Here is a 72,089-nt window from a genome sequence, read left to right on the forward strand (position 1 = left end):
AAGAAAATTTAGAATAAGCCTTAACTTGCTTCTTAGTAAAATAATCTTTTAAAAACAAGCTATAAAAACTAAAAGTCTAACAAAAAGCATGGAAAAAACTTGACAATGTACAAATTAAGTATTTTAAGAAAATAACTACGTAGATAGATTGGAAAAAATAACGAAATAATATTACATGCTCATTTGCATTTGAAGATGATTGTTAACAGGTTTTCATTACTTAACAGTTAATCCTAGTATTTACATCTCTCTGAATTTATGTGCATTTCATTATTAAGATTTCAGAGGCAGACCCCTGAGAGATTCCATTCCTGAATTTGAATGTGAATTTGTAAATCCATTGTACTGAATTTGCTTAGATTAAAAATTCCGGGAAAGCACAGGGTGTTTCAAGCTTGCTGGTTTCTGGCACATAATAGGTGTCAATAAATATCTAAAATAATGAATGAGTTTATCTAGGTGTAGAAAGTGCTTTCTCTCTAGGTAAACATTTGTCACTTCATTCTTTTCATAATAATAAATATTCTGTTAAATGCTCCTAATTTATTTTCTGCTGAAAAATTCTTTTGAATCTTCAATATGCAAATGAAAATGTGTGTAAATTTTGATTGAATGAATCCCACAAGAACATACCTTATGTATTTGAAAGAGGGTTAAGGAAAATAAAAATCATCAATAGGCCTGGTATCTTTTACTAGTTGTTTTTTGTTAACAATTCAAGAAGAAAAGATCTGAAACTGACAGGCAGCCATATGCTCATCTTTGTTGAAAGTAGACAACATTTTTTTTTTTGCTAGTCATGCATGAGAAGAAAAACAAAACTGATACTTCAAATACAATATTCTCAATATTTAGCCATGGAAAGGACTATCAGTTAGTAGAATAATTTTTCATTGTGAAAAGTGGATCATAAAATAACAAGATTCTCTGTTTCTCTCAACATCCCAATAAAAATTGCATTTTCATGCATTATTTTCTACTAGGCTAGCTGGAAACTGTATTTTTAAAGGATTCTATGAGACTATTCTCTATGCTAATTTCTACCACAGTTAACCTGAGGTTACATGTTACTTTACTATGAAAATTGTTTGAATGAAAATGTCCAGCATAATGGAACTGACAAAAATCAAACCCCTGGAAATTATCTTGTATAAAACTACCACAAAATCCATTCAGAAGAGTCACTGTACATCAACTGTGTAATAAACCTACAAATGAAGGAATCTCATAGTGTGTGTGTGAGTGGTTGTGTTTTCCTTTCTCTTGCAATTTCTCTCTTCATTTTAAGCCCATTTCATTTATTCTATTCCTAGACCAGAGTGGAAATATGATACCATGTGAAGAAAAAGTGCTTTCATGAAATATATTCTTACAACTTAAGTGTTAAAGAATGCCAGTTTTGTTTCAAAATGTTGTGGAGAAAATAAGAGGAGAAATATGATTGGAGACATAGATACGGTGTCTAAGGAGACATAGATCAGTTTCACTTTTTGTCTTCATAGGTCCTGTGCCCCATCCTGTTCAGTGCTGAGTGTTGGCAGCTGCAGGCCCATCAGACACATAAACAAAGAGGAGATGGGGATTCAGGGAGCTTCATTCTGAGTGATGAAATTCAAGTAGGAAGTAAGTGATACATCTTTTATATCTCTCCCAATTGACAGGTTCAAGACTTTACACTCAATGTATGTGGGATCAAATTAATTATTTAGCATAAAAGAGACTGACCAGAATGAAGTCATGTCACCTGGATAGTCCTTAGAATGAATTTCTATTATTTATCCAAAATACCCTGCAATATCTCAAATACTCATCAAGTAAGTGGGACTTCTTGCACATGGAGTGTAAATTTATATGACTAGACTTTTTTTTTCAATTTTTAAAATTTTACTGAAGTATAGTTGATTTACAGTGTTGTGATAATTTCTGCTGTACGACAAAGTGATTGATTCAGTCATATGTATACACACATCCATTCTCTTTCAGTTTCTTTTCCCACATAGATTATCACCAGAATATTGGGTAGCGTTCCCTGTGCTATACAGCAGGTCCTTGTTGGCCGATCATTCCATCTACCTCAGTGTTCATATGCCAACCCCAAATTCCCAGGCCACCCACCACACCTGTCCACTTTGGTAATTACAAGTTTTTCAAATGTGGGTCTGTTCCCCTTCTGCAAATAAGTTCATTTATATCATTTTTTTAGATTCCACATATAAGTGATACCATGTGATGTTTGATCTAGCAATCCCTATTCCTGGGCATCTCCCCAGAGAAAACCATAATTTGAAAAGACACATGCGCCACAATGTTCATAACAACATTATTGACAGTAGCCAAGACATGGAAGCAACCTAAATGTCCACTGGCAGAGGACTGGATAAAGAAGATATGGTACATATACACAAGAGACTATTACTCAGCCATAAAAATAATGAAATACTGTCATTTATAGCAACATGAATAGACCTAGGTATTATCATACTAAGTGAAGTTAGTAAAAGACAAACATCCTATGATATCACTTATATATGAACAGACTTTGCAAAAAAGATATCTTTTTTCATGCTGAATTATATTTATAAATATTAAATATGTGTATACACATAAGTAAAAGTATAAATGATACAACTTCTAATCTCAGGAAAAACTTGCTTACAGACTAAAACTCAATATAAAGTAATTCATAATAGAACTAAGGGAGTCTTGCTCGAATATTTTTTTTTTCAGCTAACTTGCCAATAATATAAAATAGCTTTACTCATCTATTTATTACAAAACACACAGAGTAAAGATATGAAATATCAACTTTTGAAGATTTGCTGAAGCACCTAGTGCCTTTCCCTGCTTCTCAAATATCAACATCATTCAACCAGGACTTTTGAATGAAGTATTCCTATTTTTACTTACTTGCACAAATAATCGTATTAAACATGTGTGCAGACTTAATACAAGCTTAGAGTAGGGATCCAGAAGATGTATTTCATAACACTTTCAAGTACTGTCTCCTCCACTTCTGGTCAAGCCTATCCTTGGGACTTTTCTGTTATGTCCTTTCTCATGCTCCCTTAACTTGGTAGTGAATTCACCACAGTGAAAAGGGATGAGCTGTGTAGAATATAAAATAAGACCTCTCTGAAGTTGTATCTTTCCACTTTTACTACCAGTTTGTTCAAGAACAAATTATATGAAAATGTTATCAAATATAGTGCTATGACTGGCTTAAGACAATGAAGGGGGTAATTCATCAATTGATGTGACACGACTGGCCTGTATTCTCTTGAAAACATTATCTTCTAAAAAATACATTTTTGGTCCATTTTTTTTTTGTCTAATTACTCCTAGGCAGACTATTTCCTTCAGACGTTTGTCTGGGGTTTGGATTCTGTCTACTAATCTTATTTAGAGTTGATATCAGAACATTATTATTAATTTTTTTTTTTGTCTTTTTGCCTTTTTTCTAGGGCCGCTCCCAGGGCATATGGAGGTTCCCAGGCTAGGGGTCTAATCTGAGCCGTAGCCACCAGCCTACACCCAAGCCACAGCAACGCAGGATCCGAGCCGCGTCTGCGACCAACACCACAGCTCACGGTAATGCCAGATCCTTAACCCACTGAGCAAGGCCAGAGATCGAACCTGCTACCTCATGGTTCCTAGTCGGATTCGTTAACCACTGCACCATGACGGGAACTCCCAGAACGTTATGTTCTTTAATCACCCTTAATCCGCATTGTTTTATGTTAGCTCTGTAGCTCTCCAAGCTCACTAGGAACCAAGGCTTATTTCTTATTTCCACATAATAACTTGCCGTCCTCTTCTGATTTTGAATATTCTCAGTTGGAGAATAACATTCTGAATAGTTATGATTGAGGGATGTTGCTGAAACTTCCGAAGTTTGTGTTCTCAGAAGCCTCCATGCCTAGAGTTTTTCGCCTTCTCCCCTAAAACATTGTTTTCCTCTCCTTTTGAATTTCCTCAGACTTCAACTGCAAAAGAAATTCCTCTCCACCATCTGTATTCCAGCGGCAGTGCATCCTCAACATTGCCTCCTCTGATGTCCCATTTCCATTCTGCTCTCCTTCAACGCAGACATTGCTTCAATGCAGACATTGCTGAATCCCTTGAACTGCTCACTAAATGTTTTCCTTTTCTTCTTGGCCACATGTAGGGATAAAGCTGTCATATTTGCTTTCATTTGTTTTCCTTCATGCCCTTCCAAATTGTGCTCAGTGAAACTCCTTACAAACGTATGAAATTAACATTTCTGATTCTGATAAAACAAAGTATTTTTTTCCAAATAAACACTGTCATTATTAAAGGCTTTATCTCTCTAAGTAAGGTAAATGTTTCTATTGGTCTAGTAACACATTTTAATTTTCTTGTACCTTCTAATTTTCCAAACAATTCAATTCTGACATCCACAGGATGTCCTGTAATTCAATTAAATTCTGACACGAACTAAGGGCTCAGTAAGACAAGATCTCCCTCGCTTCAGACTCCAATCACAAATGGCGTCCCCAGATAACCAAATTTTGTCTGGCTAGTTCTAAATTCAGGGGTTCCTCCCTTAGGTTCAATAATTCTCTAGACCAACTTCCAGAACTTTGGCAAATGCTATGCTTATTATTACACTTTATTATAAAGGATACAAGTGAAGCAGACAGGAAAGGTCCTAAGCACGAGAGCCTCTATTCTCTGGGGATTGGGGCGTGCCACTCTCCAGGCACAATGGTGTGTTCACCAATCCAGAAATTTCCTCAACTTCATTGTTCCAGAATTTTCATCTCAGATTCATTATGTGGGCATGCATATTTAAAGCACAGGCCATAGGTGACTGAACACAGTCTCTAACTCCTCTCTCCTCCCCAGAGGTTGGGAATTAAGCTGAAAGTAAATCACATAGTTGGTTTCTTTTTGGACCAGCCCACATTCTGAAGCCATCCAGGGGCTATCAAGAGTCATCTCATAAACTTAAGGATAGCCAAAAGGAGCTCATAATGTATCACAAAAGATACTCCTATCATTCCAAAGGGCTTCAGGAGTTCTCTGCCCAGAACTGAGGACACAGACCAAGTCTACACTTTCATTGTTATTGTTGTTCTACAGAGTTCCTTAGAGACTTACTCTATATATTTACTGGAATATGCTAATTTTATCAATTTGGAATCATATGCTTTCATTTCATACATCTGGAGGAAAAATAGAAGTGGCCCTTGAGCTGTCCTCATAAAATAATTAAATACAGAAAAATACTGCACACCTAAAACTTATCAATAAATGTAACTATTTTCCCATAAATCATTTTATGGGAAAAGAATAAGAATATGAAATAAACACTAGGTATTTTTAATTCCTATTTTTGTATAAAATGGCAGTCAATAAGAAGGTGCTCAGAAATATCTTTATTGTGAGAAACACTTATTAAAAATAATGCTATAAAAACACATTTCTTCATGGATATCTAAATATTAAAATTTGTCCATTCTCTCCCAGTTCCTGAATTCTAACTGATTCACCTCTGTAAATAGATTAGCTTAAAAAAAGAAGCCATAAATATAGCATTTTTTAAAGTAATCATTCCTCACTTTTTTTATTTTCATGTCCATATACTAGGTTTTTTTTTTTTTTTTAATTGAAGTATAGTTGATTTACGATGTTTCTTCAATTCCTTCTGCACAGCAAAGGGACACAGTCATATATATTCCATCACGGTCTTACTCAAGAGATTGGACGTAGTTCCCTGTGCTGTACAGTAGGTTCTTAAGTATTGGCTTATTGACACCCTACTGTACTATTTAGACTTACTTTTGGTGGTCATTAAGTTCCTGAAGTATATTTTTGGCCCTTGGAGTTTTGCCCATGTACATGTATTATGGTGGGGCATGTATATTCCATCTCTAAAATGACTCTGATTTTGACAGTTTCCAATTTGACCACTTGGGAAACTCTTCAATAAATAAAATCCCAATAGCCTAGCCAGGATACGGCTCTTCCTTCAATACTACATGTTATGCATACATCACAAAAAATGGCATTTACATTAAATTATGCTTATTTTTCATCATCAGCTAGGAACTCCTTGGAATTAAAGCTATGTCTTCCACATTTTATTTATTTATTTATTGGCTTTTTAGGGCCAAAAGTCTGGTATATGTAAGTTCCCAGGCTAGGGGTTGAATCAGAACTGCAGCTGCTAGCCTATGACACAGCAACGCTAGATCCAAGCCACATCTGTGACCTATACCACAGCTCCCTGTAATGCCAGATCATTAACCCACTGAGCAAGGCCAAGGATTGAACCTGAATCCTCATGGATACTAGTCAGGTTCATAACCCACTGAGCCACAACGGGAGTTCCATATCTTCCTCATTTTAATACACCAATCTTAGCACATAGTGCATAGTTGTTGCATAAACCCACAGATGAGTAAATATGCAGATTTCAAATTTGAGATGGTCTTACTGTGATATATTATTTATCTTTCAATGGAGGAGTAAATTGAAAGCTTACTGGATTGGGAAACATTCTGTTTGCAAACTGAATTGTGGACTAGAAGATGATGGTTAAGTAACATCACGAGAAATAAAATACATAAACTATATTAGCTTAGATAATATTCATGTTATTTAGGGAAAAGAGCAGTTTTACTAATTATATTTGAGTTTTTTTTACCTGGGAGAGTATCTTTTTAACCAATGAAAGTGAACCTCAATAATGAATAATGTATTTTTCATAATCCAAATTAAAATGTTAAAGGTAGAAGTTATAAACTTCCTCTCTTCCTTCATAAATATATTAAAAAATAAAATCCAATTAGCACTTGAGTGTGTGGATCTCTAAAAATTGAGGCATTATCACAAATTACCTGGAATTGTAAAGCAGGTGAATTCATATTTTGGAATAAATTCTAGGTTTGTCAGTCTGAACTTGAATCAGTTTTCATTTTCCCCTCTTTATATTGACTTTCAAATCAAGGGGTATTATCAGAATAATTTCCTTCAAAGATAAAATTAATCTTTATTTTCCAGTTTAAAGTATTGCTGGTAGATAAGTTATATCCCTTGAGATTAACTGCTAATTATTTCACAAATAAAATTCAAATTGTTACTGTCTGTGGTTATATCATATAAATTAAACTATTCATTGCTTTTGAAAAACCTAAGTTATTAATGCACTCATCTCAGTATACTTATTTCCCTTCATTATAAATGATTTATGCAATTCATTAGGTTGCGATAATTATCATTTAAGCCTCATAATGCTCTTGTTTATGCAAGCTTTGCTGTGTGTTGATGAAGTGTATACTGATTTACACGACAGATTTGGTAAGTTGTATATATAGGATAATAAAACCATTTGAATTACCTTTTTTCTTTTTTGTCTTTTTGCCTTTTCTAGGGCTGCACCCTCGGCATATGGAGGTTCCCAGGTTAGGGGTCTAATCGGAGCTGTAGCCACCGGCCTACACCAGAGCCACAGCAACGCGGGATCCAAGCCGCGTCTGCAACCTACATGACAGCTCACGGCAACGCTGGATCCTTAACCCACTGAGCAAGGCCAGGAATAGAACTCACAACCTCATGGTTCCTAGTTGGATTCGTTAACCACTGAGCCACGACGGGAACTCCTTGAATTACCTTTTTTTTTTTTTTTTTGTCTTTTTGCCATTTTCTTGGGCCGCTCTCGCGGCATATGGAGGTTCCCAGGCTAAGGGTAGAGTCGGAGCCATAGCTGCCAGCCTATGCCAGAGCCACAGCAACGTGGGATTCGAGCCACGTCTGCAACCTGCCCGACAGCTCACCGCAATGCCGGATCCTTAACCGCACAAAAAGAAAGAAGAGCTTCATTTTGCCTCAGCTGTCCCATTGTCCAGGCAGCACTGCTGGGCACAGAGGGAAAACTGAGCTAGGCAAAGCGAAAAGGCCTGCAGGTGAGCAACCAACTCCCATGGTTTTCCTGGCAACGGGTCCAGAGACCTATTTTATAGGAACGTCCAGGAACAAGGAGCAAGAACTGATAGGGACTGTCCCTATCAGCCATGCAGAGGGGGTGAACTTCATTCCTGGGGACCTGCTCTGCAGAGGACCCCAGCAGCATTCCCTACTGAAGAAACTAAGGGCAAACAGAGCTGCCAGCATCCCAGATTTCAGGGGTTTTCTCCCCATAGGTATAAGTGTTTGCAGGTGGCAGCCACTGCGTCAGTAACTGGTTCCTCCACTCACCAGCACCAGCTCCCAGGCAAAGCTAGGATCCAAACCTGCAGCTTTCAGAAGGTGTGTGTGTGGGTGTAGGTGTGTGGTGTGTGTGTGTGTATGTGTAGCAAGTGAAGGCGGGGCACATTCAGTGCACATCGTGAAGGGTTTGCACAGCTGCTTGTGGGCCTGGATTCAGCCCCATCTCCTGTAACTGGGCTCACCTGCAGCAAGCCTCTCAAGCTGTGCACCTGAGAACCCTGAGAACCCCACCCCCGGCCCCACTCCCTTCATCAGCCTCCACCGCTGTGATCCTGCAGTGACCTATAGCCATTGTAGTGTTCTTGACACCCAAGACCTCCTTAGTTGCTTTTGGGCCTGGTATTAGGACTGGCCCCACCATTATGTGTGTGTCTGCAACTATCCTCTGCCACCACACATACTTGGAGAGCTCAAGAAGACAACACTGGTCATGAAACAGGTGAAATAAGGAACTAACTGGTTCATATCAAATTATATACCCTGATAACAGAGAGTATACCTTTTTTAAAGTAAATTCTTAGCTGATTCATAAAAAAAGATTGACCATATATTAGACTATCAGGCATAGTAATAAATAGCAAAATGACTGCAAAAGCAATTTGTGCATATAATAAAAGAAAGCTGGAATTAAACAAGAAAATGAAGCAAGTATACTCATACATGGATGTTACATATTTCTCAAATTATGCAGGAAAATAAATTGGCCAGTTATATGGAAATTGTCAACAAAGAAAACACTAAATGCAGACTTTATAGGACTTGGGGAAATCTATATTTTTAAACACTTGTAACACTCTACAAGTAATGGAAGTGTGTATAAACAATATGATGTATACATTAATCTGAGTATAGAGGCAAAAAAGTATCAATATGAAGACAAATCAACCTGATATCTTGAAAGAAATCATGAAAATTACTATTTGACAAAATAACAAGCCCCATTTTACAAAATCAGGTAAGGTGATATAATTTATATGATATTTGACATGCCTCTATGAAAATAATATTTTTCTTTTTTAATGGGTGTGTGTGGTGTGTGTGCTGAATTATCTATTCTTTATATGATGGTAATTTAATAATAGTTTAATAGGAATATGGAAGGGTAATTTAGTCTTTTTTCTGGCATTTTTGACTATCTTCATTATAATGAAGATGACAATTTTTTTCATTTTTTGTCTTTTGTCTTTTGGGATGCACCTGCAACATAAGGAAGTTCCCAGGCTAGGGGTCAAATCGGAGCTGTAGCTGCCAGGATCTGAGCTGCGTCTGCAATCTACACAACAGCTCACAACAACGCCAGACCCTTAACCCACTGAGCAAACCCATGTCCTCATGGATGCTAGTCAGGTTCATTAACCACTGAGCCATGATGGGAACTCCTGATGATGATTATTGGTGGTTGATAAGGAGTAGTTTCAGATTTTCAATTATTGCTGGCAACGCCATATAAAATTTTTGGGTCTTTGTCAACTACTCAAGTTTCCATCGTAAATATGCTTTAAATTTTAAAACATTCTATATGAGCTCCTGGCTACATGTATTTCAAATCTTGTTTCTCTTCTTCCTGTACATGGCCCTGCATGGAGCTGAAGGACATTACTTTCGTCTGTCTGGGCTGCTATAATACACCACTACATATTGGGGGACTTACGAGCAATGGAATTTGTTTCTCAGTTCTGGAGGCTGCAAGTCTGAGATCTGAACACCAGGATGGGCAGATGAGAGCCCTCTCTGAGTCACTGAATTCTTGTCTATCTTCACATGGTGGATGGAGCCTCTTTTATAAAGACATCTCATTGATGAAGGCATAGCCCTTTTAACCTAGTTACCTCCCAAAGACTCTGCCATCAAATAGGGCATACGGATTTCCACACATGAATTTTGGGCAAACACTAAAATTCAGACTATTGTAAGCAATCATATCAAAATGTACCTCCAAATAGTGTTTGGCATGAGTGATCCTAGAAGCCACTGGGCAGAACTAGCAACAGTGAAACTAAGCAGCGACATAATTGAAAAACTACAAAAATTCAGCCCACCAAATTCAAAGTAAATGTATCCTAATTGAGTTTCTCTAGATTCCCCACTCAAAGCCGATAGCACCAATGCCAGCCGAAATAGAAGTGGGATAGAAAATTAGCTGGAACACATAAAAGAAAAGGATCTTAACTCATTGCAGTTAACGTTATCTTTTGGAAATTTGCAAATGTATTTGACTCTGTAAAGACATTATTTGGGTTTCCTCCCAGGGTTTTGGATGGCCTCCATGTAAGTAGGGATTCTTGAAGTTTGTTTCATTAGCTTTCAGTTAAATTTTCCTCTGATGTACCTTAAACTTTGCAAAAGAGAAAAGAGATGAATAGAGTGGGTTTGTTTTAGCCAAGAAAATCAAAAGTGAACAATTTAATACTGTTACGGCAAGAAAAAAAATCTTCTCAACAGCTAGTATCTTTTGTTCTTTTTTTTGCTCAAGGCTGCATATGAATTACATAAGAAGTAAATCCACCACAGGTTCTTGTAAAAATGCTGATTGTTTCCATCCTAAATAAGCTCTAACATTTAAGCATACTGAGATTTTCTCCCCGATACTGTGAATTCTACAAAGAACAGGAGCAAACTGAATTGGTATACAGAAACAAAAACAAAACCTCACCCATTTTCTTGTCTTGAAAAAATTTTTATTTATATAGATGTCATCAAAATGTTTGGATAAAAATACTGTCATTAAATCTACAAAGACATGGTTTATCTATCACTAATTATTTTCTCTAATTCTACTAGGTTGAAAATATGCTATTCTTGATACCATGTGAAATATACTGAAAGACTACACAAAGAAAAAAGATGTGATATACACATACCTCTATACAATAAATGCCAAATTACTCTGAGTTAAATAATAACATATGATGAGAAAACTGAATTTTTACTAGGCTAAAATAACCGGTCTTAAATATTTGGAAACTGTGTCAAGAATACATGCTCATATTCCAACAAATGTCTTTTTATTCCCCTGCAAAAATGCTGAGGACACTCATTGAAGATAAAAGCTGAATCCAAATTTGGCACTTAAAATGGTGCAACTTCTGTCATAAGAATTGTCAGAGTAGTCAATTAGAGACAAGAAGCGAAAAAGTCACATTTTAATGAATATTTTTTGAAAGACTGAGCACTATCATGAAAAGAAATCTGTGCTGATTTTATATATTTTTTACTCTCTAAAAGTCTTAATATCTAGTTAAAAATAGAAAACAGGTTTTTTAGCACACAAATTCTAAATTTTCATTCAATCAATATGAATTAGATTTAGTTTAACTGCAATTTTTATAGATATTACTAGAGCATCTATTTTTCTTAGATTTTGTTTCTGGACAGATCTCTACAACAGGAATTGTTTTAATCTAATTTTCTGCCAGGCCAACTACTACTGTGTAATTTAATTTTCTTTCTCAAATATCAATATGTTTTAACTTCTTCAGTTATGGCAAATGTACGTTTTGAAATAAATGACATTGTAATTCTGAAGTGCAGGTTTTCAGTTGGGAATTTCCTTATTTTACTTTATATTCATACACACACACACACACACACATATATCCAGAAATATATACATACATATGCATATATGCCTTTGGCTTGGTAATGGACTCTGATAAACCTTTGGCCTTAGGATCATGGTGTCAGATGTCATCAATCAGAACATGTTTGCATTACTCGAGGGACAAGGTGAAAAATATGGTTTAGTGCCATTCTATAACATATATAATATCTGTGCCAGAAGGTCACAGAAATCTGAAGAGGTGAAGTTACCTGGCATTTACAATGCTATAAATCTTGCTAAGGGAATCTGCTTTTATACTGCAATTTTCATCTATTTTCTAGACAGCTGTTTTTGATTGATGATTCACTATTGTAGTTTCTCAAATATCTTGATTTGGGTGATTGTTGCAATAGTTCTAGATATTAACTATATGCCACACTTGCCTAAAGGGCAAGGGGACAGTCCTAAAATGTAAAGCAAGCAAGCAAACAACACACACACACACACACACACAACATTGGAAAAGCTGTATGCAGAAATATCAATAACTAAATGAATCTAGTTCTTGGATAACTGTTTCAAATAAAATTAGAGACAAACATGAGAAAGCTAAATGACAACATGAATGGAGAAGGTCAACATCTTCAAACAATCAACATTTGTTTACTTCCATCTTTTATACAAAAGAAATTTTTTTCTTTAATTTTCCAATACTCTTGATACAAGGTACAATAGGTGCTTTGGTTATGAGTAAAGGGCATATCATAGCAGCAAGCATTTTGGCAACTTCAAACTACTCTTTTAAATTATTTTTGATAGGAACACATAACGTATATTCTCAGGGAGAACTCAGTAATGATTTAGCCACATAGGGCCTTATAAATGACTGTAAAAGCACTGTAGAAGTTCCCTGAATTACTCCAAGGTAGAAGGCTCAAAGTTGATTGCAAATTTAAAAAAAAATATTTCTACAAATAATAATATATAAAACACATAAATGTGCTTTTACTTTTGCATGTTTCTGTATGTAAATTAAATATTGCCATGACTGTTGTCTTGAATTTTGAAAATTGGATTATTCTTGGTGAAGAAATAAAGTGTTTTCCCCAAAAGAGTTATATATAAGCACAAAAATGCACCACAGATGTCTCAACATATATGACAGTTTTATATATACTTGTAATGCCTAATTTCCTCTTTAATACAAATATTAAGCACTTTTGCCTTAGTATTTTAGTAATTCTTCTATTCCAGTGGCCATCAGTATTTATGCATACTGAAATATCAATGCAATACAATAAAATTACCTTAGTTTTTTTTTTTTTTTTTAATGATTCAAAACCATCATGATCCTCCAACAAAGTCAAGCGAAGAGTCACACCCTATCCTGGGATAATCACTGTACTAGAAATGAGTGATTGTGTAGGTTTATCAAGAAGGTGTGTCTATTGGTATAGAATATCATTAAGATAGGTTGCTTGTGAAGGCAGACATTTTCGTTGAATCTTGGTGTTAATGTTTGCTAGCTGGAGACTTTGGTTAATAAACTTAACTTCTATAAAATGGTAAAAGAAATATGATTAATTCTGTAAGGTTTTTGTGGAAATTAAATAAACTCATACATGCATTACACTTCTAGTATGGCACTTCGTTTCTTCTCAACAAATTTATGTATGGCTAGCAGAACACTCAAGTACTTCAAGATTAATCTATACATCATTGCTTTGGTTTTTTATTAACTAAATTAGCCATCTTGATAATGACTACTGGATGAATTTTAATCTTATGGCTGAAACATCAGCAAAAATTTTCTATCAGCTAACCATTTTGGCTCCTCACTCTGAAGGGGCAAATTTTGGTCAGTTGCTGCCAACAGCAAATGTCTAAAATGTACCTTGATAATTAAATTTGGCAAATAGTTTTAGCATGCATATAGTGTGCTTGGCACTGTGATTTGGCAGAGAGGGGATTCTCTAGTGCACCTGGGGTCAGGGGTGGAAATGTGATGGATTCCATTCATTTTAACTTTCACCAGAAGATAATCTTAATTCAACTTTTCAATTTCCCTGATCTCAATTTTTAGTAAATATATACATAAGGAATCTTTCAAAGTTTGTATGCGAAATGCTAGTAATAATTCTGCCTTACATCACCCCAAAAATATCACTTGGATCAATGAGTTATTTTAAATAATATTGTGCATTTATATTCAGCTTTGTATCACAACATATTAAAATTCCTCATGTTTCCAATTTGAATCTGAATCTAGCGGTAAAGTAATTCATCAAACTTTAATTCAAAGATAAATATTAAATATTAAGTATACTAGAACACTATCAGTTGATACTGATGAAAACACCAAAAGACTAATCTAGAAGATAGGGAGATTGGGGCCTAACCTCCAGAAGAGACAAGTGAGGAGTGGTGGACTCTCTCAGACAGTCATTTAACTGGAGGAAACTCTTTAAACAACAATAGGAATAACTTAAAGACTCTAGAAATTGTCCTAAGCCATGTGGCAAATAGAGAAACATATATTTTTAAAATCTATGGATACTTTAGATTTCACATATAAGAGACATTTTATAGTATTTTTCTTGCTGTTTCTGACATACTTCACTTAGTATGAGAATCTCTATTTGCATCCATGGTGCTACAAATGGCATTATTTTGTTCTTTTTTATGACTGAGTAGTACTCCATTGTATATATGTACTACATATTTTTAATCCATTCATCTGTTGACAGACATCTAGGTTGCTTCCCTGTCCTGGTTATTGTGAACAGTGCTACTATGAACATAGTTAAAGACAGAGAACAGACTAGTAGTTGCCAAGGGGGAGGAAGTGTGAAGGACTGAGAGTTTGGAGTTAGTAGATGTAAACTATTACATTTAGAATGGATAAGCAATGAGAGCCTACTGTATGGCACAGGGAACTATATCCATTCTCTTGGTATAGAACATGATGGAAGATAATCTGAGAAAAAAATGTATATATGTGTATGACTGGGTCACTCTGCTGTACAGTAGAAATTGGCACGACACTGAAAATCAACTATACTTTAAAAATGAAAGGGAGTGAGTCTGTGGCAGTACAGCCCACCTGCTCCTTCCTCATCCAAATCCAGTATGACAGAGGCTCCCCTCCAAAGCTCCAGGTCTAGGGCAGGAATGGAGAGACGGAGGACCATGCCAAGAGCATCCCCACTCTTTGCCTTCCTGTCACAGAAGCTCCACTGGAGTCAGGGGGACCAAAATGTCAAGCCTCCTTTTCCCACCTGACCCCTCACTTGGAGGGTGGCACGCTGACCCAGGTGCAGGAGGGAAGACCACTAGGGCTCTTTGTCCATAGGGCAGAGTTTTCATGCTGGGAATGGCAAGCCAAAAAGACTAGGGTTATCTCCTCAACACTTGTTCATAGAGCAGAGCCATCACTGTAGGAGCAGCCAGCTGCTATCCTCACCCACAGGTCCTGTGAAGGACATGAGGTTTCTGTCCAGGGTAGAGGTAGGCCTTACCAAAAAAGAACTCTGTAGCCATACTCAGAGCTTGAAGTATTCCATATGGAGCACATTGTCCGAACAAAGGAAAACCTGCTGAAGAGCAAGTAAGAAAGCACTCATCACTCCATGATGCAAGCATCAAAAAGAAAATGACAGAGCAATTGGAAGTGTAACAAAGGTAAACAGAGAAGAGACAGTGAAGAAGGACCCTCCCTAAGGCAGTTGGCCCTGGGGGTTGGGAAGACAAAGAGCGGAACCTACTTGGATAAACCAGAGGAGTACATGGGCCAGACCTGGACAGAGATCACAAGCTAAAGCAGTGCTTGGAGAGAAAAGTATAAGCATCAACATCCATATTAAAATAACTCCTAAGACAGTATGAGAAAAAGAATGCATATATATGCCTGGGTCACTATGCTATACAGCAGAAAATGGCAAAACACTATAAATCAACTATACTGTAATAAATAAACATAAAATAATTTTAATCCACAATACCGCCTCTTACTCTTAAGTACTGGAAAACAAGGGAAGCAAACTAAAATCAAAGCAAGAAGAAACAAAATGATAAATATTAGTGTGAGAATTAAAAAAATAGAGAATTAAAAATAGGGAAAAAATCAAGGAAAGTAAAAGCTATTTTTTAAAAGATAAAATTGACAAGCCTTAAGCTAAACTGAACAAGGGGGAAAAAGGGAAAATTAAAATGAACAAAATTGAGAAAGAATTTTCATAACTAAAAATAATTACAATGATATACAGTGAACAACTAAAAGTCAACAAATTAGATAACATAGATCAATTGGTCAATTTTTAGAAAAACACCAACTACCAAGGATGACTCAAGAAAAATTGGTCTGAATAGACCTATAAAAAGCATGGGGGGTAGATTAATAACTTAAAATCTCCCCAGGAAGAAAAGGCCCATGAATTCCAAATAGTCAAAGAAGAATTAATATGAAATTTTCACATACTCCTCAAAAAAAATAGAAGAGGGAGCAACAGTTCTGACCTCTTCCTATGAGGCTAATGTGCCATAACCCCAAAACAGGCAAAGCCATCATAAGAAAACAGTATACCAATGTTTTATATGATACAGGTACAAAAATCCTCAACCGAATACTGTCAAACCCTAATCCAGCAACATATTTAAAAAAAAAAATTCTCTATCATGACCCATTGAGATTTGTCATAGGAATGCAAAGTTGGTTTATTATACTGAAATCAAGCCGTGACTGACACTGTATCAACAGAATAATAAAGAAAAAAAGCATAGAGTCATTTCTCTAGATGCAGAAAAGCATTTGAAGAAATCAATCATTCATTCATGACAAAAAACATAAACAAAAACAAAAAACCTCAGCAAACTAAGACAAAATGAGACCTGTTTCAATCTTAAATGGATATCTATGAAAAACCCAGAACAGACATCATGGTCAATAGTAAAATGTTAAATGACTTCTTACTAAGAGAGGGGACAAGAAGGGATGTCTACTCTTGTCACTTATATTCAACATGGTGAGGGAGGTGCTAGCAGGCAAGATTAAGCCAAGGGCAAAAAAAAAAAAAATGTAAGAAATTCCATTCAGATTGCAGAGAAAGAAGTAAGACTGTCTCTAGACAATTCTATCTTTAGAAGTGCTTAGAAATTCACCAAAACTCTGTTACAATAAAGCAAGCAAATTTGTAGGTGCAAGTATACAAAAATCAATTTTATTTTATACTAGTGAAGTAACACAAATAAAGAAAATAATGTCACCTACAGTATCATCAAAATGAAAAAAAATCTATGAAGAATTTTAACAAAATAAATTCAAGTTTTATAAATTGAAAACTATGAAATGTTGAAAAAAAGAAGACAGTGAGGGCCATATAAAGAACTATGTCTTTGCTCAGGCGCTTTTATTTCCTATCAGGTGTATTTGAGGAGTTTAACTTTCCCCAAGGATTTATATTGCGAGCAGGTGATGATACTGATGCTGCTGTTACATTAATATTTTTGGCCTCATGAAAAGAAAAGCTAACCTACTTCTGTGGATAGGAGATGCTTATGTGCTGATATGTCTGCTATATGTCAACACTGAGATGGAGGAGATTCTTGATGACATTCAACAAGAGTCTCTACTGATGCCCCCAGAGGTAGAATAAATACCAACTTTGCTGTATCCAATTTACGTCTTAGACACACACTCCAGGTAAATGTGCCAGCTCCGTATTCAGATCATAGAGGCCAGAGAACTTGGCCCTGGTGGTGGTGTTAAGAGCCGTGCCCTCCAACTGCCCCCCTCACCAGTCCTTGACTGTCTGAGTAGTTCAAGAACTTCAGTAGTCAGAAAGGAAAGTCATCCCCAGTCTCCTAGAGATTAAGTGAGTTTGCTAGATGGAGCCAATGGCTAATAATGGAGTCCTAGGGCAGTGATGCATCTGTTTTGTCATGACGTAAGATGGAATGATCTTTTTCCAGCTCAAAGGGAAGCTAACATTTTCTTAGATGTTTATTTCTGCCTGGAAATAAGAAAGATCACAGAAATTACTCCGAACCTGGGACCAATCCTCAATGTTAATTGAATGAGACATAGACTAACTCTCTAATTAGGTAAACATGAAAAAAGAAAAGACTAGTTTTATGTATTCAATGCCCTTGTCTTAAAAGTGCACAGTTCTTCAATTTTTGATTTAAGTAGGTGCCATAGTTCCAAATTCATCATTTTTATTATCACTGCAACACTGGTTTTTCTTACAAATCGAAAAAAAAAAAACAAAAACAAAAAACCTATTCTCCATGTGTTTAGCAACTTAGCGTAAAAAAACAGAACTAGGTTGATGAAAGTAACTGCAGGTTCTAACTGTCAATGACACAACTCCGCTATAAGAAGGGGGTAAAGGGCTATGAAAAACTCATGGTGGATCAGTTTCAGTGGAGGGAAAGTTCTAAACCTGACAATGTTATATTTTATTTTGAAAAGCAAGCTTACCTTGTATTGTCACTAATTCCAAGTGTAAAGCCAAGTATTTATCCCAATACAAAAGGGTCTTCCCACTCAAGGAGAGCCTAAGTCAAGAGTATCTGTTCTGAGGCCAGCACTTATAGACAGTTAAATGCCCAAAATTCAAGTTGTAAATTATTGCATTTTATCTTCTTTCTGGCCAGAGATGGGCAATGAAGTTCGCATAAAGACAGGGAGGAGCAATGAACACTCATGTGCCTGAACCAGACTCTTGAGACTGGAAAGAAGAGAGTGGGCAAGAGATGGGAGCTTTCACTTATGAGGAGGCATAAGATTGTCCTTGAAATGTTGAAGGTAATTCAGGTCACATCTGAAGAATGGATTGGAAGCAGAGTGGTTGACTGAAGGTGGGCAAACCAAATAAGAGGTTTTCTCTTAATCCAGGTGAAAGATGATGGCAGATTAGGCAGCAATGTTTGAAGTGGAGATAGAAACACAATAAATGAAGAACCGGGTACTGCTTGGGTGCAGTGGTCAGGAAAGAATGATTTTCTAGTTTCTAGCTTATGCAAATTTTCAGATGGTGGTGTCTTTGAAGAAAAAAAAAATATTGTGTTTTATGTTAATATATTGAAGATCTACTGAGAAACAGGAATAATATGACAAGAGCAAAGTAGATCAGCAAAACAGTACTATTTTCCTGGAAATTTTACTCCTACAAATGCTTCCTAAATTTAATTTTCCTGGAAACTGCACCATATTTTTTGTACTTTTGTTAACAATTTTCCTGCTAAGGTAAATACACTTTGAACTTCATATTGTTTAAAGTGGGGTACAAAATTTTTCTTTTACTAGGGTTTCTTTTACTACAGGTAAGATACAACCAGCAAAATTCAGAACCTCAGATTAGCTGCAAATACATTTTCATTACTTTGTAAAAATGTTTAATAACATTATCCCTAGGATTAATTGCATTAAATTGTCTAAATTCTCTTTCTCTTAAACTAATTTTTCTAGCTTCATAAAATAAATGATATATGATTGCTTAAACACTAATTTCCAGTAGTGATTTATAGTCTCATAGTTAGAGTACACAGTCAAATATAATAAACATAGCTATGATAGTACTCAATAGTTTTTTTTTTCATTTAATGTTTTTCTTCAATTTTAAGTCAGTCACTCTTACCTGAGGCCAGTTTGTACTCCTAATTTCTAGAACTTTAATACCTCATCTCTGAGCATGTTTTAATGACCCTTGTGAATAAAATATTTCATGAACATTATAAGAAATCCAAGTATATTATTACAGAACTAGGTAACTTATTTAAATATTGATGACTATAAAACTTAAATGTCAAATTTGTGTCTGTTTATTAACACACCTATGTATAGTTAGATTTTCACCCCAAAATTTAAAAAGAAATTTCACCAATATTTTTAGGCATATCTTTTTATTCATGTGGTACTTATTAACTCATTAACTAGTGGTAGTTAAGATACAATAAAACAAATCTTGTTTTCTTTTTCCTTTTCCTTTTTTTTTTTTAGCCACACTTGGGGCATGCAGAAGTTCCTGGGCCAGGGACTAAACCTGTGCCACAGCAGTGACAACACTGGATTCTTAGGCCACTGCGCCACCAAGGAACTCCAAAAATCTTATTTTCTAAAGCGCAATCTGATAAGAGTTGAAGATGGATCTTGACTATGATTAGGAGAAGTAGGATGAAGACAACGTTACTGAAAGAGAATTGTTCAAGAAACTGAGGTTACGATGTTGGAAGATTAATCTACCAGTTGAAAATGAATGGCTTTCTTTCCTATGTTCATGGCTTTTCCCCATAGCATCCTGATAGACTGGACTGTGTATTTATGATTGTTATTTAACTTGCTTTAACCAAAGCAATATTTTCAAATTGTTTAAACTCTAGATTAAAAAAACACATAAAGTCATATTTTTGGCTGCGTTTTTTTCATAAGTGCACTGATGTCTTACTTTTTCTTGCTTCTGTTCTGTGGCCATGAGAACATCTTTAGACTAGATACAGAACTTGTCTTCGCTTGACTACTTACAGAAATGTAGAAATGCAAACGACTATGGAAACAGATGCATTGTCCCCATTCTATGCTAGCTCTCTGCAAACCAATTCTCAGCAATCGAATCCTGTAAAGGAACCTAGACACATCAATGCCACTGTCTGGCTGATGGGCATTTGCCCATAGGCGTGTGAATGTTGCAGGATGACACTGGATGAGGAAAACTACACATTAATGATTAATAACCAGTATCATCAGAAGCTGAGCTCAGGTATGGTTAGTTATATTGCAACATCTAACTAAAATAAACATGCATATTGAAATTTATAAAAATTAAGATAAGTGCATTATTAGAGGGCAGTCAGTGCAGGACAGCAAAATGGGAGGGAAGTGAGAAAAAGTTGGGTGATCATAAGCCATTTGTGTTTTCAAACTGGCTTTACGGAAAGGAGAAGTTACACTTTGTCATGACAGAAGGTAGTTCTGAAACTTGGAATGAGGTCCCAAGGAAGTTAGTTAGGGTCCTACTCTCCTGCAGAATCTGGAAATGGGACATCATCTTTCTCAGGGATTATATTTCAAAGACATAGCTCCCAGGTCCTTGGGAACAACGTTCCTGGATGGCGAATTCAGCAAGAGGCTTTAGAGAAGATTCCCATCACCAAAGGGCAGAGAAAGAATTCAAATTATAAATTTTCTAAAATGTATTTTCTAAGGAAATGAGGGTGGGCATATCTGTGATGAGGTCATCCAGACTCAAGGACCAGTGGGAAAGGAAGGTCAAGGGCCTATAGGCAGAAAGAAGTCCACATAAAGTTTAATCAAGGAGGAGAGAGATTAAGGGCTTCTCAGTTAGTAGAGATTCATTCTGAATTGCCTAACTGGGCCCAAATGTCCTAATTAAATCTTTATGTGCTTGAGGTGAGCTGATATTTCCATTTTGAGTACGATAAAATATTTATCATAGGACAAAGGTATTGTGGACAGAGGGTATTCCTTTGGGAGCACAGTCTACAAAATCTTTAAAAACCAGAAAGCAAAATGGATAAATGTTTTCCCTGCACACGGAATAAAAGGCTGAAAGGCAAAATTGGTGAGAACAAGAAAGAATGTTCCCAAAGCAAACTGACCTTGTGGTCTGTGTATTTGTTTATTGTCACAGTTCAATCTATTAATGAATAGTTAATCCCTCTGAATTACTCTATTATCACATACTTCTCCTAATGATATTTAACACCATTATCAAGAAAGCAAATCTAATAATTTTATCCACATGAATTTATTTGCTCAATAATTATTTTACTATTTACTATTTTTTAAATGTTGTCCCTCTTTCCTATTCTTTTCATTTGTTTGCAATTCTATTTTCCTTCCTGAAAAATTATCATATCCTTAAGTGAAAAGTAACTGGTATTGATTTGTGTTTTCTTACAAGTTTTAAAAAACTATCTACATTCTCAAAACGCAAGAGTAAATTATTTACATTTTTTCCCCTAGAACCCCAGTAGAAGTCATGCCTACACATATATATTGTCATGTCAAAGGTCTTTAAACATTAGAACTCTTGATCCTACTCAAAATATGCTATAATTATAAAACCATATCCTGCAATGTTTTGGTTGGGCTTTCAAATGGTAAAGGGGGGTGTAAATAACATAAAATTTATAATGATGTCTGGGTAAAAAGTGATCCTAAAAGAAAAAAAGATGTTTTCAACCAAATTTTTGGCACAGAGGATCCAGGCACAGACAATAATTGTGAATATGAAGATGTTAAGGCTGAAGTACAGAGACTTATGTTCTTTGGATTCATAAGAGTATGGCCACCTGCTCAGGAGTCAATAGGCAATAAGTAGGGTGAGTTAGTTCCGATAAAAATGCTTAACACCACAAGGACATCAAGAAGAAACCAATGTTTTTTAAAGAATCACAAATCAGTGATTTTCGACAGAAAATAGAGGAAGCTTAAATAAGAGGCATCACAATTATCCTCCCTTTTTAAAAACATACAAGCACAAGTTTCAGGACCCAGAGGAAAATGTCACAGAAATTAGATACTTCCTATTAGAACTTATTTTTCTTGGGGTTGTTAAGGAAAAACAAAAAGCAAACATCAGCAACAACTAAACTACCATGTTTCTACATATAAATCTGATTATTTATTTATTATTATTTATTTTTCCTTTTTGCCTTTTTCTGGGCCCGCTCCCACGGCATATGGAGGTTCCCAGGCTAGGGGTCTAATCAGAGCTGTAGCCGCCTGCCTACGCCAGAGCCACAGCAATGCAGGATCTGAGCTGCGTCTGCGACCTACACCACAGCTCACGGCCACGCCAGATCCTTAACCCACCTAGCAAGGGCAGGGATTGAACCCGAAACCTCATGGTTCCTAGTCGGATTCATTAACCACTGAGCCACGACAGGAACTCCTAAATATGATTATTTAAAGCAAAAAGCTGTTACATGAATTAATATGTTTCTTGGAGACTGAATAAGCACAACCATTTTATGTTTCAGAAAACTTAATGACCCCACAGAATATAAAGTTCAAAGAATTTAATTTTAACATTTTGTTTCAAAACTATTTTATTCATAAACAAATATATGCAATTTCATTAGTTCCCAGTCTGAGACTGAGAACTACTTGCTATGCAATGTATATTTTGTGCAGTTTCCTTAATATGGAATTTTCATTTTCAGTAAAAAGAGCTGCTTTCATGTGTTAAATAGTTTCTGCAAAAAATGCAGTAGGAGATAAGCTCTAAGAGAAAGCTAACTGTGAGTCTATGATTGTTTGTGGACAATAAATAACAATAATTCCTATGCTTATTCACTGGTTTTCTGACTTGAGGATGTGAATTGTAGTTCTTGAACTCTCATTTCCTTTCAGCCAGGAAATTCTTCATCCTGGTCTATGAAGCCATCTCTAAACGGTGAGGGGAAATTGAGTAGAATAAGGCAGGAAAGACAATATATCTTTATTATAAATGGGTTGGAGTTTGAGTATCATGTAAACAAGTGTAGAGGAAGCTGAAAAGTCATCAATGTGTAGACCTTGGAAGATAAATAATAAACTGAGAATATAGTGCTGCAAAAATACAATTTTAGGAAAACAATATGCTCTACTGTAAAAGAAAAAAATACACAAGGTCTAGGTGATTTTTAAATAAATAAAAATAATTCATAAACATTAGAGTTTAAAAAAACTGAAATTCAACAGCATATAGATGAGAGTGACAATGTAATATATTTAAGGAAAAATTAGACTATGTAGTAAATTGAGATACTGGTCTGTTTGAAATGTCTCAAAGTCCTATCTCATAATACAATGATTATGTTTTAAATAATTAATTAGGAGCTACATATTAAGTCAAGACATATTAATGGTGTTCTGTCTCATTACCAGCTGTGATTCATTAAATTCTGACACAATATTAACTTGTAGTTATATCATATGTGAGTAAATTATCAGGCAAATAGCATTTAAGCAAAAAGCATTACTAATGGAATCATCACTTCATAACAAAAAATTAAATTTACAAGAAAGATATTGAAATTTTAAACTTATGTCCCCTAATAGCAGAACTTTATAACCTATAAATGTAAAAAGGAGAAATAAACAAATCTAGGAGTTCCCGACGTGGCACAGCAGAAACGAATCTGACTAGGAACCATGAAGTTGTGGGTTTGATCCCTTGCCTTGCTCAGTGGGTAAAGGACCTGGTATTGCCATGAGCTGTGGTGTAGGTCACAGACATGGCTCAGATCTGGCGTTGCTGTGGCTCTGACGTAGGCCGGCAGCTATAGCTCCAATTAGACCCCTAGCTTGGGAATCTCCATATGCCATGGGTGCAGCCCTAAAAAGACCAAAAGACAAAAAAAAAAAAATCTATAATGCATTCAGATGTACTAAACTCTTCAGTAATTAAATGAGCAAACACAAAAAAGCACTAAAGATATAAAAATATAAAATGCAAAATAACATTGAATATGATGTATATACATACTATTGTAGCTATCTGTAAAAACTGTTGTATAATGAATCATAAAAATACTAATATATTTTAAAAGATTAGTTATATACAGACCAAATAAACTGGAAGTCTATTTAAAAAAAATAGAAAAAAATCCCCACATGATAGGAAATTAAGACATGAAACAAAACATATTTTGTTAAAAGAAACATCACAGGGAACTACATCTAGTCACTTATGATGGAGCATAATGTGAGAAAAAAGAATGTATACATGTATATGTAACTGGGTCACCATGCTGTACAGTAGAAAATTGACAGATCACTGTAAATCAGGTATAATGGAAAAAAATAAAAATCATCATAGATTAAAAACAAAACAAAACCAAAAAGAAACATCATAAATACTATTTATTAATATATTTAAAATTGGGAAAAAAAATAAAACGTGAAGCTTAAAGATTTTGAATTCTAACATTTCTAAGTGCTTGAAAAAGAATGGCTGAAAATTAGTGAAACAAGAAGTACAGAATTTAGATTATAAAGGCAAAATGAATCAAAAAAGCATATAAGGTAGAGCATATAGGAAAGACTGTGAACTCATAATGGAAAAAAAAATGCCAATACTGCTGCACGAAAATACTTATGAGAATGACAAATCGACCATGAGATTTGCCAAGAAATAAAAGGCAGACATGGACAAGAGCAAACAAAAAAACCAACAAACCAAAAACTGGATCCTCTCCCCATTTAAGACAGAGGATCAGTAAATAATTTTTAAAAAAGAAAAACCATTAAAATTGTGAAAACAAATTAATGTAAACTGTGGGGAAAAGAAAGAGGAAGGAAAGGGGTAGGTGATTAAGAGACACAAACTACTATGTATAAAATAAATAAACAGCAAGGTTATATTGTATAGTACAGGGAAATAAAGTCATTATTTGTAACAACTTTAAATGATATATAGTCTATACAAATATTGGATCACTATGCTGTACACCTAAAACTCATGCAATATTATAAATCAAATATACTGCAATAAAAACGTTATAAGTCTCCTAATTTGCTTCAGTAAGAAAGAAAAACGAGTTTTATGATGTAAAAAACAAAATCAGATAATTCAGTTCACCTTACTCAGTTCAAGAGCACTGAGCAATTATCACAGTCCTATTAATTTTGTTATTGTGTTGTTGAATTTTATGTAATGGGCACATACTTTTGTAATAAGTGAAGAAATATGAAAATATAAAAATGGCAAACATTGTTATTTATTATGAATTGTTAGAAGCAAGCTCTTTAACATCTTAAGCATATTTCTCATTGTATGTTTCATGAATTAGTATAAGAAAAACGATTAAATGAACAGAAAGCTTAAAACATTATTTACGCATGATATGGTTATGCAAAAACCCAACATAACTTAGTAATCAGATGTTAAAAGAGTTTTGCAAGTGTTCCAGATTTAAAAAAAAAAAAATCAATTCTTCTTTACGTTTTCATACACTATAAACATTTTCGTCCCTTTGACAATAGCGAGAAACTGCTTAATATTGAGTAGTTATACATTAATATAACAAGAAGTGTAATTTCTGCTGAGGAAAATTACAAATTTTATTGAATATATATTACAAACTTATAATTAGAAGCATATGACAGATTCATGAATAAGAAGATACCCTATAATACAGATATCAATTTTCCTTAATCAATCAATAGATTGCATAGGAAAACAATATTTTTTTTTGAGGTGAAGTTTGAAAAAAATGTATGCATGTGAACAAAGGATAAAAATAACCAATTAATTGTTCCTGAGACAAGACAGATGAAGAGCTTTCCTGATAGATATCAATAATAATTTTGAAACCATATAGATTGGGACTAAGAGGAAAACTGAAAGAATAAAAAGCTCAGAGAAGCACCCCAAAATACATGGTAACTTGATTTCTGATAAAGCAAGTATTGCAGATTCAATTCAAGAGGAATAAAATATTAAAGTAAAAAGCAATTTAATACTTTGAAATGCTCTTTTTTCTATCATGTTAAAAATTTAACAAAAATACAACTTTTTTCTAATAATAGCAAGTAGTATGATACCATTTTTTAGTAACATCCCTGTCCATTATCTATTTAATAAGTTTTCTAAATATATATATATATGAATAATTTTATCAAACATAAATGCTGGCTATTTTCAGAAGTTAAATTCTGTAAACTTTTAATATTTTCTCTTATTTTCAATTTTTAAGTTTTATAAATAAAGTCAGCATATATTATGTTTTCCAGGACATAATTAGTAATTTTTTAAACTGTTATAAACCTGAATATGTTTTCAGGAAGCCTTGTCTCTAACACACAAATAATGCACAAATGTTTTACTTCTAATAAAATATCCATTTTATGTAATAAAGAAAAATTAAAAAGTCATGTCAGTTGACATGTCATATAATGTGCTACACTGCATTAGAGTGCATTGGTCAAAGGTTACTTTGGCGTCCTGATAACTCTTTCCATCTCAGTAGCATTTTCATAGGCACTGTTTCTAAGATTCCACTTAGATGTTGAATAATAAACATACTCTTTTCCAGGGCACACCAGAAAATCAAAAATCTTTCAACAGTTTAAGAAAAAAAAAAGTAAGCTTCATGTAGGAAGTAGGAGAATTTATGCAACGTGGCAAGTATTTTGGGTGCTGAATGATCATAGTTTAATAGCCATTTTTGGTTGAATCTAGATATGTGAATATATTTCAAAATTTATGTTTTTGCCTAGTGGTTCCCATATATTAATAGAAGTGCTTTCATTGTGAGTCAAAAAGAAAAAAAAAATAAAGGAATTCATTTTACTGGATCTAACTAGATACCAAACGCATTCAGAATATATTCTGAAGGTCTTATATATCCATGAAAAAAGAAAACAAAGATACTTAAACAAAACATTTAGCATTTAAGCTGAAGCATTTTATTTTCCCTAAAATATCTGAGTAATTACTTAAATTTCCTACTTTATCAATGTGTCAGTGGACAGCTAGTCTTAGGCTATAAAAATAACATTAATTGGATGCACATAATAGATGTTTTAACCACCCAATGAAAAAAATTCACATTTTTGTTATCTGAAAGAGATTATTTCTAAAAATCTATTAAACATTCAACTGAATTTATATTGTGGAAAATAAAAAGTTGACTTGAAAATATGAAGAGTCTAACTACCAAATTAAGCTAAATCATTACTATGTTCATTTATGTTTATTAGTTTCTAAATTGTTTAACTTTATAGATTAATGACATAAGCAAGCATGGTCAGGTAGAACGATTTGGTTGATGAAACAAGAGCGTTAAAAAAAGAATAATCATGTGATTTTAGATACCATAAGAATGAACACAATATCTAGGGCATGTTCATATTTATGTCACAGATCTTTTTATGTATAATCGCAGTATTTGACTCTTTAAGAAATAGATTCTCTCAAATTGGATTGGAAATTATAAACAAAATAAATTTAAAAAAGAAAACTTCAAAGACATTCAAAAATCTACAAACAATATGGATTTTGAAAATAGTAGGATTTGCTATAAGGAAAGGCAAGAGGAGGAAAGTGGCATAATCTCAAAATAGTCAAGTTCCTTTTGTCGTGTAAACATTCTCAAAGAGCATACTAACTATATTGTTAAGTAGAACAAACAAATTGAAAATGATCATATAGTTTCACTAATAGAAACAGAGAAAAAGCAAACTGCACAATTCAATTAAAGATAATTTAATTCAATATATACTTATAGACTATTTTTATGTGAGGAATTGAAAATATATGAGTTGTGCAAAATTGTTGTCTATAAATTCATAATTTTCATAATTTTGTTCAAAGGTTAAAAACCAAAAGAATTATGAGATGAGCCCTACAGTGAAAATTGGAGTAGTGGATGAAAGCAAAACAGACATCAAATGTTTCTATATAATAGAGTTAAAGTTTATAAAGACAACAGTATTTCAAAATGCATAATGCTGTATAAAGGGACAGAGCATATCAGAAAGGAAATAAAATATTCTATTACAGGGCAAAGATGGGGTATAACAGGAGATGTGTCTAAAAGGAATTAAAATCTGATCTTGAAAGTCTTATATACAAAGACTAAAGAATGCAGATTTTATATTTTATGCAATCGAACTAAGTAATCCTAGGTGAATAACAAACACAGATATTTGTAATTTTCTTTAGTCTCGACTACTTTCACCATAATTTTTTTTCAAAAAGTATTCTCTTTACTAATTTTCAAAAATATAACTTGAGAAAATTTTCAGGGTGAAGGATACATTTATCAAAATTCTCATTGCAAAATTATGTATACTAAGGAAATAGTAAAAATATGAAAATCTCATCACTGAATAATATTCAACAGTTAAAATTTTATTAAAACTTTGGATATTATACAGAAATTCTTGTAAGACATCATGTGATAAGAGGGGATTTAAATCACTACATGCAGTTTTATATTGACATATGCATACTCACACAGATATTTGTGGCAAAAATAAGTATGTTAATTCATGAAAGATTAATATACTTTCATAAATGGTAGGTTGTCTTAAACTCAGAGACTCTACATCTGCTATACTGTATATATATATTAATATATATTAATGACTATGGAGTCATTCATCAAATGAATCATTGTAATAAGGTATCTTTGTTAACATTATTTTTAGAACAAGTTTAGATTAGGGAAAGCCATGTGATGAAAGAGGCAGAAACTGGACTGACACATGCAGAAGCGAGGGATTTTTGGCAAATACCTGACGCTAGAAGAGGCCATGTGATCTGACGTAGGCAAAAGGTATAACAGACTTATTCTTGATAAAGACAATTATTTTTATCATAAAGTTGATAAATTCTGTTAATTTGTAAATTGTTCAGATGAGCATAATAGTTCCATAATGTATTTTAGGAGTTATTCTGTACAAAATTCACAAATTCCAAATACATAATAAAGATGGCACTCTTCCCTTCATCCTGAAAATTCAATAAACCTCTTATACACGTGCTTTGGTCCAAGTCTGTTCCTTGTGTTAAAGATCAAGCAGTAAATAGAAACAAAATCCAGTCTCATAAAGTTACAGAAAACAGGCAATTTCCATAGATTGTTTCCTTTACACAGTTGAGCTCTGGAAAAGCTGTCAGTCTTCATCTAAGATTTAAACCAATGACAAACATAGCAGGGCAAAATCTGTGAGGAAGCAAATCTAAATACAATTAAAATCTGAAACCATGTGAAACAAAGTTTGTGCCCTTGTGTTCTAGGAAACAAAAAATGCCTCTGAGACTAGGAAGTTGTAAATGAGTAGAGGCCACCTCTGCAAGGCCAGTTCCCTGGAAATAGAATCAGATCGTAGAGGCCCTCCTTATTCCTTCCACATCATTATTAACCTCAGTCACTAATATTTACCCATTCTCATTTGACTTCACAACTGCATATTTTGATGGACTAATTCTTGTGTTCATATTTTACCAATAACAAATCACTGTCTCCTTAGCCATGATTTTAAATTATCATATTGTATTTAAAACAAAATAACCTTGGTTTGATTACATGCAAGTATATATGAGAAAAACCTATTGGTAGTTTTGAACAAAATTTTTGAAAAGTTTTGCACATACTGTATAATTTCACAGAAATGAATATACTTTAATGAGCTTCCTTCCCTTCCACTGTATTCAGGTAGAACATCTGAAAATATCCACCACCCTCTGAAGCTTGATGCCCTGGCTGTGTAACCCTTGCTGGGTTTTGCAGCAGAGTCCACACATAAAGTACAGAGAAGGTATTCTATGCATTTTTATTCTACAGGGAAAGGCAAAAAGCAAGTAAGTCCACAGATAAAAGGAGAATCTCAGAGTGAGCAGAAAAGACCTGCTTGCTATCTGCAAATGAGAAATCATCTAGCTTCCTACTGACTGCCCTGGGCTGTGTTTACATAGAGCAGCAAACTGATGTGACTTTTTTAAAAAAATAATTATGGTAAACTAAATTTATTGCTAACAACAATCTTTATCTCCTAATCTATAATAGATGGCCCTCACTCCTTAAAGGTATGAAGTAATTGAATATACATTTGCATTTTAGTTTTTTTTTTTGTTAAGAAAGAGCACTTTGCTAGAGTTAATTATATTCCCATTTTTATTTAAAAATGTCTTATGACAATAGAGTAGTGATTAATAGCAATGTAAATAAGTATCAGGCTTTAAAAATTACAGATCTCTGGAAATGCCCCAAACCCACTGAAACAATCTTCAGATGTGGATCTTCATGAGGATTGACCTTTTAGTATGTTCATAATGCTTGTCACACACAGAGGTGTCTTCAATCTGCATATTTTACACCCAAGTAAAAGGTCTGTGTGATCAACTATTATCAATTAAATGACAAAATTATAATTAATCAAGACTTAAAAATGTGTGCTGTTAAAGTATAGGCACAACACAGTTTTGCTACTTTACTCAAGATTTCCTTTCTGTTTGTAGTTCTGACACACATTCACTGTGAAAATGTGCAATCAACTGGGGAAAGAAATGGTTCAAATGAACTGGTTTGTTACTTTTTATGAATGTTGTACCCCAAACAATGTAATAAAGGAAACTTCCCAGGGACTCAAAAAAAGAGATATGTGATTCTTTATTAATCATCAATGTATAGGATCACTGTAATGCAGACCATTTCACTGTAATTTTGAAAAGTCTAATTCTTTTCCTCTGTACTTTTACTAAATATACTGCTAGAAGGAATATGATAGAACAGTTAAAATGATGTAGAATGTAGCTGTTCCTCTAAGGTGTTTACTCTGTCACACTCCAGCTGTGTGGTATGACACATACCTTGATATTTCGTAAAACATTATGTTTTTCCCATGTAAACTTTGAATGATAAAAATATATCATGTTGTAGAGAATAATCAAGCTCATTTGTTAGTGCACAGACAGGTCTGTAATTAGCAAAAACTCAGTAAATATTAGCCTTTAGCATAATAATTAGCATTTATAAACTGATTGGAAATGTAATCATTCATGCCATCAAGAGATCTGGGTGTGATATTGACTATAACAGGAAGATATGAGAAGCTATTAGGTAATCAAAAGGAAATCCACTACCGTGAAGTGGGTTGGGGGAAAAGTCAAGAGTTTTTCCCTAAACAAAAAGCAATGAAATTCAGAAATATAAGGTAAAAGAGAAAACCTTAGAATATTAAGTGAAAAAATAAAACATATTTATAATTCCACAGATGGAGAATGTTTATGCTCCATAGAGTTTAAAACACTAAAAATAAAAAATAAGGTAAAAAGAGTAAGGGAAAAGAGTAAAGGTATGGTGAGTTTTGAGGGCTGGAACTTGCAATACTAATACCACAGGAGAGTAAAATATTCTCTCCATAAGAAAATAATTAGTAGATGTTTATATTTATGGTAACTGATTACCATAGCCATGTAGAAAAATCACTGCATGGATCCCATTTTATCTCTGTCTTCCGGTGGCAACTACATAGTTTTAGTTTTAATAGGATGAATCTAACATAGGTTTTTAACACAGCAGTTGTCTGCTCACATTTGGGGTCTCTAAGATGCTTTCAGGGCATTTGTAAATTTAAGCCCATTTTCATAATGTAATGTATGAATTTGTTTGTTTTCACTGTGTGGACATTTTTCAAAACTGAGGAAAAGCAATGATTGATAAAACTGCTGATAATATGAAATAAAGAAGTGGCCTCAAAGTCTGCAGTGGTATATTTCAATTCTGCACACCTGTATTTAAAAAAAAGCCAGTTTTACTTATGAACATCCTAGATCAAGCAGCACAGATTACTAATTTTATTAAATCATGAACTTTGAGTATAATTCTTAATACTCAATATCACAAAAAATGAAGTGTAGAGCAGTGGTGCAGAATTCTGAACGGTGTTTTTGTGAGGAAACACACTAGGAGATTGGGTTTCAAGCTGAACTAGGTACCTCATTTTTATGAAACACCACACAAGTCACAAGAATGAATGAAAGAAATTATATTTATTCAGACGGGTATTTTCCAGACAGTTTCTCAAAAATTAACAAAGTGAGCCTATGCTGTGATTCCAAAGAAAATAACTGGCAGTATTTGTTTTTACTTATACTGAATTACTGGAAGTGTGCATGCAAAAAAGAGGAGGGTGGGGAGATGGGGGAGAGAACACATGAGACTCTTTTGGAGAACTTTTAACTGCAACCAGATATTTGATATTTTTCTAAAACTTAAAATGCTTCCCATGAGAACCACAGAGATATTAAGAATGTAGTTTTTTTACAATGTATAATGAAATGTGTCAACATTTGCAAGATCTCCATAACTTACTGCACCTATATTTTATAAATGACTGATATTTACTCAATGCTACAAAACCAGGAATGAGCAAAAGATCCACTGATACAATCAGAGCTTTTCCTCTGCAATGAGTCTCTAAGAAATAATTACTAATTTTTCATTTGGAATGTAGAACCAAAGAAGAATATCCAAGATTATCAGAAAAGTATAATAATATCCCTCCCTTTAAAACAACACATTAGGGTGAAGCCCTATTTTTATTCATATACCAAACAGTATATATTTCACATCAGACTAGACAAAGCAGGCAGGCATGAGAATTCAGCTGACTTCTATTTAACTGGTCATTTCAGTCATTTGCAAAAACATAAAACCATACCACTCTTAAAATGATGCTATGTAATGTTTTGAAAAAAAGGAGTTATTTACATTTCTATTTAGTGTATTAAATCTAGTAATAAGCAGGTACTTTGAAACTTTTCCGTTTTCATGTGAACAAGGCAACTCTAGGTCTCAGGTGTGGGCCGAGGCATTAGAGGTGAGAAGCATCTCTCCAGGGTGGCAGGACCAGGAAATCAGCATCGACAGACAAAGCGCTTCACCGACGTGCTGCTCAATTTCCAGCATTCCCACTTTGCTGAGATGCCTGTGTTGGGTGTTCTCTGACAAGCCCTAGGAGGTCGTGCTCTGCTCATTTAGAACCCAGCCTGTGGCCAAGAATGTACAGCAATCCCCCACCCAGCTTCTTTTTCTACAAAGCTAAGCCCCCTCCAGTACCCACCGTGTGTGTTCCAGCTGCTCCAAGCTTTGATTCTGTCTCCTGAGCTCAGCGAAATTCCTATGCTCTTCTCACCTTCCAGGTTTCTGTTCTCTCTCTACACTGAGTAGGAGACTGTTCTGAAGCAGAGATCCAGTGATATTCTTCCAAGTACTGCTGACATGTGCTAATATTCGCCACAGCTAAAACCCATTACCTCATCTACCGTGGCTTAGTTTTATAGTTGATTATGGTGATAGGAATCATCTGATACATCTGGCCGACGTCAAAGCTTCCACTTTAAAGTATATCCTAATGGCAGAGGTTGGCACAACATTGTCTATCAATTCCATTCTAATAAAACATTTTTAAAAAAGAGAATGTGTTGATCAACTATACAAAGAAAAAAAAAGTATATCCTGGTGCACTACCGCACTATCTCATTCCTGGCTCACTACATTTTAAGAATGTTATCAAATAATGAATGCATATATGTATGAATAAACCCATAGATAAACAAGTCTACCGAGTCCATATTTAGTAATAAATGATTTATTCTGTTCTGAAATTATGACTATCTTTCTCTAATTTCAAGAGCAATCAGTGGTAGGAATGCGGGTGGGTGTCAAAGTTACCATTCTTGGATTTATTTGTTTATTGGAAATTAACAATGTGCATGGAGTAAAATTCACTTTTCTCTTTTTAGGGCCACACCTGAGGCATATGGAGGTTCCCAGGCTGGGGGTCTAATCAGAGCTGTTGCTGCTGGCCTACGCCAGAGCCACAGCAATGCCAGGTCCCAGCTGCTTCTGGAAGCTACACCACAGCTCATGGCAATGCTGGATCCTTAACCCACTGAGCGAGGCCAGGGTACAAACCCACGACATTATGGATCATAGTCAGATTTGTTTCCACTGCCCCACAACAGGAACTCCAAAATTCACTTTTAATGTCCAGTTGCCTAGATTGTTACCAACTTAGACACCTTGTGACCACCAACACAGTCAAGATATGGAATATCTTCATACCCCCAAGTTACATCATGCTCCTTTGTTATTGCTTCCCTCTGTCCCTAGATCCAGATATTGATCCATTTTCTGCTCTGATAGTTTTGCTTTTTCCAAAATGTAATATAAGTGGAAACATACAGTCTGTGGTGATTTTAATCTGATATTTCTACTTAGCCTATTGCATCTGATGTTCATCTGTGTCATTGTATATCAGTGGCTTGAACTTTTTATTGGGTGCATTGTAAAGATGCATCACAGTTAAGTTATCCACTCACAAGTGGAATGACATTTGGGTTGTTTCTATTTGGGGGAGATTATGTATGGAGAGCTGAAAAACAAAGTTCATTTTTTTTGTGTGTGTGTGAACATGTTTTAACCTCCTTTGGGTAAATAGCTAGGAGTGAGATTGCTGAGTCTCATAGTAAGTCTATGTTTAAATATTTAAGAAATTTACAAACTGTTTTTTTTTTTTTTCCTTTCTTATTTTTAGCTGTACCCGTGGCATATGGAAGGTCCTGGACAAAGGATCGAATCCCAGCCACAACTGCGACCTATGCCAGTGGAAACACAGGCTCCTTACTCTGCAGTGCCACAGGGGCAATGCTGGATCCTTAACCTACTGCACTACTATGGGATCCCCAAAACTGTTTTTCTAATTGGCTATATCATTTTGTATTTTCAACAGCCTATTATAAGTTATTTAATTTTAGGTATTCAGTAAATGTGAAGTGGTGTCTGCTTGTAGTTTTAATTTGCATTTTCACAATAATGATGTTGAGAATATTTTCAGGTGCTTATTGGCCTTTGGTTTATTTTCTTCAGAAAACATCTGTTCAGATTATTTGCCACTTTTTATCATGTTATTGTCTTTGTTCTTATTGGGATCTAAGAATATTTCATATCTTCTGGTTAAAGTAACAAGTGTATGTTTGCAAATATTCTTTGGGTCTTTTTTAAATATTTCTGTGTCATCAGATGTTCATTTCTCATTTTATTTGAGTCTTCTTTTTCAAGTTAATCCAGTTAACTGTCAATTTTGCTTATATTACCAAAAAAATTTATTTAGTGGAATTTCTGGAATTGATTTTCTATTCTCTACTTCATTTACTTATGCTCTGACCTTTATAATTTACTGCATTTTACTAACTTTGGGTTTAATTTGCTCTTTTTTTTCTAATTACTTGAAGTGTAAAGTTAGTTCATGTCTTCTTTTTTCTTACAGGTATTTGTCACGATAAATTTCCCTTAGTATTGCTTTTGCTGTGCCTAGTAAATTTTGTTATGATGTATATTGATTTGTTGTCTCAATGTATTTTCTAATTGTCTTTTTGATTTCTTCTTTGGCTCATCAGTTGTTTGAGTGTGTTGTTTAATTTCTGCAATATTTATGAATTTTTCATCTTTCCTTCTGTAACTGATTTCTAGTTTTATTCCACTGTGGTCAGAAAAGGTATTTTGAAAGATATAAATTAAAAAAATTCTCAAGATTTTAGTGGCCTAACTTGTGATTTATCCTGAAGATAATATCCCGTGTGCTTTTGAGTAAAATGTGTATTCTGCTGTTCTTTGTTTCTAAGGACTACTATAAAAAATCATCCACTGAAAATTGGATAACCTAGAAGAAATGGTTATTTTCCTAGAAACATACAACATATGACTGAATTATGAAGAAACAGAAAAATCTGGACAAATAAAGTGATTGAGTCCATAAGCAGAAAAATTTCCAACAATAAAAAGATAAGAATCAGATGACTTCACTGGTAAATTCTACCAAACATTTAAAGAGGAATGAACACCAGTACTTCATTCTTTGTTGCATCTTATCTGGGAGAACATTTTCTGCCTTTTTCTATAAAAATATTTAAATGATGTTGGAATAATATCCTGTGTCCAGAAATGTATTGGACACTTCTGAACAGTAAATGTCTTTTTTTGTGTCTTGGGACTAATGGAGTTTGTTTCCTCTCTTCTCCCTCTCCCAGTGGTCCAAGCCCTCTCTTCAACAGGGAAGGAGGTCTGAAAACAGTCTTATGCTCTTCTTTCTTCAGTGGCCAATCACCTCCTCTAGGCTTGTACCACTGAGGGAGGTGTTTCAGCCTTCTGCCTTTCTGCCAGTCTTTCCTGGTAGTGTATTTCCCCTCGATGTGCCGAAGACATAATCATTGTGTACCGACTCTCCTTGTGTCTGCAGATTCCAAAGACTCTACATTCTAAAACTATACCACACCTAATCTTTAGCAATTTTTTAAATTAAAAAGTAACTAAATAAATAGAAACAGATCTAAAAAACGAAAATTTTGTTAATAAGAATTAAGGACCTAAAATTGAGGAGAAATGATAGGTTCATGGATTAGAAGTCTTGATATTATTTGGATGCCATTTATTATCAATTTGTACTATAGGTTCTATAACATTCTTATGAAATGCCAGAAGATTTATATGTAAAATTTGAAAAAATTTTTATTTTATTATTTTAGTATTCTAAATTTTATTTGGAATGCAATATACATGTAGCAGTAGAAAGTCTTTTGAAAATGGATGACCAAGTAGACACAAACATATTGTTCCTCAGTTTTCAGAAAGAAGGACTATACATTACAATTGGAATTTGAATGCCATTTCAAAATATAGTGGAGAGACAAAATTATATCTGCACTGAAAAAACTGAACCCTCTATTTACATCATAAAAAAATCAACCCGAGAAGGAACATACAACCTAAAAGTAAAAACTAGAACACTGTGATTTATAGGGTAATATATAGTAGAATATCTTAAAGATCTTGAAGTAGTAAAGCATTTCTTAATCAAAACAGGTCACTGGTAATAAAAAAGTAGTGAAATTTTAACAAAATATATACTTCTGCTTATCTAAGACATTGTGAATTAGGATTTGTGCCCAGAAGATATAAAGAACATTTCAAAATCAGTAAATAAGAAGCAAACAACCTAATTTGGAGAAAAAAAAATAACAAGAGATTTGAACAGGCGTTTCAGAAATGAAGCTCTCCAACTGGCATTTGAATATGAAATTGTGTTTGAGACCATTACTTATCAGGAAATATGCATTACATCTGCAAGGAGTTCATTTTGCATCCACCAGTCTATTTAAACTTGAAAACATATGTGGTTTTGCTTGCTGTGCAAAATCTTTTAAGCTTACTTAGGTCCCATTTATTTATTTTTATTTTCAAGACATGGAAGCAACCTAAATGTCCAGAAATAGAGGATTGGATAAAGAAGATGTGGTACACATATACAGTGGAATATTACTCATCATAAAATAGAATTAAATAATGCCATTTGCAGCAACATGGACAAAGAGATTATTATACTAAGTGAAGTAAGTCAGAGAAAGACAAAGTATCATATGAGATCACCGATATGTGGAATATAAAAAAAATGATGCAAAAGACTTACAAAACTAGAAACAGATTCAAAGATTTTGAAACCAAATGTATGGTTATTAAAGGGGAAATGTAGGTGGGGGAGGGGTTGGGATTGACAAATTAACACTACTGTATAAGAAATTGATAGGTAACAAGGACCTACTATATATAGCACAGGGTAATCTACTCAATACTGTGTAATAATTTATGTGGGAAAAGAATCTGAAAATGAAGGGATATACATATATGTATAACTTATTACTTTGTTGTACACCTGAAGATAACACAACTTTGTAAGTCAACTATACTCTAATAAAATGTATAAAAAATAAACTTTCAAGTGTTAAGAAAGATGGGAACCAACTGAAACTCAGACATTGATGGTAGATTTAAAATGACATGTCATATTTAGAAAGATATTTAGCAGTTGTTAACAATGCTTTATATATATATGCCTCTCCTAAGTTTCACTGCCTCTACTCCAAAGTACTATAAATAAGAAAATTATTTCCAAAATGATTGCACACAAATATTCACAACAGCTGTATTAATAGCTAAAAACCAGAAAAAAGTCCATAGACACATATTTTATACATTCATAGAACGATCTAACATGTTTTATAGTTAAATTTTAGAAAAGTAGAGATTAATGCATATTTTTGTGCATAAAATGGTTGTAAAACAGTGGATTTGATTCAAAGCATGAATACAAGTGATGCAAATACACCCCTGAGCTCTAGGAATGGCAAGATTGTTGATGAGGAAAAGTAATACTCCTGGATTGTGAACATTTGTTATTGTTGGTTAGGCAAAAGTAATACCCTGTTGGCTTATTTGAGGAGATGGATATTCAGTGGACAAATGCTAAAGATATGGCCAAAAGATTTAGACTTGAACAATTCAGAAAAATAATTTGAGTTAGTTATATCCAAAGCTAGTATAAACAATGTACAAAGAGTGAGATGAAACAGATATGCATTCAGTTTTGAGAGTATGAAGTTGCTTTATATATTTAAGCAATTCTTTGGAGTTAGCCCTGAGATTCTAAGGATAATAAGTAATGAGAATTATTCTTAAAATAATTTTGATATCTTTTTATTTAACTATCCTGATCATACCTTTTTAAAATCTATTATATTTTGAAAAACAAATCCACTTTCTCTTTCACTGACATATAAATGACAGCAAACTGTTGGAATGCAATTTAAAGTCTGAAGCAACTTACATGGTAATTTATTATTTCTTAATATCTTAAGCAAAATCATTGTACGTGTCCTTATAGTAGGTGGCAACCACTACTCTACAATTAATTAAGAAAGAGGCATCTTTGGAATTACCTAAATGAAAGATATGGCATGGTTTTAGGAAGGAATATTGTAAAGAGAATTTTTTGTTCAATTACTTAAAAAAAACTATAATGTTCTTTTGCCAAAAACCTGATAGATTTGAGATGGGACTTCACATCTATTTACCAGATTTTTTTACTCTATTCTGTAAGTACTTTATCTTTGTGGTTTATCTTTCCTCAGCTTTCTGTCTTTTTATTGTATTTCTTCTGCTGATCTATCTTAATCTTGCTTTTTTGCTTGGCTTTGTCTCATCTCATTTCGCTCATTTTTTTTCCTCCATGCATTTTGGGTTTGGTGCAGTGTTATCCACATGTAAATGCAAAAAAAAACTGAAGATAAGAAAAAGTGGGTTGACTATAGTTCTGATTAACGTACATACACAGACATGGATTTAAAAAAAAAAAACTCTCTGAGAAAGACAAATATTATTCTTGGAGAACAATGTCCTTTTCAATCCTCTTCACGGCCCCCAAACAAATTACATGATGATAGTAAAAGGATGTGTGCCAACAAAGGGAGGAAAAGAGAGAAATAGAGCATCTGGCAGTGTTTGTTTTATTTTAAAATGAAAATAATTGTACACTATCACTCACTTTCTTCATCACCAGTAATCCTTTTCATTCCCTGGAATAACAGGTATTTTAAGAGCTAGTAATTATAGAAAAAAAAAAGAATAATTAAAAATATAAAACTGAGAAATAGCTATACTATTCAGATAATTTTAGAAATTTTACTCAAATACTACATTTTTTTAAATAATTATTTATTTCAATTATGTTTTAATGACACCTCTAATGCATATTTTACTGTTCCTATATGATATAATGACAAATATTGCATTATATCTTAGAAAAATATATTCACAAAAATATATTTTTTATTTTGTGAAAAAACTGTATTTTATTTTTTTATTTTGTGAAAAAATATTTTTTACCTATAATAATTTATAGCAGTGTTTGTACAAATATGGACTTTTTCAAATTCTAGGACTTACTTCTATGAACAATGATGTTTCTCAGAAAAAACCTTGAATGTTTCTGTATTTCATTTATTTACAATTATATATAACACTACATTCTTTGAATGTGTAATGCATTCATCCTTTTTCATTTTGATGGACTTTTGGGATATGTTAAGGTATTATGAAGGCTGTTTTGAGCATTATTTTCCATGTCTATCATGCATATGTACAAAATATCCAGAGGGTGTATATGGAAGATTGGAATTGTTGGTTGTGTGAGTATGAGACGGTTTAACCATCACCCTACCCACAGCCCCTTTGCAATGCTTCTCTCTGTATTGATTTAGTTCTTCAAAAAGCTTTCTGTGTGCATGACAAATATGAGCACTTAAGCTAACAATACTAGTGAAAAAAAGATATCCACATTTTTTGATAATTCCAAAAAAAAAATTCCAGGAAACAGCTACAATTTCCCAAATCTGAACTTTCTGCCCATAACTATAGTTCATGGACAGAATTCATCACCACCAACATATAATGGAATAGTCAGAAAATAAAGTTCTTTTATAATAAGAAAAAAGGCATTTTGTAGAGCCAAACATTTTAGCCAACACAATTTTATATGAGCCAATAAATATGTGAATCAGTTACTATGTACTAGATAGTTATTATGTCAGTTCTTGAAAATTCACTATTTTTAAGATATGCATGCATTTCTCTTAAAAAATTGATATTATAAGCCCACAGAATAAGCAATTTAATACACTAAGAAATGTTCTAAGATCTAGAGTCGCTTACCTGGAATGTGTTAAGATGGGTATTTGGGAGCAAGAGGGTCATGATATGAAATATAATAGGAATTAATCAAATAATAGGCAGTGAAAAATTCTTTCCATGAGATGTGTCTGCAAGAAAAATAGAGTACAAATTTCCCCAGGGAGAATAAAAATGTTCAGCACAATATGAATATGCATTGACTAAAATGGGGCTATGATGAAAATGATGCTGGAAAGAAAGAAAAAAGACATTGGAGTAAATTTAATTATTTAAAGTTTTTATAGTTACAAAGGAAAGTGATTATAGATATTTCCTTTAAGGAGGTACAAGATCGCATACTTGATTTAAGAAGATCCTTCTCTCGGAGTTCCTGTCGTGGCGCAGTGGTTAACGAATCCGACTAGGAACCATGAGGTTGCGGGTTCGGTCCCTGCCCTTGCTCAGTGGGTTAAGGATCTGGCGTTGCCATGAGCTGTGGTGTAGGTTGCAGTCGCGGCTCGGATCCCACATTGCTGTGGCTCTGGTGTCGGCCGGTGGCTACAGCTCCGACTCAACCCCCAGCCTGGGAACCTCCATATGCCATGGGAGCGGCCCAAAGAAATAGCAAAAAGACAAAAAAAAAAAAAAAAAAAAGAAGAAGATCCTTCTCTCTATGGTAGAAATGTCTGGTGAGAACAGATGCTGGGCCTAAACCATGAGGAATATTGGCAAATGAAGACACCAGGTGTCTATTAGTAACCCATCTCAGACTAAAAACTATTCATAAATCAGTCAACACCAAATGCCTATCCTCCAGTGAAACCAATATCCTAAGGTCTCTGGGAAGGGAGATATAATCATCAGAATAAGTTAATATATGATCAGACAAGTGATGACAAGAAATACAGATCCAGAGTTGGGGTCAAAAGCATTAAGACTTCATGGGCTAGTTTCAATTTCCAATTTAAAAAGAAGTCAGAATAGACGTCCTTGAGAAAGTGATGTGGGGGGTGACCCATGGCTTATTTAGGGGAGGAACATTCTTAGAAGAGAGATATTTCATGCAAAGACCACAGGGTAGGAGTGGTGGGTGACAAGGGAAAGAAAGGAAGTCAATGTGGTTTGGGGTCAAGTAATGAGCAATGAGGATATACAGAAAACCAGGGTGAAGATTATGTAGGCTTACATAGGCTATTTTAAGAACAGTTATACAAAAAAATTTTTATTGAGATATACTTCACATATAATTCACCCATTTTAAGTGTGTAATTTAATAATCAATTTTATAGCATTTTATCACTTTATTAAGAAACCCTGAACCCATCAGCAGTCACTACTCATTGCTCCTTGTCCCCGGTACCTCCCAACCAATAAAATACTTTGTCTCTATAGATTTGCCTATTCTAGATATTTTATATTAAATCACATATGTGGTCTCATTCTGATTCTTCACTTTGAATAAGATTTTTACGGTTTATCCATGTAATAAGATATAGTATTCCTTCATTTGTTTTCATGGCTGAATAATGTTCTCATATAGGTATAACCACAATTTTTATTCATTTATTAGTTGCTAAGTATTTGGATTGTTTGTATCTTTGTATATTATGAATAATGCTGCTATGAACATACATGTGCAAGTTTCAGTGTGGACACGTATATTGAGTTTCACCAAGGGTTGAATTGTTGGTTCATATATTTATTCTCTCAAGGAACTGTCAGACTAGTTTCTAAGCAGTGGCACCATTTTGAAATTCCACAAGTGGTGAATGAGTGTTTCCATTTCTCCACATCCATGACAATACTTGTTATTGTCTATGTTTTGATTGTAGTCTTCTGCTTTGGTTTTTCTTCCATTGATGGCAAATGTTGAGCATCATTTCACAGACTTTTGAGGTAGGGGCAATCAATGCCTCATTAAATTCAGCCTATGGCACCTGGGGTATCAGCTGGGGCTGTGTAGGAAGGGAGCTCCATGTCCAGGAATTTAGCCTAACTTGAAGCTGAGATTGATTGAGAAATACTGGAGAGCAGCCCCTCCCTGAGATAGTGTGCACCATGACTGGGAGCTGAGGAGAAAGGTGGCCCCATCTTCTTGGTCACACCTGCTCAAGTGGGACTTCCTTCAACTGAGTTGAAGGGAGTAAAGGCTTAAGTTCCACAGATTCTCTGTTGTTACTGAGGTTTAGGAGAGTTTCTTGGAAAAAATACTTCTATTTGTGGTATGCCTTTAGGATAATTTCCAGAGAGAAGCTATAATTTCACCAGTAATGAATATTTCACTTGGGAATGATGGACAGGGATCCTGACATTGCTGTCATAGAAGTGGGAGCTCCAGAAAGTGGACTCTTAACCTAACTGAAATGGGAGAGGGTTTTGAATAGAGGAGTAACATATTACGAAATATTTTAAAAGGCTCATTCTATCTGTTATATTGAGAATAGACTGTGAGAGTCAGGAAAAGAGAAGCAAGAATAATGTGGGTGTGATTCTAGAATATAGAAAAAAATGTGAAAGGGACAGATAGCTAAGAGCTAAAAATCAACAGGGATTCCTAGTTGATTTATGAGGGGAATGCAAGGAAAGGAAGTACATAATGTACCTACAAAATGGCAAAATCTCTGCCATCTTCTGTCCATGAATATGTGTATGGAGAAAGGCTCCCACTGACTCAAAATGGACACACACAGTGAGTATGAGATAAACCTTTGCTGTCTTAAGTCAAGGTGTCTGATTCTTTGAGTATATAAAATAGCAACTATCTCATGATTAAGAAGGGAGCTGTAGTAGGTAGAATTCTAAGATGACCTCAAGATCTGCACCCCTGCTGTATTTACTCTTTGCAAAATCACCTTCTATGTGAGTTAAACTCTCTCCTGTATTAGTTCAATGCCAGACATGAAGGGATATTTTTAGATGTGGCCAGTGCTCCAAATCAGGTGATTCTGAGTTAATTAAAGAGAGATTATTCTGAGTGGGCCTGGACCAATCAGGTGAAGACTGTAAAAGAAAAAGCCTTCTGACTGAGTAGAGGTAAAATGTCATGTAAAGCGGAATGACCTTTAGGAGCTTAAGATCTCAGTCCCGCAACCACAAAGAGCTAAATTTTTCCAGGGGCAAATAGTCTTTCAAAATTTCAATTAAATGGCAATGATTTCATGATATGATTTAAATATATGTATAGTGACACTGGAAAAACAGGAGATGTCATCAAGGACAGAATCTTTAAGAGACAAAAATTTAGCCTAAAAGTGGCCATACTAATATTATTTGCTAGTTGTTTCTCACCTCACTTTTCTACTAATAATTCAGTTTATGTCCCTTTATTTAGTCTATTTAGGCTCAAAAATCATATATACATAAATATTTTTTTATTTATCTACTTAGACTTGGATTTTATAAAATTTATTTGATAGTGTTTTTTATAGTTTTTAATTGTACATTATTGTAATTTTTTAAAGACTAAAGCACACCCTCTGATCCTAAAATTGCAAAGCTTGTGTTCTTAATAAACAGTGGGTTGGGATGACTTGAATATTAAGTTCAATGGATTATATAATGTTAACTAAGGAATAAGCAATACAAATATTTCAGCAAATTGTAATTTTAGTACCATACACACTCTAGTAAATTGCAATTTCTCCCTTGTCGATACTCCATGGGACACTGCATATGTATCTTCAAAAATAATTCCCTGATAATATTGTTATGCTGCATGACATGATTAGTTTGTAGTATCTAAGTTAATAGAAACTTTTTGAAAGATAAGCATTGTGCTTTAAACTTTAACTCACACAGCTTGGGAGAATCATCATGGGAACATAATTTAAATACATTTTTCCTAATATAATGTACAAAATCATTTAAAATTGAGATTGCCATGTTATTCCATTAAGATAAAATATATTGATTTATTTTCCTGGAGTTCCGGTTGTGCAGTGGTTAACGAATCCAACTAGGAACCATGAGGTTGCGGGTTCGGTCCCTGCCCTTGCTCAGGGGGTTAAGGATCTGGCTTTGCCGTGAGCTGTGGTGTAGGTTGCAGTCGCGGCTCGGATCCCGCGTTGCTGTGGCTCTGGCATAGGCCGGGGGCTGCAGCTCCGATTCGACCCCCAGCCTGGGAACCTCCATATGCCGTGGGAACGGCCCAAAGAAATAGCAAAAAAGCCAAAAAGAAAAAAAGAATGAGATTTATTTTCCTAATTTTATTTTTCAGAAAATTTGAATTAAGCAAGAAGTAGTTAAAAACAGTATGAATTTTAGTACTTGTTTATAAAAATTGATTGTGACGTCTTGTCACTTTAAGGTATCAGTAGTAAATTCACCCTCTAAGAACTTAAATTTTCTTCTAATAATAAGGGCAAGCTCAATCTCACGGGATAATTGTGAGGTAAAACGATGTAAGTGCTGAACTAAACTTCTGTCACACAGTGAACACAGGAGTACCTGGCCCTCCCTTACATCATATCTCTGCTTTTGTTCTCCCTCATTTCTTTCTCCCTTCTTGTCCAAGACAGGAAGACAGGACCGTCTAATGTGAAAAATCTAAAGACGAACATTGGGTCTAATCCTGATTAGTGGATTTCAATATTGGCAATTTTATACAAATTCCAATAAGAAGTTGCCCTACATTTCTGAAGGCAAACAGTCAAGTCATCAGTTATAAAAGCAATTTACAGTTGAAACAGTTATTATCACATCTGACTAAGAATTGAGGAAACACTATTTTGCAAACTGTTGTAAAAGAGCGTGTGTGGGAGTTCCCATCCAAGCGCAGGGGTTAAGGAATCTGACTAAGAACCATGAAGTTTCGGGTTTGATTCCTGGCCTTGCTCAGTGGGTTAACGATCCGGCGTTGTCGTGAGCTGTGGTGTAGGTCGCAGACGCGGCTTGGATCCCATGTTGCTGTGGCTGTGGCGTAGGCCAGCGGCTAGAGCTCCAATTCGACCGCTAGTCTGGGAACCTCCATATGCCACGAGTGCAGCCCTAAAAATACAAAAAAAAAAAAACAAACCACAAAAACAAACAAAAAAAAAACAACACAAAACTGGACTGCATGCGTTCACCTAAGAATTCTCTTTGTGAGTATGCTGCTACTGACACTTTCAAAATGTGACTGTGAGAAAAGTAATGAGATATATTTTAAGAATATGTAATGTGTTTCTTTCTCAATAAAGTTCTATTTATGGTTTAATATGAAAAGGAATCTGGGTATGTTCTGTATTCTGGATATCTTATTGACTTCACAGTAAACAAAAATATTAAAAAACCTGCACCACATCAGAATTTGTTATGTGTGTCATTCGTTTCCCATAAATTCAAGGAATCAAGACACACTAAGTATTAATGCCTGTGGGAAAACAACTGTTAGAATGTTCTGGCTGAATTCTACTGAGAGTCCCTAATGGGAGGGCCCAACAAAATTTTAGAGGACATTTTGCAGTAGGGGGATTTCAAATGGCTCTTGCAGCAACTCAAGAAAAGTGATGGTTTTTGGATGGGGGTAGAGGCTTTGGGAAAAGGGATATTTAGCTGAGAATAAACTGATTACTGAATCGTCTAAGAAAGAATGAGATAATCTCTGGTCTCAGTTCTGCTTACTGAGAAATTGGTCAAGCCCCAAGACAGGACCAAAATTCAGAGATGCCTTCAAATTATTGTTCAAACAAATATAAGTCACTTTTTAGATACTGAGATAAAGAAAAAGGATAAATAATTTAAGGCAAATAGCAGTGGGAGAAATGGGTGGAGCAGGGGGAGCTGGTAAAATCTGAGGTTCTGCCCACAGAGCTTTACCCAGAGACCAGCGGTGAGCTCCACTCTGACCCCCGCAATAGCTTTGTCTCTGCTCATTGGACAGATACTCTAGGCACTCATAGTCAGTCACTGACCACTGCAGAGGACATCTCAGTCCAGTGCTCTGGTTGTAAACAAGACTCATTTCAAAACATACATATATATATATACATGTGTATGTTTACCTTTTATGTAATTTATTGGAACTTTAAATAATCATTTTGAATCTCATTATGATGTTGAATCTTACTACACTAGGATAGAATTTCCCTAGTTTTACCAAGACTGATACCTCTTTCCCCCCATTTCTCCACCTTTTTTCTCTCTCTTCTTTGTTCCTTTAAAGATAAAGGAGCTAATCTTGCTTTTGCTGGCCTGGGAACTGGAGTCTCAGGTGGGAACCATGTTATATCTGATACTAAGTTCCAGAAATGAATGGGGAAAATCATCTCATATTGTGTTAAAACATAAAATAAGAGATTAATTTGCTGAGAGACAAACAAAACTGACTAGAACAAAAGTTTATCTGTTCTAATGTTTCAATTTACATTAAAAAAGTGAATAAAAATAAACTGCAGGTGGCAAATTTGCCAGATGGGGAATAATTTAAGGATCAAACTTAAGGAGAAAAGTCCAAAGGAACACAGGTTAGTCATGGACAGGTTTTGTTTAAATTAAATAGTATCAAATCTTCTAAAAAACGGTGTTAGAAATAGAAGGGAACATGGAAAAAAGACAAACAGGAGAGAATATAACATGGCATTATAAAATTACTTAGGTCTAACAAAAACAATAATTATTTAATGAATGTGTACTCTTGCTAAGCGCTGTGATAAATTTGGCTCAAGTTTTATTAAATTTTATTAAATTGTTGACTTTTTTGGCCTGTTATATTTATAAGTAGGGCAAAATTATAGGGGTTAAAATCAACATGATATAGCATTTAACATGAGAATTAAATTGTTCAAGTATGCAATTATTATTTCTAATTAATATATTAACAAAAAAGGTCTTTGGACTTCATTCACACTCATTTCCCTAAAAGCATCACTTTAGAAGTTATAATAAGTAATAATCCTAACTCAAAGAGCTAGTCTTCTTATGACCCTAAGCCAACCTCCATGAATCAGAGGTCACCTAGATGGCAGAAAAAGAAAATAGTTTTAACGGGAGTTGCCAAACAATGGCAACATCGATCAAACTACAACTCCAAAGTTAACATTTTGGGTGTTAAGGGAATTTTATGAGCATGGAAATTACAACTGGCTCCTTAGTCTCCTTTCTTTCCCCAAACTATACCTTCACCACCAAGAATACAATACCAGAGAAACTATGTAACCGTGACAATAACTGTAACTGTATATTTGAAAAATGTAAATACAGAATATATATATAATCAGTGTGAGGCAGTGATGGTGAATACAAAAGACCAACAACCCCTCCTTACTGCCGTCCATGAGACCTTCTGTAGACAAGGACAATTCTACAATGTGAACGAACACAAGGGCACGCTATCACTCTGGACGAAGAAGGTTGTCCATGAACAAATAAGACAACTGACACGATGAGGAAGGACCTAAATTCCCTTAGGTTGCATCCTCATGCAAATATCACACACTTAGTCACTGTTGGTTCCCCAAGACAAGCAGGAGAGGAACACAAGCTCACATGTCAAGAAAAGGCAAAGAAAAGAACTAGCTGTGATCCTGCAGGTGCCACCCTTAGACCCAACAGGTGCCTTCTTTCAACAAAGCTCTTTAATATGTCAGTGCACAGGAACAGGTGATCTTGAATCTGAATTTGGAGGTGAAAAAAGAAATGAGATGAATAGCTACATAAAATAAAATGGCAGGAATATTTTTGCTGTGGCTCAAAGTAAAGACAGAATTTCTCGCCAGAGTCATCCTTAAGAACACACACCTGGTTGAATATGGACAAATAATGATGAGGATGTGTTTTAGAAGGCCTAAGTGGGGATGCATTTTTAAAGTTCTGCAGGGGTTGTATAAGATAGTTTTCCACTGAACACTTGGTAACACTATTTAAGCATCTCTTAAGTAACAAGTAATCATTAAAATCCACAAAGCACTTACTGATGTTGCTCTTTATGACAAACAAAATCATTTACATTTAATATTTAATCAAAAACTTGCTTGGCATAATTCCTGAAGGGTACTTTCAGGAAGCTGAATAAATAGTAACTTTTATCTGCAGAGTATGGTAGCAAGAATGTTGAGAGACTTGCCTGTAAAAATTTTCAGTGGGAAAATGAAAGATTACACTTAACAAAAGAAATAATTATTTTGGTATAGCCTAATTAGAATATAGTATCTTGAATGTTTATATGGTATATTTTATATTCCATACTTGCTTTAAGCAGTTTTTCTATTAGTCTGAAATTTATCCCCACAGTTATATTGTAATTCCAATTATAGTGTAGTATATTGTATTTCCAGAGCCAAAACAAATTTCAGTTCATAAAGAGTAATGTGTATGAATAACCTAAGGATTTGATTTTGTGAGTATCCATATCATTATTCATGGTAAATCCTAGAGATTTTTCCCTTTTAAGCTATACTGAATTTTTTTCTCAACTTTTGCTTTTTTATAAAATGAAGTATTTCTGTTCCTACAAATCAGATGACAGAAGTTAAAGGATTCTTTTAATCTAATTATGAAATAAATAACATAATTTCTGTCCTGATTTACATCTGAGCATACTTTTTGCTGAATCATTCATGGTGAGAGTTTTTATCATCACGTGGCAGTAGGGTTACTGTTGACAGATTTATTCACTTAATACATTTAAATTATTGTCACATGTTTGTGATGGTCTAATATTTTTAACTGGGAATCACAAATCAGCCAAGTGTTGACTTTTGAATAATCTACAGTAATTGAGTCTTCTATTGCTGTATTTCATAATAATCATACCAATTACATAAGGAAGAATGGAATATAAAAGAGATGTATTTTTAGAACTATTAAATAAATCCAAGGATGTTTAATGAGCAATTACAGATGACATTTTGCAGTTTTCACTCTAAGAAAACTTACAGGATATGACCAAGGAGACAAATAAATTTTAAATGAAAAGAAGGAAGACTTTTTCAAGAACTATCAAAGAAGCAGTTTCCAGAGGCATTGTTAGGTAGTTTTAATAGTTTCTATGAAAGGTCAAACATTGCCTTGTGCTGTTATTTTTAAAAAATAAAATATACTTTACAGAGGATAAGTTAATTGATAGAAAATATATATATGAAAATAAGATGAGATTTCATTTTAGTAAAAAGAATGACATGACAATTTGAAATGTTATCTTTCAGTGTTTATAATTAACTATGTTAATTTAATGGGTAGCCATTAAGTCAGCATTTTGATATATAAATAATTGAATATTGTATTTTCTTTCCTAAGATAATGTAAAGGAAAACATTAATTGCCTACCATTTATGAAATAACTGATTTGGGTATTTATTATAAATTCTTAAATCAAAAGACACTGTTGTAGCATTAGATATGTACTTAGCTGTGGTCAGTCTGCTTTATGTCTACCTATAATGATAGGAGTAACACCATAATCAAATAGCAGCATTAGATCCCCACACTAATATCTCAAGTTTCTACATACTATAGGAAGGATATTTCTTAAATTTTATTTCCTGATTTTCAGCCCCTCCATAAATAAACAGGTTGCTTCTACAATATAAAATATAATGACAATTTACATCCTTCTCCAGGTTTGAATCAGGTAAGGACTATGATTTCCAAATAAAAATAAAGCATTTTAAGATATTACCTTAATATAATGTTATTTAAAACTACATAGATATGTACAACATTCAGTTTGCTATGGAATAATGTAAATCACATTCAAGTTTATAGGCCATTAATATACTATGATTTAAAGTGTTTCAAATTATTAGCTTGTAAAACTTTATAAAATTCTCCAATTATTTCAAAAGTTTATTTTATGAGCTGAAAAATAAAATGTAAAGCTAGTGTTAATGGAATTTTAGGAACAAATTCAACTGTCTGTAGTAAAATAATTTATATGAAATAAAAAGACTAAACCAAAAATACAAGGATTGGAAATAAAAGTTAAGTGAGCCAATTTAATATTAATAGATTTCTCTTAAGTATACAGGCTTTTAAATATCTGGTTATCTGCTTAAACTTAATGACAATTATATTTTGTAAGATCCAGAGACCAAAGCACCAAAACCAAGGTGTTGAAGATCATGTTACCGCAGGTGTTGCCTGGGGAACAGCATCATTAGTCCCTTCTGGAAGATGGTTAGAAATGCAGAATCTCAGATCCCATCCTGAATCTGAATCTGAGTTTTGCAAAGTTCACTAAGTAATTCACAGGTACATGCAAAGTCAAGAATCCCTTGTCAAAATCTGGTTGCATAAGTGACCAAAAGTTACCATTTAGACTTGTTAAAGAAAATATTCAAAAATAGCCATTCATGGAATGCCTACCAAATATAGTAATTGTCATGAGATTTTCAGAAAAAAATTAATTTGACTTTGTAATATAGATGTATACTGTCAATGTTGAACACTGTACATTTGTATTTATAATACCATGTAGTATACACGTTAGTTAAAAATATAATTTACAAGTCAGCCACTTATATTAATTCATTGCAATTAAGTAAATAAAAATATGACAAATTTTTGGTGACAGAAATGCAAAAAGTACCTTAAGTAATTTGCATGTTACTGAAAGGTAGAAAAACAAGTTGATAAGAATAGGAAATGTAAGCCACATGTAAAAGAATGAAATTAGAACACTCCCTAACACCATACACAAAAATAAACTCCAAATGGATTAAAGACCTAGATATAAGACCAGACACTATCAAACTCTTAGAGGAAAACATAGGCCAAACACTCTCTGACATAAACTACAGCAACATCTTCTCAGATCTACCTATCAGAGTAATGACAGTAAAAACAAAAATAAACAAATGGGACCTAATCAAACTTCAAAGCTTCTGCACAGCAAAATAAACCCTAAACAAAATGAAAAGGCAACCCACAGAATGGGAGAAAATCTTTGCGAATGAATCAACTGATAAGGGATTAATCTCCAAAATTTATAAACACCTTCTGCAGCTCCATTCCAAAAAAAACCAAACAACCCTATCAAAAAATGGGCAGAAGATCTAAACAGACAGTTCTCCAAAGAGGACATACAGATGGCCAAGAAACACATGAAAAGATGTTCAACGTCACTCATTATTAGAGAGATGCAAATCAAAACCACTACGAGGTACCATCTTACACCAGACAGAATGGCCATCAACAAAAAGTCTACAAACAACAAATAATGAAGAGAGTGTGATGAAAAAGGAACCCTCCTTCACTGTCAGTGGGAATGTAAACTAGTGAAACCACTGTGGAAAACAGTATGGAGATTCTTCAGAAAACTAAAAACAGAACTACCATTTGATCCAGCAATCCCACTCCTGGGCATCTATCCAGAGAAAACCACGACTCACAAAGACCCATGTACTCCGATGTTCATTGCAGCACTATTTGCAATAGCAAAGAATAAATTGGTTTAAGTTGTATGCAAGGTAATCCCCATAATGCTCCACAGATTTTAAGTTTGGCAATTTAGGACATGAGGAAAATTTAGATAGGAGGGGTGATAAAGTGAAAAAAATAAACTGAAGTTCTTAGGGAGTTGGTTGGATGGAGGTGAGCTACTAGAAGAAGAAAGTTATATTTACTCCTATGAATATAATTACAAAATGGACTTTTGCCCATGCTTGATTGAGTGTGGGAAAGTTTGCTGGAAGTTCAACAGATCCCCATCTGAAAGTGAGATATTCAAAAATGAGTTTATGCTGAAGTTACTATGATTAGTAATGAAAAGCTGGATGTGACCACGGACATGAATGTATGAAGTGGGTGGAGGGCATGATCCCTCGGGGAGAAGGGGAGATGTGGTGAAGGAAAGGAGAAATTAATGCCCTGGAAAGTCTATGTATATAGATGATGGCAACACATACACAAACATACACACAATTATTACAGGAGTGTGACTGGAAGCCTGGAACTGGCCAACAATTAGTATGTTTACTCTAGAGGCATTGCTGTGGGTTTCTATGAAGAGGGAACATGGACAAGAAGAACTCATACACCCCTCCAGGCCCAGGGAAGAAGATTGTACAGGAAAATAAATAAATAAATAAAGGCAGAATCAAGGCTGAAAGCAGATCTCAGTTACAGCAATAAGTCCAAGTGCAGAGTTGAGTCTCTGAGGGGGGAATAAAATGTGAAAAGACTTCAGAAGCTTGGGAGGTATGAGGACTGGGCAATGCAGAGATGTATGGAGGGCAGAGAGAGCCTAGCTTCCTGTGGTAATTGACACAAGCAGGGAAAACGGATAAGAGGAGGTTAATTTTTATAGACCTGGCAAAGACACTGTGCACACTCAGGGGATGAGTGGTAGGAAAATATTCCTAAGAAAGTAAATTTGGGGGATTCACATTTAACTGCTACTGATAAAATTATGGAATGCAAAAATCCTTTCATTATTCCTTTTAAAAATTTTAAAAAATTTTTACGGCCACACCCATAGCATATGGAAATTCCCAGACCAAGTATTGAACCTTAGCTTTTGCAGTAACCAGAGGTGCAGCAGATTCTTAATCCACTGTGCCACAATGGAAAATCCCCTTTCATTATTCTTATTTCTCACATTTCAATTTACTATTCCTTCTCATTTCTTCTTAGATTTATAAACTGAGAATTTACCAGGTTTAAAAATACATACATTTGCAAGAAAATTATAACTGTACTTAGAAAAAATTGACATTTTAAAAATATTTAGTCTTTCCTTCCAGTATCATACAAAAGTTTCCTAGTTACTTTATAATTTTTAATAAGACATTTTAAAATATTAAGTTAATTAACTCATGTATCATAACAAACAAATATATTTTTAAGGAACAAAACATTTCACATGCAATGACAATTCATTATTAGTCTATGTTCTTCCTGTTCTGACCAGGAAATATCGTGCTCCTTAGTGGTTCCCAAGGAGAGGTGGTTTTGTCCACATGTGGTTGTGGCTGTGTTCCCTATTCTGATGGGTGTGTATAGGGTAGAGTGATGTGGCTGTCTCTGTACCATTCACACTGTACACTCCATGTGCTTATTAGAAAAGATTCTCAAAGTATTTTTAGTTTTTAGATGCTTTTTGCTGCTTCCTCCATTACTAAAACAGTGACCCTGGAATAGCATGCCTATTGATTTCCAAAAACCCATGGAAGCGTATCCAGAGAACTAAGGTGGTTTTCCTTTCCTGACATTGTTCTGCCAAGTGTGATTGCCCCAAGGGTCTGGGCTAAAGTTCCTAGATTTTCCTGGATTTATTTAATAATTGCTAATACAAATGACAAAATTCAACTGCTTTCTAAATCACTGCATAAAATGTGATAATGAAAAGGAATATGTATTTCATACAATTTGATAGCAGATTTTAATGCAAAAAGACATGAAACTACACCTGATAGTAACTAATACGTAAAATAATTTTACACATTTAGATGGTGTTGGCCTCTGCAAAATGTTTCTGACTTGCCCTATTTCTTGAAAAATTGTCAAACGTGTTGCAAGTCTAAAATAAGATAGTGGATGTTATCTTCTGCTATGGATATCTGATGGCATATTTGTCAAAATTGCTCTTTATAATGGCCAGTGATAAATATATCAGCAGGACATGTGATTATCCTCTTCTTTAGATGTAGTAGTGGGACTTTTATGATATTATAATAATATGTAACTATTACTAAATAAATTTCAGTTTTTCAAAGATTTAAAAAATATATATATATATATATATTTTTTTTTTTTTTTTGACCAGGACTCCTTGGAGAAAAGCCTGAAGAGTAGACAGAGTAGATACAAAATAATACTAGGTTACTCTGTGATGTGGAAAAGTAATTTGGTGTTCCTCCAAAAGGAAAGGTAAATTGTCAAAAGGACATGGGATCCAGCCAAATCTCAGTCACTTTGAGGAACACAATGATTAGTTATAATAATTAATTATAACCTAATAAAAATGTGAAATCAATGAATCTAAAACTATACTAAACAAATGAGTAATGTTAATTAAAAGGATAAAGGGAGTCCTCTTATTTATAGTAGAATGTTGGTGCCAATGGGTAAATCTGGGGGAAATGCCTGACTTAGAAGAACAAGGTTTTCGTGACACCACTGTGAAAGCTGTCTCAGGCAGACCCATTCATGGATGCTAGATTTAAAGAAAAACGTACATAAGGAAATGCAGATAATCTTAAGGTGTCTCTTCATAGATTGTTATAGTTATATGAGGAAAAATTTGAAACTCTGTAGCAGACAAAGCTAACATCTTGACCAGATGATTACAGTTAGCATCATCAGTGATGGGCAGATAAACATTAGATGCCTCCGGATATAATGTCCTGGAAAGGACATGAAATGGCTGAGGGAGTGCACAAGTTGTATCGCATAACCTAGGTTTAAACATGAGGAAAAGTTGGCCAAACCCATTATAATACATTTTGTTTATTTTTTTTAAATAAAAATTTGTTGTTAAAGTACAGCATCAGAAAAGAAGAACAGTGAGGAAATGGTCCAGACTAAAGAACATTACAGATATATTGCAGTTAAATGCAGTATTTGATCCTAGACTGCATCCTGTCTTGGAATAAAAACATGCCACAAACAAACTTTTGGGTGTAACTGGGAAAAATGAAATATGCACAGTAGATTAAATAAAATATTATATCAATATTATACTTATTGAAGTTGATATATGCATCATAATTATGTGACAAAATATCATTATTCTAAATACACACTCAAGTGTTTAAGGGTAAAGAGCCAGGATGTATGCAACTTGATCTAAAATGGTTCAAATAAAAGTGTATATGTTTATATTTAAATATATATATATACACACACACATAAATATACACATGAATATATATGAAGGAGAGTGCAGAAATAATGCAAATAGTAAGATTATTGTTAAATCTTGGTAAAGTGTACATGACAATTTGTCCTATTCTTTATTTTTTTGAGATTATATATATTTTTAATAGTTATTTTTCCAATACAATTTTTTTTCTACTGTACAGCTTGGTGACCCAGTTACACATACATGTACACATTCTATTTTCGCACATTATCATGCTCCATAAGAGACTAGACATAGTTCCCAGTGCTACACAGCAGGATCTCATTGCTAATCCATTTCAAAGGCAATAGTTTGTATCTATTAACCCCAAGCTCCCCAACCACCCCACTCCCTTCCCCTCCCCCTTGGCAACCACGAGTCTATTCTTCAAGTCCATAATTTTCTTTTTTGTGGAAGGGTTCATTTGTGCTGCCTAATAGATTCCAGATATAAGTGATATCATATGCTATTTGTCTTTGTCTTTCTGACTTATTTCACTCAGGATGAGAGTCTCTAGTTCCATCCATGTTGCTGCAAATGGCATTATTTCGTTCTTTTTTATGGCTGAGTAGTATTGCACTGTGTATATATACCACATCTTCCTAATCCAATCCTCTGTCGATGGACATTTGGGTTGTTTCCATGTCTTGGCTATTGTGAACACTGCTGCAATGAACATGCAGGTGCATGTGTCTTTTTCAAGGAAAGATTTTTCTGGGGATATGCCCAAGAGTGGGATTGCGGGGTCATATGGAAGTTCTATGTATAGATTTCTAAGGTATCTCCATACTCATCTCCATAGTGGTTGTACCAGCTTACATTTCCACCAACAATGCAGGAGGGTTCCTTGTTTTCTACACCCCCTCCAGCATTTATTTGTGGACTTATTCATGATGGCCATTCTGACCGGTGTGAGGTGGTATCTCATGGTAGTTTTGATTTGCATTTCTCTAATAATCAGGGATGTTGAGCATGTTTTCATGTGCTTGTTGGCCATCTGTACATCTTCCTTGGAAAAATGTCTATTCAGGTCTTGTGCCCATTTTTCCATTGATTGATTGGCTTTTTTGCTGTTGAATTGTATAAGTTGCTTGTATATTCTAGAGATTAAGCCCTTGTCAGTTGCATCATTTGAAACTATTTTCTCCCATTCTATAAGTTGTCTTGTTGTTTTCTTTTTTCAGATTCAGAGCATAGCATTAATTGTCCTTCCCAAAACACTGAATAAAATTAGGCCTGTGCAAGTCCCTCCTGATTGACCAATGGATTAGTTGATTGATGGACTATAATTCCCTTCATTATCACCAATCCCCACTTCCAGCTACCTGCTCTCCACAGGTAATTGATTCAATACATTCAGCATGTATCACTGAATTGGTCCTCACTCAACAAAAGACCTTTAAATCTATCTATGCTCTTTATGGTGTATCTCATCTGATACATCTTATCCCTGAAGAGCATTCCATAGTGTGTATACACTTGATTTTAATTAGTCATCTTCCAATAATGAGGGACACCTGAGTTTCCCTAGTCACACCCATCACCAGCAGGAATATAGCAAGATCAACTTCTAAATGGACCACCATGAACCTATGACTATGAAAGGGGCTCCATTCCAAAAGAACCTATTCATTGTATGTTAAAGATAGTTTAACTTGGTGTTTTTGAATCAATATAAACACTCAATCACCTTGATTAACAAATATCCAAGTGGCACAGGACTAATATGAGTAGAAAGCCAAAAAATTAAAGAAGAAAAATAAATTGGAAGAGTCTACAAAGAATTTTCCCAAAGTTAATATTTGAATATTGTAATCATTAAACACAAGGCTTAATGATGACAAGACCCGCAAATCAGAAGTTCAATCACAAAATAAAAATCTGAAAAAGATCTATAACTATAACAGTTATAAAATATATCTCACTTTTTAGCAAATGCCAATGAAAAATCATCTCTTGACTACATGCCTATTGAAGACATTGTGTGAAAATATATATGAATAAATTGTATGCTGAAATTCTAATTTTATTATAAAATTGGATTTAATGTCAAACCTGCATATATATGTACATAATTATTTCTATTCATAGAAAGCAAAAGAAGTTTTTTGAAAAGTCAATTTTAAGTATATTAATCATAAAGATAAAATAATTAAAAATTTGGTGTAAACACTTTATTTTATTTCAACATTCATTTTTACTTTCCAGGATGTCAGCTTTAAATATCATTTAAACTACTAGTTTTATCAGATAATGTGAAAATTGATATAGTACATTTTGCAAATAACTATATAGTATGTATATTCTACCCATTAAATAATATGGTAAACAATTTAAAATTATACTATGTTATTTCTACACAGTTATGCTGAGCTGACATGTTGGAATAGTATGTTTGGTGACTTGAAAATGTCTAGTTACAGCTGCAAGGAAAGAAAAAAAAAACACTTTCTCAAACTTGTCAAAAATATTTTTTGTTAAGATATATAAAAAGTGCAAAGTTTGACATTTCTTCCATAAATTTTGGCAAGAACGCACAATATTTCTTGAAAGTAAAATTTGTCTTTCGTCCTAGAACTATATATCCAAAAAGAAGAAAACAATTAGGAGTGGGAAAAAGAGGTTTATTTAAAATTAAATGCCAAATTCACCAAATACCCTCTCTTCTGGTGACCTTACCTAAAGAAAGCCACTTTTAGATTTATTCAAAATGTAAAGAAAATACTTAAATAATACTTACATAAATGTAGGGAATGCAGAATGACATGACAAAAAATTCTGAACTATTAACCAAGCTAAAGAACATTCCAAGACATTGGCATTCTGTAGTCACATGCTCCTTCAGAAATAGTCACTATTCCATAATGTGTGTTTATTGTCTCTTGCTTTTCCTAATAGTTTAGCATTACATGTGTTTCTTTATGCAATATACTGTCTGGTTTTGCCTGACTTAATGCTTTTTAACTTTACAAAATTGTTAGTATGTGTTTTCTTCCATGACATAATTATCTCTCATCAAGCTCTTATCAATATGCTTGAGAAATTAACACACTGATTATTTCATGCCCATATTTAGTAGAATATGAACTGTATTAGTTAATAAAGAATTAGTATTTATTCAAATCTGTACTTTTTTGGTTTTGAAGTATTACTTAATTTTTTTCATTGTATGGATTTTTTAATTGATTTATAGGAGACATTTATTTCAATGCTCCAATGGGATGAACACTCAAGTGAAACATAGATTTTTTTTTTTTTTTGGTCTTTTTTGGGCCACACCTGGAGGCATATGTAGGTTCCCAGGGTAGGGGTCTAATTGGAGTTGTAGCTGCTGGCCTAGACCACAGCCACAGCAATGCAGGATGTGAGCCTTGTTTGCGACCTACACCACAGCTCATAGCAATGCTGGATCCATAACCATGAAACATAGATCTTATTCAACATAAATGTTGCTAATGAGTCATGGGTTACAATCCAGGGGCAAACATAGACCCAGCATTCTTCTTCGAAGGGGCATCAATCTATTAATCACAGCTTCCGTGCAACACCCATTTCTCTCATACTGGGATGTGTTTTGGCTTTCAGGTAATAGATAACTGTTTAATACTCATTGTGAAATGTTTCCTGAGAAATCTTGTTGTTTTGGGGGCTTCCTGGTTTTAAATACATCAAAGAGATAGAAAATATATATGTAACAAAATGTCCATTCTCCACTTAGCCATGCCCACCTCTCAAATCCATAAATTCCAGTTTTGGTTTTTATTTTTTTATAATAGATGACCTAGTCAGACCACATATTATATCTTAAAGGATACTTTTTGCTCTTTTTTCTTTAGATAAGATTTTCCCAACTGATATCATTGGCTAGTATTATCTTTCCATGTTTCCAAGAATATCTATCTAGTCCAGATTTATTATCTAAATCTCCCACAAGGAAGAGTATACCATGGGCTCTGATGCTGGCTCTTTCTTCCTACTTCACATTTTGTGGTAGGTAAATTATAACATCTGTAGATATTACAAACATTTTTTCAAACACTTTTTAACAGTTTGTTTTTAAAGAACATAAGTTATTAATCTTAATGTGGTCGCAACATAAAGCTTTCAATTTTTTCTCTTCTATTCTGTGAGCCTGATATAATACCTATGTTTTCTTACAGTTGAAAGGGTTACTTACATGACTTGCAACTGATGTCTGTATATTCTAGTAAAAGCACATGACTGTGGGTGCCTAGCTCATTATTGGAAGAAACATTAGGAAAGTGAGGGCATGAGTTGTGTGTAAGGTGGGGTGTAACTGGGTACATGGGACTCAGGGACCAGGAAGATATTCTGTTGTGCTAGTCGTCCAAGAAGCCAGAGCACTGTGACCCTTGACCACATGGCCTCCATCATGATATCAGTATGATGCCTGAGAGCCACTGCTATAGCAAAGATAGAAATCTCTGTTCTGGGTCCTTCAAGGCGATGACATCTCTGGAGGGTCATCAGTAGCACCAACCAATACACCACTGAGCAATAAACTAGTGATCAAAGACATGGAGCCCCACAGACTCATTGGGGATTGAGAAACTAACCAGATTACCAACCAATTTTCACCCTCAAGTTTCAAGCTTATGTCTATAGTCAGAGCTTGACTTGATGTGAGCACTACTGTTGGCATTACATAATGGAAATATGTGTGTTATTTTAGAGACTGTTTTTGTATTACTCACAGTAATGTACTTGGGAAATTTTCATAAAGTATTTTGCTTGTTCAGTGAAGGTCCCCTCATTACCATCTACAAATCATCTGCATCCTAATTCTTGCCAAATTTTTCTGTCTCACTGAGCCTGTCTCCAACTGTGCTGCACAATAACACTTCTTTTATAATTAAATATTCTTCTGGAAACATCAGCTAAAGGGCATTAATATTTAATCATTTCATGCCCTATATTTTGCATGTTACAAAAGCACTCATCAAGTCCAAGAGGTTATTTTTCCTTTACTGGAATCTCAACTGAACTTCCAAAGCTCTCTTTTTTCTTGTTGCTTTGGGTAGCCTACTTCTTTCTGTTAAAAACTCCTGTTATTTTGACATCTTCTTGTTCATCAGGACTGAATTTCACTTTATAAGATTTTTTTTTTACCAAAGTGCAATAAGCTGTTTTATTTTTTTCAATGGCTCACCAGCAAATCTTGTTTGTTGTTGTTGTTGTTGTTGTTTTTCCCCAAATGATTTCCCAACCCATCAGAGCAAGGACTGAGCCTGTGTACAAGCATGGTCTGCACTCCTTCAGATGGAGAGTGCTCCTCCTGGACTCAAGTAATGAGACTGCTCAGCCTCTGCAAGGTTGTTCACCCATCCTGCAATGTTAGCACAGTCTGGTATCCTGGGAAGAGATGCCAAAATGGCTACAATTATGTCTCATTAAACACATCATTATTGGATGTCTACTCCTCACAAAAGGTGTACCTTCTATGTCTCTGCTCATGCCCACTTTTGATATCTGTAGCCCAAGGAGCACATTCAAGTGATTATATCTAGTGTCTGTAGCCCAGGGTCAGGGAGGAGAGTGACCCTGCCAATTCCTCCCAGGTACTGGGAGGGACACACCTGCTTACTAATTTAGGTAATTTTAATGTCAAGAAGTGTAGACTTATCAATTTTCCCTTTATAGAAAAACCTGCACCAGGGTAAAATGTAGTTGCAATGATAACAAAATTAAAAAACAAAAACGAGAACTTAATGAATGTGAATCAGAAGTGTCTCCTGTTGATTTTTTTTTCAAATAAACAACCTAAACTTACACCGAAAACTTCTAGAGAGGAAGAACAGACAAAGCCCAAAATTAGTAGAAGGAAAGAAATCATAAAGATTAGAGCAGAAATAAATGAAATAGAGACAAAGAAAACAATAGAGAAGATCAACGAAACCAAAGTTGGTTCTTGAAATGATCAATAAAATTGATAAACCTTTGGTGAGACTCATCAAGAAAAAAAAGGGAGACGGTTCAAATCAGTAAAATTAGAAATGAAAAAGTAGAAGTTACAACTGACACCACAGAAATACAAAGGATCATAAGAGACTACTATAAGCAATTATGCGCCAATAAAATGGACAACCTAGAAGAAATAGACAGATTCTTACAAAGGTACAACCTACCAAGACCAAATCGGGAAGAAATAGAAAATATGAATAGATCAATCATATGAATAGATCAATCAATAAAATGGACAACCTAGAAGAAATAGATTCTTACAAAGGTACAACCTACCAAGACCAAATCGGGAAGAAATAGAAAATATGAATAGATCAATCATAAGTACTGAAATTGATTTTTTCATATTTTGGTGTATTTCTTTTTTCCTTTTTCTTTCTTTTTTTTCCCCCAAGACTCAGTTCCATTTCCTTATAAGGCTTTTAAATATATTTTGTTGCTGAGATATTTTACTAAAAGCTAAAATCAATTACCAATATATTATGTGACATTAACTAGCTAGGTGTTTTTATTACTTTAAAATATAATTTCAGTCTTTTATCTACCACATGCTGCATTAAGATTGATGACTAAGAATAGAGATGGAAATAAAATTTAAGAAGAAAGTAAGCTTTCTAAATATAAGGTATTGTAATAAATGGCATTTATTCTCTAGGAAATCAACCACAAATAACATATATGAAAAATAATAATTACTTTTAACAAAACTTGTTGATTAATTAACCTTAAATTTTTCCTTGTGATAAAACACCTATCAGGGTCACAGAGAATCAGAAGCAAGGATATCAGTAAGAAGATATTGCAGCTGTGACCTTCAAACAAAGCAGCAAAATTCAGTTCTTAAAAAACAGGTGGTACATCTCTGGCAAACAAGGCCAACACACTCTGGAACAACACGCTTCCTGGGATAGAATAAGGTCTGTGAGCTTCATTTGGTACCGTTTAATGCCAAGAACTAAAAGCAGATGTAGAACTGATTGAGAAAATGTAGAGTCCTTTATATTTTGCAAAAAACTGTCAGAAAATAAAGAGCCTTAAAGTTTTCATTATGAGAAATCCTGCAGCAGCAGATTAGTCTTGGCTGAGAAAGACATAAGCATAACACACACACACACACACACATTCCTTAAGATATCATTCAATGCCTCACTGTGACCCATAAATAATTTCTGTTAGCCTAGGAGACTGCTATGCCTGTCTTCTCTCACATAAAGGCTCACATTCTTTAAAAACAAATAAACAAAAGGCAAAAGTGAATTCATCAAATTTTATAGAAAATTCAGCTCTGAAGAGAAAAGGAAAATGAATAATTTATTTGAAAAAAAGAAATCATGCAATGTATTGAAAGATCTTTGTGAAAGTAGCAACATGTTTGGCAGAAATATAATAGTTCTGCCAAAATATAATAGCTCTCCAAGGGAAGGCAAAGCCAAGAGGGTTGGTGGAGGGCAGTATTTGCATAGTAGTGGTAATGGTGATGACTGGAAGAAAAATAATTAGCAAGAATAAAGTCCTTAATGAAAGCAACACAAAGAAGAATCAAATATACTGAAATCACAGTAAACAAAATAAAAGAAAGTGGAAGTTACAGTTAATAAACATTTTCAGAAGACAACAAACTGATTCACAATGAAATCAAAGAATGCCAAAATGAAGGGACAGTAATGTAGAATAAGGATATAACAGTCAAATATTTGAATCCATAAAAAAATTAATAAGTACATTAAATATAAGTATACATCCTAGTAAAAAAGGCCAGATTTTTCAGAGAGTAGGTAAAAAAAAGTCTAAATAGAGATTAAAAGTGGCTCATAAGAAGTGCAAATTGAATGTAAAAATCGAAGGAAATAAAATAATGAAAAATAAACAATGAAAACACTAAATTAAAATTTTAATATTGAGAGAGAGATAATGTTGAGAGAGAGATAAAGAGAAATATTTTATTACAACAAAACATTCAATACAAGAAGAAAGTGGTACTCCTAACTGGTAAGTTGATATCCACATTAACACTTGACAAATACAAGTTAAAATTAAAAGAAAGAACAGAAACCTTCAGTCATATTTAAGACTTTTAACCTACTTGTCTCAGGAACAGACATAATTAATAGAGTTTTATTACAGTTTTCCTGACATATTTACTGAGGAACTCTTGAAAGGGTTGTGCTTAGGGGCCATTATATGTTTAACTGATAATCTTGCTTTACATAAAAACTAACAATTTTGGTATTTATACATACATCAAATGATGGTAGTGGTTGATTGTATTAGTTCTAATAGGTTTTCAGTTAAGTTTAAAAATACTCTGATAATCATAAATATATATGTATATACATATACACACATATATATGTCTACACATACACAAATGTATATTCCTTTTGTATAGGCATACTTCTCTAAGTTATTTTTCTCCTAATTTATTATTGTATTTTATTATTGTCTCCTGTGTTAAAAAGCATCTGTTATGTGTCTTGTTTTCTTTGGAGTGTTTAAAATATTTTTTCCTAAAGTATCAAATCTCAGTCTCTGGCAGACAAGCTTTATTAAGTTAAAGACAGACCTAGTTTGATAAACATTTATTTTTTAATTGAAGAATGAGTGTTACCCTTGGTGAGTTTTTATCAACTATAACAATATTTATGGTTCCTTGAGTTAAAAGAATATTTAGCAAAGACATGATTTTTTCCTTATGTAATCACCTTTCCTTCTGAAGAATAAATCTACTTGGCCATAGACTAGTCTCCATCCCCTCCCACCATTCCTGGCCTCTCTCAGCTCAAACACTGTTGTTTGGATGCGATTATACTAATTATCCAAAATGTGTTAAAATATTTACATGTTTTAGATAATTTTATTTATTTTTCTTTCTTTCTCTCTTTCTTTTTTTTTTTTTTTTTTTGCTATTTCTTGGGCTGCTCCTGCTGCATATGGAGGTTCCCAGGCTAGGGGTCTAATCGGAGCTGTAGCCTCCGGCCTACGCCAGAGCCACAGCAACGCAGGATCCGAGCCGCATCTGCAACCTACACCACAGCTCACGGCAACGCCGGATCTTTAACCCACTGAGCAAGGGCGGGGACTGAACCCGCAACCTCATGGTTCCTAGTCCAATTTGTTAACCACTGCGCCACGACGGGAACTCCTGTTTTAGATAATTTTAAATGAAAAGAACAATTTAGTTGTAAACGATGGAGTAAAGCCAGTTAGTTCTTAAAATCCCCTTACTCTAAAATCTAAACATATGAGGTCTACAAATGCTTCCAAATAGAAAGCACAGGCAAAGGGTTATAAGTAGGCATTAGGCAAAAGATAATGTTGGTGGATAAAAAAGAAAGGCATGAGTAAATTAAATTATGCACAACACAACTTGATTTAACTGTTTGGAATTCAACTCCCATTTTTGGCACAAAAGGCTCTGAGTAAATCTGTCTGATTTCCATACCTCTTCCGTTAAACTGAAAACACCCAGTCCTCAAACCATAGCACTTGCATAAACGGGGAATATATGATAATTAGAAGAAAGAAGGGGATTCATCTGTAATCTGTCAAGACAAAGGCATGCCAATCAGCATATGTTTACACATTAATATATTAAAAAGATAAAAAGGTTGTTATGGCATTTATATAAACATATCACAAGGGGTACAAATAAGGAAGGGAGGGGGTGAGGAAGGGAGGGAGTGAAGAAGGAGGGAAAGAAGGAAAGAAGGAAGGACCTGGACAAGCCCAGTTAAACAAAGTTAGAATAATGATCCTATGCCAAACATGAAGAACTTTCTCCACTGTGTTTCATACTAAAAAGAACATTTGAGATTCTGAATAATTGAATAAAATCTAAGTTTAAAGTTGAGATAAATAAAGGGTAGAATTTAATGATACAGAAATTGCCTAGCCAGGGAAACATACTAAATGCCAAATGAATAGCATTACAGAAGGAATAGGAAAAAATAGAACTAGAAGAAATAAAATAAACACAGCTGAAAACCTCATTTGTGACATAGAGGAATGGCTTAATATAACCACAGTTTTATCCACACGAAAATAACAAAGTTCTTGAACCAATTAGAGAGAAAACCCTAGAATAACAAGATAGGCAAAGATAATCTAAGGGGAGATAATTGGGAACCCTGGGGTAGAAAGTCTAACAAAGGCAATGAAATATTTCTCTATAAAAATGGCATTTTTTCCTCTATAGTAAACATATTTACATATTAGAAGAATAATCAACAATAAGTTGAGAGAAAATCACTTACACAAACCATAATGAACCTGGTATGATGAATTTTAAGGTTCAAATTTTCAGGTTCAAATACTGGTTCACTGACAAGACTAGACATTGGATAGAGAGGGTGCATACCAAGCTATTCTAAACTTTAGCAAGAACACTTAATATGGAATAAAATGAAGTAGTATTTTTTTTAAGTATTTACCATGTGTTGAGTGGAACACCTAACTTCTGTTGCAATTGCTTATTTGGTTGTCAACATCACTGTACTGTTCACCAGTGATTTCTTATGCAATGATGAAAGTATTCAAGGAGTTCCCGTCGTGGCTCAGTGGTTAACAAATCCCACTAGGAACCATGAGGTTGCGGGTTCAATCCCTGGCCTTGCTCAGTGGGTTAAAGATCCGGCGTTGCCGTGAGCTGTGGTGTAGGTTGCAGACACGGCTTGGATCCCGCGTTGCTGTGGCTCTGGTGTAGGCCAGTGGCTACAGCTCCAATTGGACCCCTAGCCTGGGAACCTCCATATTCCTTAGTGGCCCAAGGAATCACACACACACACACACACAAAGTGTTCAAGATATACAAAATGAGCCCATAATAAAATGTTTAAATGAGTTCCAAATAAATCAATTTATAAACGGAGGGGTTAAAAATATCATACCTTTAACTACAGATAGCTAGAAATCAGATGAGAATTTTGAGGACAGAATTCAGAATTTGAGATTCATCATCATTAAAGTGGTCACTGACTACTTTGAAACAGAGTTTTCAGAGTTTGTGTATACTTAAACATATACTTTTCAGAAAAACAGAAATAAGAAGTTCTTGAACAGAAAAGTGCAGCAGTGAAGGCAGACAGACAAGTGGGAAAGCAGAGAAGAGTAATATCTTAGAAATTATAGGAAAACCATTCCAGAAGAGAGACAGCAATCATGCCAATTGCTACACTGAAACTGGATAAATATTGAAAAGACATCAGGTGTGGCTCTGATTGTAGCTATTTTCACCTGGTGGTGGAGCAGAAACTGGATAGCAAAGCAATCTTGAGCAAGAAGCATAAAGCTGGAAGCCTTATACTTCCTGATTTCAAATTATGTTATGAAGCTATAGGAACCACAGCAGTGTGGGAATGGCATAAAAACAGACACATAGACCAGTAGAACAGAATAAAAAGCCACAGCTGGCAACCACTGTGCTTTCACTGTAGCTTCACCTTATCAAGAATATCATCTAAATGTAATTATTCAGTAGTGTGTTGTTTTCTTTAACTTATATTTTTGAGAGCCATTTTTTTTTTAATAGTGAATTCTGTTGCATGAAGCACCAAATTTTTTTTTCTTTGTTGTAAACAAATTTGTAACTAGTTGGTAGAAATCTGGGTGGCATCCCCTTTGGGGGTGGTATTTATGGATAAATTATTATTATTATTATTATTATTTTTGTCTTTTTGCTATTTCTTGGGCCGCTCCTGCGGCACATGGAGGTTCCCAGGCTAGGGGTCGAATCGGAGCTGTAGCCTCCGGCCCACGCCAGAGCCACAGCAACGCGGGATCCGAGCTGCGTCTGCAACCTACACCACAGCTCACGGCAACCCCGGATCGTTAACCCACTGAGCAAGGGCAGGGACCGAACCCGCAACCTCATGGTTCCTAGTTGGATTCGTTATCCACTGCACCACGACGGGAACTCCTGGATAAATTATTAAGAACACTTGAGAACACATCCATGTTTGCGTTTTCCTCTGTTTGGATTAATAACAAAGTGGAATTTCTTGGTCATATTTATAAAAATGGCCCAATACATTCCAGAATGTTGTATCATTTTGCATTTCCACCTGTAACGTATGAATAGTCCAGATGAGTCACATCCTCATCAGCCCTTTGTCCTATTAAGTCTTTTTTGACTTCAAGCAGTCTAATGGGTATCTGGTCGTTCCTCATTGAGGCTTTGGTTTCAACATCCCTAACGGGATAAGATGGTGATAATCTTATTGTGTGTGTGCTTCTTTGCTATTTGTATATTTTCTTTGGCTAAATGATGTTTTCTAAATTTTTTTCTTCTTCTTCTAGGGTTTATTCAATTTGTTCCCTATTTTTTAAAAATGGTGCCACATTCATGATCAAAATATTTTCCCCATTGTTTCTTCCGGAAATTTGAAAGTTTTAGCTCTTACCATTAGGTGTAATATCAACTGTGTGTTAATTTTTTTTTTCTTTTTTATAATTTTTTTATTTTCCCACTGTACAGCAAGGGGGTCAGGTTATCCTTACATGTATACATCACAATTACATTATTTCCCCCACCCTTTCTTCTGTTGCAACATGAGTATCTAGACAAAGTTCTCAATGCTATTCAGCAGGATCTCCTTGTAAATCTATTCTAAGTTGTGTCTGATAAGCCCAAGCTCCCGATCCCTCCTACTCCCTCCCCCTCCCATCAGGCAGCCACAAGTCTCTTCTCCAAGTCCATGATTTTCTTTTCAGATATTCATTTGTGCTGGATATTAGATTCCAGTTATAAGTGATATCATATGGTATTTGTCTTTGTCTTTCTGGCTCATTTCACTCAGTATGAGATTCTCTAGTTCCATCCATGTTGCTGCAAATGGCATTATGTCATTCTTTTTTATGGCTGAGTAGTATTCCATTGTGTATATATACCACATCTTCCGAATCCAATCATCTGTCAATGGACGTTTGGGTTGTTTCCATGTCCTGGCTCTTGTGAATACTGCTGCAATGAACATGCGGGTGCATGTGTCTCTTTTAAGTAGAGTTTTGTCCGGATAGATGCCCAAGAGTGGGATTGCAGGGTCATATGGAAGTTCTATGTATAGATTTCTAAGGTATCTCCAAACTGTTCTCCATAGTGGCTGTACCAGTTTACATTCCCACCAACAGTGTGTTAATTTTTGTGTATAGTGTTGGTAAGGGGCAAGGTTCCATTTTTTAAAAATGGATTTCAAACTTTAAACGTTTATTGCTAAAACAACTGTTTCCATTGAATTACCTTGGTTTCTTTGTCAAAAATCAATTGATTATACACACATGTCACAAATTAGGGTAATTACATTTTCATACTTTTATAAGCTTATATGTTGGTCAATTCCAGATACCCTTCTTCACTGAAGGTTTTGAGTAAATTTTGAAATTAGGTTAATGCAGCCAATTTATTTCTCTTTTATCAAAATTTTTTAATGATTTTTTGACTCTTTCCATACACATTTTTAAATCTACTTTTCAATTTCTGTAACAATATTTTCTGTGATTTTCATGAGGCTGCACTGATATATAGCTAAACTGGAGAACATTAATATCTTAAAATATTGAATCTTCCAACTTATGAAACAGGAGCATTTCTATAATACTATACATCATTTAAGATTATTTTTTATTGGCTTTACCTCACTACCTCACATATATATTTTTTTTCTTTTTTCTTTTTCGTTTTTAGGGTCACACTTGTAGCATATGAATCAGAGCTACAGATGCTGGCCTACACTACAGCCACAGCACCTTGGGATCCAAGCCATGTCTGTGACCTACAACACAGCTCATGGCAACTCTGGCTCTTTAACCCACTGAGTGGGGCCAAGGATGAAACCTTCAATGTTATGGATACTAGCTGGGTTCTTAATCCGTCGAGATATGACAGGTATTCCAACCTCACATATTTTCATACTGTGTTATTATAGGCATACACATTTAGAATTGTTATGACTTCTGGACGAATTAATCTTTTTATCATTATAAAATGAGTCCTCTATCCCTGGTCATGCTTCATATTTTGAAGTCCAGTTAATATGTTAATATATCTACTTCATTTATTTTCATACTATATCTTTTTTCCAACTGTTTAAAAATCATTTTCATTCTATATCTTATTTCCAACCTTTCACTTTTCCCACTATCTATATTTTCACATTTGAAGTCAGTTTTCTTTGGAGAGTAACAAAATGATCTTACATTTTTGTGCTAATAGCCACTTTTTATTTGGTATGTCTAAACTATCTAACAATTTTTTTTTTCTTTTTTGGCCTCATTCACCACATGCAGAAGTTCCTGGTCCAGGGATCAAACCTGTGCAACAGCAGTGACCCGAGCCACAACAGTGACAACACTGGATCCTTTATCCTCTGAGCCATGAGAGAACTCCTATATATTTTTTTAATTTAGCATAATTATTATAGCACTCTAATCTATTTTATCTTATGCTTGTCCCATATAATCCTTGTTTTGTGTTTCCTTTATTCCTGCATTATTTTGGAAATAATTTATTTTATTTTTTTTAATATCCATTGATGGCTTATTAGCCACAGTGCATCTCTAACTTAACACAGTCTACAGTCAAATGATAGTGTCCCACTCTGTGCTATTGTTGTGGTATATTGTAATTTAACATACACTATAAGCCTCCTACAACATATATTTTTGCCTTAAGGAATCAACATCCTTTTTAAATAATTAAAATGAGGAAACATCTTACTCTACCCTGTAATTAAAATTTCCATCAGCTTTTATTCCCTGTATAAATCCAAATTTCTACATAGTATTTCTCTTCTGTCTGCAAAAATGTATACTTTAGTATTTTTAAGATATGGTAGCAATGATTTCTCTGTTTTCTTTTTGTCTATTAAAGTTTTTTTTTAACCTTTATATTTGAAAGATATTTTCTGTTTGGTAATGAATTCTAGGTGAAACAATGTTTCTTGGAATTCCCATTGTGGCACAGTGGAAATGAATCGGACTAGTATCCATGAGGATGCTATATCCGGCCTCGCTCAGTGCGTTAAGGGTCTGGCATTGCCATGAGCCGTGGTGTAGGTTGTAAACTTGGCTTAGATCCCATGTTGCTGTGGTTGTGGCTGGCTGGTGTAGGCTGGCAGCTGTAGCTCCAATTCAACCCCTAGTTGGGAACTTCCATATACTGCATGTATGGCCCTAAAAAGCAAACAACAAAAAACAATGTTTCTTCATTTTTTCCTGTTATACTCTAAAGATATGACTCAATTTATAAATAATATTAATGAAGAAATTGCACCAGAGTCTGATGGAGGAAACAGTGGAAGATGTTCCCCTGCACCATGATATGCAACTGACAAAATCCAGACCCTGGGAAACTCGACAGCACAAATAACTCAGGTTGTTGATAAGAAAATTATTGGGAAAAGACAGGAATAAAGGGGAACACACTAATTTTAAAAGATTTAAAATTGCCTTTCTTTTATTTTTTAGTTTCCAGAAAATTTTTTTAAATAATTTATTTTTTTTCCCACTGTACAGCAAGGGCTTCCATGAACTGGATTCCTTCAGGTTTCATTTATGTAAGTGGAATCTTACAGTCTTTGTCCTTCTGAGACTGGTTTATTTCACTTATCATAATGCCCTTGAGGCTCATCCATGTTGTTGCAAATGGAATAATTTTTCTAAAAAAAGATGAACAATATTCCATTATGTGATACACCACATTTTACAAAATCTATTCATCTATTAATGGAAATTCAGGTTTCCATATCCTGGCTACTGTGAATAATGCTGCAGTGAACAAGGGAGTGCAGGTATCTAAGATCCTGTTTTCAATATTTTGCACAGAAACCCAGAAATCAGAAATCTGGATCATATGGTGCTTCTATTTTTAATTTTTCTGAGGAAGTCTCATACTGTTTTCTACAAGAGTTTCTCCATTTTACATCCCCACCAACAGTGCACAAGAGTGCCAATTTCTCCACATCTGAACGAAAACTTTTTCTTTTCTTTGATAAAACCTATCCTAACTGATATGAAATGGTATCCACCTGTGATTTTAATTTCATGTTAACTGTCCCCCACAACACACACACATAACAAAAAACAAAAATCAAAAAAGGGATATGAGAAAATATTTGGAGATGGCAGATAAATCTATTATCTTGACCGTGGTAACGGTTTTATGAAAATACACATATGTACAACCTCATTAAATTGTATGCATTAAATATGTGCTCTTTTTGTATATAATTTGTACCGGAATAAAGCTGGAAACATTTTTTAAAAAGACTTAAAGGAGTTCCCGTCATGGCTCCACTGTATGAACCCGACTAGTATCCATGAGGACGCAGGTTCCCTCCCTGGCCTCACTCAGTGGGTTAAGGATCAGGCGTTACTGTAAGCTGTGGTGTAAGTCGCAGACGTGGCTTGGATCCCACGTTTCCGTGGCTGTGGCATAGGCTGACTACAGCTCTGATTCCACCCCTAGCCTGGGAACTTCCAATGCCGAAGATAAAAATGGTGCATGTTTGGGTTACAAATGTATTTAATAAGGAAGGAAGGAATACTATTAAAGTCTGGGTAATA

Source organism: Sus scrofa, chromosome 1 (assembly GCF_054392235.1).
Source record: "Sus scrofa isolate SSC_HxYL_T2T_F1_AM1 chromosome 1, Sscrofa_HxYL_maternal_Yorkshire_Landrace_v2.0, whole genome shotgun sequence".
Lineage (NCBI taxonomy): Eukaryota > Metazoa > Chordata > Mammalia > Artiodactyla > Suidae > Sus > Sus scrofa.